Source organism: Equus asinus, chromosome 20 (assembly GCF_041296235.1).
Source record: "Equus asinus isolate D_3611 breed Donkey chromosome 20, EquAss-T2T_v2, whole genome shotgun sequence".
NCBI lineage: Eukaryota > Metazoa > Chordata > Mammalia > Perissodactyla > Equidae > Equus > Equus asinus.
In genome coordinates, this window is record NC_091809.1 from 24366699 (window position 1) to 24438787 (window position 72089).

At 43.4% G+C, this 72089-nt stretch overlaps 1 protein-coding gene across 6 annotated transcripts; it reads left to right on the top strand.

Moving 5' to 3' along the window:
• The first annotated feature begins 1516 nt into the window (after window positions 1-1516).
• Window positions 1517-44462, top strand: LOC106829580 (zinc finger protein 709-like). 6 transcript variants are annotated; one of them, XR_011496180.1, is made up of 6 exons: window positions 1534-1691; window positions 22845-25979; window positions 38105-38231; window positions 38685-38745; window positions 39137-40702; window positions 41806-44462. XR_011496180.1 is itself a non-coding variant. In XM_070492114.1 (6 exons), the coding sequence occupies exons 4-6, from the start codon at window positions 38198-38200 to the stop codon at window positions 40458-40460; spliced, it is 1419 nt and encodes a 472-aa protein (XP_070348215.1). In that variant the 5' UTR covers window positions 1534-1691; window positions 13611-13641; window positions 22845-25979; window positions 38105-38197; the 3' UTR covers window positions 40461-44449. The 6 variants fall into 6 exon arrangements, 3 of the variants coding, with proteins under 3 accessions (XP_070348213.1, XP_070348215.1, XP_070348214.1); XM_070492114.1 differs by adding an exon at window positions 13611-13641 and having other exon boundaries at window positions 39137-44449; XR_011496179.1 differs by lacking the exon at window positions 22845-25979 and having other exon boundaries at window positions 1517-1691.
• Window positions 44463-72089: the final 27627 nt, after the last annotated feature.

The window sequence follows — 72089 nt, forward strand, 5'->3', positions numbered from 1 at the left end:
GATGATGCTGTTGCCCGGCAGTGTTTCCCCTTGTATGATGAGCACTGGTTGCAAACTGTGCCTTCCTCTTCTGTTTTCATGGTGATCACTTATAGTTCTTTGGCCCTGCCCCTCAGTTTGCACTTGTCAGATGTCCTCCGAATACTTCTGCCCGTGGGCCTGGTGAAGTTATTGCTGAAGTTCAGGTGGACTTGAGTGGGGCTGTTTGACTCAGATTATATCGAAAGGGAGCATTTCCTCAGGGAATTGGGATAGGAAATGTTCAGATATGGTATCTGTGCAGACTATGTGGAGAGGATGCCTGTCATATAGTGATTACAATATTGTCAAAATGAACGTTACTCTGTAGTATCGTAGACTCACCAATCAATGAGATGATTATTTAGATGAAACTAGCTGTCTAACAAGTCTCATTATAGTTGGATTAAACAGTGTAACCACAAGTAAGGGTGGGTCATGACCACAGAGTGATTTAACAGCCGTGAGAAAGAGCTCCTGTTTATATTTTCATTGGGATACAAATATTTTCATGTCAGAAACATTTTCTAAATTTGACCATTCTGAATAACCAGAAGTCACTTTTCTTCTGAAATGATGGCTTGTTTTTTGCTCCCAATGCTCTTATTCTGAATCTGACTGAAGTGTTGTAAGGATAGTCACCTAATGCGTCCCTGATACTGTAATTGAACTCAATGGGTTCACCTCTTAGTCAATTTTGGAGCCAAAAAGCACAAGCAAGGCAAAAGTGGTGAAGAAAGGTTTATTACTTGCATAGGCAGGGGAGAATTCTGGGCATCTCTCGCAAGCAGTGTCTCCCCAAACAAGGGTTTGGGATTCCCTTTATTGTGAGATCATAGTACGGTTCATGAATATTCAGTTACGGAAAAGGCAGGAGCTCACGTTTGTTGCCTAACAGTCATGTTCCTTTAAGTCTCAAGGGTAGCATGTACACACGCTACTACATATATAGCATGATCTAGAAACGGCTGCTTGGTCCCTCCCAGAGGAGGAGAATTTAACATGTTGACGAGATTATAATAGGGACATTTTACTTCAGAGCAACTTGAGGGGGCTAGAACTGGCTTCAGCTGGCCTGCTTGTGGGAATCTTCGGTGGTTAGGCTCTTCCTGAAACTTTCTGTCTGCCAACACTCAACAGATAACGTTAGTCTTTATCAGATCCTCAGTACACTTTTCTTGGTCTAGTTCCCTGGTCACAGTATCTGTGCCTGTGTACCTTTTTGGCAAAACTTTGTCAGACTCCAGTTATCAATAAAGATCAACATGGAGAGAGACTAATTATTGCATACGGTGAGGTGACCTTCAGTTGTGTGTTACTAAACAAGGATCTCAGTTCCAAGAGCCTTCTCCCAACACCACCTTTCAATGCAAATATCCCTGCAGAGGAAGCGTTCTGTCTGGCATTCTGCTCAGACACCTAAACTCAGGGGCTGTCACTCAGACACCAGAGGGTGAGTCTTCTGAACTGTCCAATCAGAAGCGGCGCCGGGGCAGGTGGGTGGGGCGCAGCTCACCAACCGCCCGGAAGTTGCTGCTCCGGTCGCGCTGGGGACCGCGTCTCCCCGCCATTAAAGGGTCTAAGTGGCTCTGCCGCGTCTTCTGTCATGTTGTGACCTGTAGCGACAGCAGTGTCATAGGAAGGACTCGGGGGACCCAGGAGCCCTAGGAATGGTGAGTGTGCGGCCCCGGGATGAGGACACGCAGGCGGGGCTGGTGGGAAGCGGCGGGGCGGGCCGGCCTCTCGCGGTCCCCTCCGGGGTCTGCGGCCCCGAGTCCGCGGTGGCGCCGCTCGGCCCTCAGGCCCCTCCGGCCGCAGCGTGGGGGCGGGGCCGGCAGCCGGGCCCCGGGCGTCCTGTGGTCTCTGCGCGCGGCGACTTGGGCCGGAGCGTCTCTGGGCCGCTGTGCGCCCGCAGCCCCGCGTGTCCCAGACGCTGAGGGACCCACGGGAGGGCCCGCAGGACAGTCGGGCCTCGGGCTCCGGGGTCCGTGCGCGGAGGGGCTGCGGTTTTGGGGTCCCCAGGGCCTCCTTTCTCCGCAGGGGAAACCCTTTTTCTCTTGAACTTTCCATGGATTTGAGGAGCAGAGCTCAATCCACGACCGTGTCCCCCAGTCTAGGTCTTCCTAGGGTTGACAACAAGTACCTGAATTTCCAGTCGCTCCCCAAATTCCCAAATGCCAGCGTCCTGCCTCTGATTCACAGCATTATTATCAACTATTTGTCCTTGTTGGATTTGAAACAGACGCAATATTTTAGTTATCGTTTTCTCATAGTCAATGGATGGCTGTTTTAAAAAGATTTGTTTTGTGTGTGTGGATATTTTCCATGAGTGAAAAGCAGCTTATAAGCACCTGGAACTACGTTGTATGAAATCCTCGTGCGTCTCCCCCAGGATCTTTCTGGGCACAGACATCCTGTGGAAAGTCCTCTGGGTGCAGGTTCCTCTTGAGAAACTTTCCTGGATGATCTGTCCTGTCAGCACTGTCCCCACCTGGGTTAGTCACTTTAAAAGATTTATTCACTTTATTTTAATCTCAGTTTTCCAATGAATAGAAATTAACTTAATCAACATGACTTGAAACACAATATAAAATATTTCCAAAGAAGGAAGAAAGAGGTGAATTTCAGAAAAAATAAGACGTTCCAGTTTTACATTGGATGCACTAGATTCTTCTTTCCTTCTTTTCCTCCCATATGGGTGCTAATATTCTGAGGTCTGTTCTTTTATTTTGGGGGAGTTCAAATAGATTTCCAGGGCTTAGACTTGCAGACCAGAAGTATGAAGTAGGATTAATAGTTGATAAAAAAAATTTACTGTCATGGAAATACTACTATATTAGCATCATTTTTTTTCCAGAATATGCAATATATTTTTGTAGGATTTCTTTTTTTTTTTTTTTTTAAAGATTGGCACCTGAGCTAACAACTGTTGCCAATGTTTTTTTGTTTTTTCCTGCTTTATCTGCTCAAATCCACCCGGTACATAGTTGTATATCTCAGTTGCAGGCCCTTCTAGTTGTTGCATGTCAGACACTGCCTCAACGTGGCCTGACAAGCGGTGCCATGTCTGTGCTCAGGATCCAAACCAGGGAAACTTAACCACTCGGCCATGGGGCGGGCCCTGTGGGATTTCTTTTTGAGGTAGCAAATTGCCATACAGTTTTCTTCCCTCACTTCCACATAAAGACTGGTTTGACTGTTTCTGCTGGATTGCCTCAAACCCTGTGTTTGAGTATTTAAAATATCAGTGATGGTCCAAAAAAACTCCAGTGGGGGCAGAGGCCTGAGGGCAGTGAGTCTAAGCTAAGGCCCCCTTGGACCTGCAGAGGGAAGGCCTTGAAGGCCCAGTTGTCCTTCCTGGGGAGCCTCCCCTGCAGGTGTCTTACTGCTCACATCCCCATGGAAGGAGTCGTTATCCTGAGAGGAGCTGCAGAGCCCTGGAAAGCTGGGGGTGCACGTGCTCATGGGGTGGGGAGTGACGCCCTTTCTGAGGTTGTCGCTGTGGATTCCTTGGCCCTGTTTCTAGACATAATTGGAGTTTTGCATCCACAGTGTAGGTGCACTCAGAGTAATTTGTTTACACTGAGAAAGTCTGTGAGAGTCAGGACCTCTGTGTCCTGGATTAGGGCCCATTAATCTTGGGTCCATCTGGGTCAGAACCTTAAACTGGATCCAGCTGAGTTTCCTCACTGTGAGAATGGAGCCTGAGAGAGGGAGCGTGTGCACTGTTCCCTGGGGAGAGGAGGGTGTGTGGGGCTCCCAGAGCTCCTTCCTGTGGCTGCTCAGGTGCCCTCCCCTCCTTCTCCAGGGAGTGACCCCCTCCAGGGCTCTGTCTCCACCAGGAGAGTCAGGAACACGGGACCTTCTGAGTGTGGCTTTCCTTCTGTCCTGTGGGAAGCAGGCTGCTCATCTGAGCTGATTCCAGTGTTTGTGTTTCTTTCCTTTGGATTTCTTTATCGATGGACTAGTGCAGCCCTTTGGCTCTGGTTTCCCTTAGCACTTGGGCCCTGAGACTGTAAGTTGATTGAGAGAGAGGATCTGAGGAAAGCAAGCAAATTTTTTCACTTTAGATCAGTCTTTCTATGTGCATATCTGCAGAGAACATAGAAATTTGAAAGGCTAAAACAATTGAAATGCTCTTTTAATTGATGTGAGGGAAACTTCTAAAAGCTGTCATAAATCTTTGAAAATCAGGTACATTTAAGGGTTTAAGCACAAAACCTGATTGCCTTATATTATGCCATTCGTCCCTGCAGATATCCCGAGTGTGAGGTCTAGGGGAAGGACGGACCAGGGTGCAGCATGTCCTGTTACTCAGAGATGTGAAAAGTTTATTTTGCATGGTTTACGCTTTTGTATCTGTTAGTGTTTAAAGGAGTTAAATCTTAGAATGGTTTCCTATGTACAAGAGTTAAAATTAAAGAATATAAATATCTCTGTTTATTTGAAATAAATCTATAAGACAGCAAAGTCTGACTTGGGATGACTTGCTGTGAACATATCCTGGTCCCCTCCAGCACTTTTACTCCAGCCACCCCCATATAGTTTTGATCACTTTTGAGCCTCCTGTGCGTGTTTCTTTGTATAAATCCATCGAGAATATATATTTTTCTTATCCATATTTGTCCCTGTAGTGAGCAGTCAGACTCCACATTTTTGGGTGACTGCTCACAGCTTAAGCCTCACCCACCCTCTTCCCCTCGTGCCCCTACCTGGACAAGCTGAGGAGAAGCCTGGGTGCTCTCTCCTCTAGAGCAGGCAGGAGATTCCCACCACCCCAGCCCCTGCCTGTGTGCAGAGCTCTTGCCCCGGCCCCACCCCCAGGCCCAGTGAAGTCCCATCCCAGGCCAGGCTCCATTCCTTGCTTTCTGAGCCCTGTCAGAGCTGCTTGAGAGGCCGGCCCTGCCCTCCCCTCAGACCTCTATTATGTGAGTCCTAAGCCTTTTCCTACCCTGTGGTGTGTGTGTGTGTGTGTGTGTGTGTGTGCACGCGCCTGCGCCACCCTGGCATCAGTCTCAACAGGGGAACCACCCCTCTGCAGGTAATCATAACAGTTGGTGCCCTGAGAAGCATGTCCACACACACATGACCCCACCCGTGGGTCTGTCTTCTCTTGCTCTGACTTGCTCCCCTGCTCTGCTGCCTGGTGGTGGCATGCACTGTGGGCTGCTGCTTGCTGGGGAGCTGGGCTGTGAACTGTGCTGCCCTATGTTGCATTGTTGACCCACCAACCTCAGTTCCAGGTTCAGCTGACCAGAGTTGGCAATTTCAAGAATTTATAGGCATGTGGGAGTAGGACTGTTGGATTGATGCCTCCCTAAATGAGTCCTGGGTCAGTGTCTTTGTAGGGATTTATCTGTGTGTTGGAGTGAAGCTGTGACGGAAGCTGTGGTAGCCTGACATACCCCAGCGATGGGGATATAGACAGGGACCATACATTTTGCAAGAGGTGGGTCCATCAGATGGTCACTCCTGAAAGAGCTGTCATTTAAAAAACAGGGAAGAGATGGGGAAAGGCAGACAGTAGGTGGCGGGGTGAGTCCACACTCCTAACACCAGAGGGCTCCCCAGGCCCCTTCAGTACCTCTGCTGCTGCCGCTGCCTCTGCTGCCACAAAGATCCTGACCTAGAGGGTTATGGGGGACACACTCATGGCACCTCTCTGGCACAAGGGATTAGTTCAAACCTGACTTAAGCCCAGGGTTTCAACCTTGTAAAGCAGCCAGTTGTCAAGGGGGAGGCTCCTAACCCTGATGGCACTGTTTTGAGGCTCTTAGGTGGAAAAATTTATAAATAGCAGGGTAGGGAGGCACTCCCTCTCCTGCAGTATATCCCATGATGAAGAAAACAAAACAGGAAAGATCAGGAGGAAGGAAACAGTAGATAAAATACTGAAACGAAAGTCTACAATTTGACCCAATTGGGAATCCAGAATATACTAGAAGAATTTACATAACAAAACAGATAAAGGTACACTGCTTGACTTTTGGGCCTCTGCAACATCGGTTCTGAATTAATTTTGCTCTCTGATGTAATGCACTAATTCAGAAATAATCAAACAGGTACTCAATATGAAGTGTCAAATTACAGTAATACCCAGGATTCCACTAAAGTTAACTAAGGTGCCCCTGATGATCTTAGGGGTGTTAATGAATATAATATAGAGGACATATAGGACAAATGTTTCATTCTTTACCCATCAGAACTATGGTCTTGCCTAAATTCCTTGTACTAATAGTACCCATTGTCCTAAAATATCCCATAGTGAGCTGGGAAGCTCTGATCCGATGAGCAAGAATTGGAGTTAAAAGAATTCTCTGCCCCTTACAAATTGACTTGACAAATTGGGACCCCAGGGACTTTGCCCCACAAATCTAGTAGTTAAAATGGCCCAATGTCAATTTCACAGGGCCTTGAAGGATTGAAAACTATAGAAAACCTAGTTAGTGAAGGGATGATTATTCCCAGTGCTGGTTTTTTTTTTTAAATCTTGAATTGCCCTCTTTCTTATTTATTTATTTAATTGAGTTCGTAATAGTTTACATCATTGTTTGGTTTCACTTGTACATTATTTTTTGTCTGTCCCCATATAAGTGCTCCCGTTCACCCCCTGTGTCCAGCCCCCACTGCCCTTCCCCTGGTAACTACTGAACTGTTCTCTTTGTCCATATGTTTGTTTGTCTTTCACATATGAGTGAAGTCCTATGGTGTTTGTCTGGCTTATTTCGCTTAACATAATACCCTCCGGGTCCATCCGTGTCATTGCAAATGGGATGATTTTGATGATTTTGTCTTTTTTTTATGGCTGAGTAGGATTCCATTGTATATATATACTACATCTACTGTGTACAGTCAGCGGTCGATGGGCTCTTGGGTTGCTTCCATGTCTTGGCTATTGTGAGTAATGCTGCAGTGAACATAGGGGTGCATACGTCTCTTTGACTTGTTGATTTCAAGTTCTTTGGAAAAATACCCAGTAGTGAGATAGTTGGGTCATATGATGTTTCTGTGTTTAGTTTTTTGAGGAATCTCCATACTGTTTTCCATAGTGGCTGCACCAGTTTGCGTTCCCACCAGCAGTGTTTGAGGGTTCCCTTCTCTCCACACCCTCCCCAACGTTTGTTATTTTTAGTCTTAGTGATTATAGCCATTTTAACAGGTATAAGGCGGTATCTTAGCGTAGTTTTGATTTGCAATTCCGTGATGATTAGTGATGTTGAGCATTTTTTCATGTGCCTTTTGGCCATCTGTATATCTTTGGAAAAATGTCTGTTCCTATCCTCTGCCCATGTTCTGATTGGGCTGTTTGTTTTTTTGTTGTTCAGTTGTGTGAGTTCTTTATATATTTCGGAGATTAACCCCTTGTTGGATATAAGACTTGCAAATATTATCTCCGAATTGGTGGGTTGTCTTTTTGTTTTGATGCTAGTTTCTTTTGCCTTGCAGAAGCTCTTTAGTCTGATGAAGTCCTACTTTTTTATTTTTTCTTTTTCCTTTGTCTGAGAAGACATGGTATTTGAAAAGATCCTTTTAAGTTCAATGTCACAGAGTGCACTACCTCTTTTATCATCTGGAAGTTTTATGGTTTCAGGACTTCAAGTCTTTGATCCATTTTGAGTTTATTTTTGTGTATGGCATGAGCTAAGGGCCTACTTTCGTTCTCTTGCAAGTGGCTGTCCGGATTTCCCAACACCGTTTATTGAAGAAACTATCTTTTCTCCATTGTATGTTCTTGGCACCTTTGTCAACGATTAGCTGTCTATAGAGATGTGGTTTCATTTCTGGGCTTTCAGTTCTGTTCAGTTCATCTGTGCACCTGTTTTTGTCCCAGTATCATGCTGTTTTGATTACGATGGCTTTGCAAGTACATTTTGAAGTCAGGGATTGTGATTCCTCCAGCTCTGTTTTCTCAGGATTGCTTTAGCAGTTTGGGCTCTTTGGTTGCTCAATATGAATTTTAGTATTCTTTGTCTTATTTCTGTGAAGAAGGTCATTGGGATTCTGATTGGGATTGCATTGAATCTATAGATTGCTTTGGGTAGTATGGACATTTTAACTACGTTTATTCTTCTGATCCATGTGCATGGAGTCTCTTTCTGTCTCTTTATGTCATCGTGTATTTCTTTCAGTAATGTCTTATAGTTTTCATTCTGTAAGTCCTTCACCTCCTTGGTTAAATATATTCCTAGATATTTTATTCTTTTTGTTGTGATTGTAAATGGAATTGTATTCTTGAGTTCTCTTTCTGTAAGATTGTTATTAGAGTATAGAAATGCAGCTGATTTTTGTATGTTGATTTTGTAACCTGCAACTTTACCGTAGTTGTTTATTTCTAATAGTTTTCTGATGGATTCTTTAGAATTTTATTTATTTATTTATTTATTTATTTATTTTAAAGATTTTATTTTATTTTTTTCCTTTTTCTCCCCAAAGCCCCCCGGTACATAGTTGTATATTCTTCATTGTGGGTCCTTCTAGTTGTGGCATGTGGGATGCCGCCTCAGCGTGGTTTGATGAGCAGTGCCATGTCTGCGCCCAGGATTCGAACCAACGAAACACTGGGCCACCTGCAGTGGAGTGTGCGAACTTAACCACTCAGCCACGGGGCCAGCCCCAGGACTTTTTATATGTAAAATCATGTCACCTGCAAAGAGTGAGAGTTTCACTTCTTTATTTCCTATTTGGATTCCTTTTATTTCTTTCTCTTGCCTAATTGCTCTGGCCAAAACCTCCAGTACTATGTTGAATAAGAGTGGTGAGAGTGGGCACCCTTGTCTTGTTCCTGTTCTCACAGGGATGGTGTTCAGTTTTTCCCCATTGAGTATGATGTTGGCTGTGGGTTTGTCATATATGGCCTTTATTATGTTGAGGCAATTCTCTTCTATCCCCATTTTGTTAAGAGGTTTTCTTTTTTTTTTTTTTTTTAATCATAAATGGCTGTTGGATCTTGTCAAATGCTTTCTCTGCATCTATTGAGATGACCATGTGGTTTTTATTCCTCATTCTGTTAGTGTGGTGTATCATGTTGATTGATTTGCAGATGTTGCTTGATTTGTGGATGTTGAACCATCTCTGTGTCCCTGGTATGAATACCACTTCATCATGATGTATGATCCTTTTGATGTATTGCTGTATTCGAGTTGCTAATATTTTGTGGAGGAATTTTGCATCTGTGTTCGTCAGCAATATTGGCATGTAGTTTTTCTTTTTTATGTTATCCTTGTCAGGCTTTGGTGTCAGAGTGATGTTGGCCTCGTAAAATATGTTAGGAAGTGTTTCATCTTCCCAAATTTTTTGGAATAGCTTGAGAAGGATGGATATTAAATCCTCTCTGAAAATTTGGTAGAATTCCCCAGGGAAGCCATCTGGTCCTGGGCTTTTATTCTTTGAGATGCTTTTGATTACTGTTTCAATCTCTTTCCTTGTGATTGGTCTATCAGATTATCTGTTTCTTCTTGATTCAGCTTTGGGAGGTTGTAAGAGTCTAAGAATTTATCCATTTCCTCTAGGCTATCCATTTTGTGGGCATATACTTTTTTGTAGTGTTCTCTTGTAATCCGTTGTATTTCTGTGATATCCATTGTTATTTCTCCTGTTTCATGTCTAATTTTGTTTATCTGAGCTTTCTCTTTTTTTTTCTTAGTAAGTCTGGCTGGGGGTTTGTCAATTTTATCTGTCTTCTCAAAGAACCAGCTCTTGGTTTCATTGATCCTTTCTACTGCCTGTTTTGTTTCAATAGCATTTATTTCTGCTCTGATTTTTATTATTTCTCTCCTTCTGCTGACTTTGGTCTTTGTTGTTCTTTTTCTAATTCAGTTAGGAGTAATTTGAGATTGCTGATTTGGAATTTTTCTTGTTTGTTAAGGTGTGCCTGTATTGTGATGAATTTCCCTCTTAATAAGTCTTTTGCTGCATCTCATGCGAGTTGGGATGGTATGGTTTCACTTTCATTTGTATCCAGATATGTTTTGATTTCTCCTTAAATTTCTTCAATGCTCCATTGCTTGTTCAATAGCATGTTGTTTAGTCTCCACATCTTTGTGCCTTTCTCAGCTTTTTTCTTGTAATTAATTTCTAGCTTTATAGCATCATGATTGGAAAAGATGCTTGTTATTCACTTTCTTAAGTTTATTGAGTCTTACCTTGTTTCCTAACATATGATCTGTCCTTGAGAATGTTCTGTGTGCACTTGAGAAGAATGTGTATTCTGCTCTTTGGGGATGGAGTGTTCTATATGTGTCTATTAAGTCCAACTGGTTTAGCTTTACGTTTAATTCCACTGTTTCCTTGTTGATTTTCTGTCTGGATGATCTATCCATTGATGTGAGTGGAGTGTTGAGGTCCTCTACTATTTTGAGTTATTATTAATATCTTCTTTTAGGTTTGTTAATAGTTGCTTTATGAACTGTGGTGCTCCTGTGTTGGGTGCATAGATTTATAAGTGTGATTTCTTCTTGATGGAATGTCCCTTTGATCATTCTATACTGCCCCTCTTTGTCTCTCTTTACCTGTCGTATCTTTTATTTTTGAGGAAGATTAGCCCTGAGCTAACTACTTCCAATCCTCCTCTTTTTTCTGAGGAAGACTGCCCCTGAGCTAACTTCCATGCCCATCTTCCTATACTTTATATGTGGGATGCCTACCACAGCATGGCTTTTACCAAGTGTTGCCATGTCCGCACCCGGGATCGAAACCAGCAAACCCCGGGCCACAGAGAAGGGGAACGTGTGAACTCAACTGCTGCGCCACTGGGCCGGCCCCCTACCTTTCTTATCTTGAAGTCTCCTTTTCAGATATAAGTATTGTGACACCTGCTTTCTTTTGTTTGCCATTAGCTTGGAGTATCCCTTCACTCTGAGCCAGTGTTTGTCCTCGGAGCTGAGATGTGTTTCCTGGAGGCAGCATATTGTTGGCTCTTGTTCTTTAATCCATCTCGCCACTCTGTGTCTTTTTATTGGAGAATTCAATCCATTTACACTTAGGGTGATTACTGATATATGTGGGCTTAATGCTACCATTTTATCACTCATTTGCTGGTTCTCCTGCATTTCCTTTGTTTCTGGTCCTGTGTGTTTTGGTCTACCTATTGAATGATGTAGTTTGTTATCAGGTGTTTCTTTGTTTTGTCCTTATTCATTATTTGTGTCTCTGTTCTGCTTTTTTGTTTAGTGGTTTGTGTTCAGAATCTTGTATATAAGATAGTCCATTTTCTGATGGCCTCTTATTTCCTTAATCTAAACTGATTCAGTCTCTTTCCTCTTCCCCTCCTAAGTTGTTTTTGTCGCATCTTACTCCATCTTGTATTATGAGCTGGTGGTTAAAATGACAAGATTATCTTTGTTTTTGGTGTTTTCTTTCCCTTTATCTTTAATGCTATACTTGGGTATTTGCTATCCTATTCTGATTCTGTCTACCTATTTATTTCCTTACTCCATGCTTTGTAACCCTTTGCTCCCTTTTTTTTTTTTTTTTTTTTTTCCGGGTATGAGGGCCTTCTTGAGGATTTATTGTAGAGGGGTCCTGTGGCTTGAACTCCCTTAGCTGTGGTTTGTCTGGCAAAGTTTTTGTTCGTCCATCATATCTGAAGGATATTTTTGCTGGATAGAGTATTCTTGGCTGAAAGTTTTTGTCTTTTACAGATTTGAATATGTCATTCCATTCTCTACTAGTCTGTAAGGTTTCTGCAGAGAAATCTGCTGAAAGAATGATGGGGGTTCCTTTGTAGGTTATTTTCTTCTGCCTTGCTGCTGTTAGTATTCTTTCCTTCTCATTCATTTTTGCCAGTTTCACTACTATATGCCTTCCAGTAGGTTTTTTACATTGACATATCCAAGAGATCTGGAAGCCTCTTCCACATGGATTACCATCTCTTTACCTAGGTTTGGGAAGTTCTCTGCTATTATTTCTTTGAATATGCTTTCTGCTCCATTCTCCTTCTCTTCTCCTTCTTGAATACCTATAATTCTTAGGTTTCATTTCCTAACGAGTTGGATATTTCTCAGAGACTGTCTTCATTTCTTTTTAGTCTTCATTCTCTCTCCTCCTCTATCTGGAGCATTTCAACATGTCTGTCTTTGATTATGCTTCTACACTCATCTATGATGTCTGCTTGAGTGTTCAGGGACTCCATATTTTGTTTATTTCTTCCACTGTGTCTTTCATCTCTAATATTTCTGATTGATTCTTCTTTATAGTTTCAATCTCTTTTGTGAAGTAGCTCCTGAACTCCTTGAATTCTCTACATTGTCTTTTACCCCATTGAGTTTTTTGATGATAGCTCTTTTGAATTCATTGTCATATACCTGACATATTTCTGTGTCTTCAGGACTGATTTCTGGGTCATCTTGTCTCTGGTCTGGCGATTTGATATAATGTTTGATATTGCTAGAAGGGGTGGCTCTGTTTTTATGCATCCTGGCATTAGTGGGTTGCAGTTACCTCCTGTCGACACGGAGTAGGGGTCAAGAACCATGTATTCTGAGCCATCTTCCCTCAGCTGAAATCCCATGGGGTAGAGCTGTGCTGGGGAGGTTCGGAGAGGGGTGCTTTCTCTTGCGTGCTCTCAGGGTTTTCTCCCTCCACTCTCACTATCTGCTCCCCTTGGGTGTTGGCTTGATAAGGTCTCCCCCCACAAAAGCTCTTGCACTGCTAAAGGTCTTCTGTCTAGTCTGCATGGGCCCTCTGGGATCCTTGATACTCCTGTGAACAAACATCCCCATTCCCGTTTGTTCCTCGTTGGAGGCCTTTAGAGGTGTTCATGGATCATTGTTGTTGGGTGGGACAAAGTTTTTTTCTTACCTCATTCCACCTCCTCCGAGGGGGGCTCCAGCCTCTCCATCCTCTGTAGTATGGCTGCTTGTGTCTCTCCGACGTTATTTGTGTTGTGTTTGGATGTCCTCTGTTGGAGTATGAATGTTTTTTCGTTGTGTCTTGGAGGGGGAAGATTGCCAGGAAAGTTCATTCTGCCATGATACTCAGGTCCTCAGTGGCTCAGGTTTACAGGTTCAGATCCTGAGTGCAGACCTACATCACTCTTCAGCCATGCTGTGGCCATTACTCACATAGAAAATTGAGGTCAATTGGCACAGATTTAAGCTCAGTGCTGATTTTCCTCAAGCAAAAAAAGAGGAAGATTGGCAACACTTGTTAGCTCAGGGTAACTCTTGCTCAGCAAAAAGAAGCTGTAATGTTTTGATGGGACAGAATCTCTGGACTATGAGCTTCAGAACAGGTTCTTAGCATTCATTCCTCCTCTATTGTCTGAGAAATTCTGAAGAATCTGGGAGTTGTCTTATAGCTCTTTCCTCGATCAGATAAGGTTTTGGCCAATTAGATCCCTTTGAGTGATGGCCAAAGTTAAGAGAGCACAAAAAGCTTTGGGCATATAGGAAAAAGTTTTACCCTGCTTTCCTGCATTAAGCATGAGACAATTTTTTCCAGTCTTCAAAATGAGAATGTCCTTGGGTTACTAGTGGAAATAAACATACATTTTGCAGGTTCCCTAAGACTGGACTCCCTGGTGCTTTTAACTCTCAAATTACTCCAAAATGTATCTCCAGCAAATTCATTGTTAACAGGATATGTGTTTCCAGGGGTTGCTGGCTGCAGTTGCTTCTCCTCCAGGTAAGCAGTAATTCTCCATACTTCTCAGTTTCTCATTTGGAAGCATTGGTTTGTCATCTCATCTCAAATCTTGCTTGGATCTAAGGAGAAGTGTTGCTTTTCAGGTGGTTGTTATTTTCTTGTTGTGAAGATGAGATCACTCAGAGCTCCTTATACATCAGAACGGAAACCAACCATCCACCTCTGTTGCTGTGTTTTCCCTTGTGAGACTATCCCATTTGCATGTGTGAATTCTACTGCTAGAGCAATGTGGGAGGTTTCAAAGTTTTCTTTTTTGTCTAATGCATCTAAAAAGATTATGTTTTCTCTGGTTTTGGATTTCTTTTTCTCATCTTATAAAAATTCCATTACCTGAATACCCATTTGTTACCCAAAAGATATTTTCCATTGGTTATCTTGTGTTTTATCATGGCCTTTGGGGGTCAGGATTAACACCCTATATAAAATGGGATTAGATGCCATCACTATGTTGCCACATGCATCAAGTGAATAAGAATATGTTCATTGCTCACAGGTACTTTCTAAGGAGAGCAGGGCAAGGCTAAGCAGGCTGGAGCAGCATCTGTGAGGAAGAATAGCTCGAACTTTAAGGTATATTTGTGTAGAGGCTCCAGGTTTCCAAGGTTTGACCCCTGTAACAGTTCACACAAAGAAAAGATACACATATCAACCTTCCTGACTTATGTATCCATTGTAGGCCAGACAGGGTGAGCAGGTATCTAAAGCTTATTGAGAGTCAAATATCAAAAATCAGGTGACGTCAGCATCATGGCAGAGTGAGGTCTTCCCTTAGTCTCTCCAAGATACAATGAAAAGGATATTTGCAAACCCAGAGAAGACATTCACAAGAGACAGTAGATGTCTGAGAGATCCAAGCAGCCATATGTCTGAAGGTGAGCGTGCAGACCCCTCCCCAGCAGGCAGTGGAAGGAGGTAAGCAGATCTCTTCTCCCTTCTGAGTGGCAGCCATTTGGGTGTGGGACTTCATGTGGTGCCTGGCACATGACTCTGAGAAGAAGGGGGGAAAGGCAGCCATCCATGGGAACACTCTCACTCTTGGAGTTGCCTCAGCCTGTGGGATTGCTTCCACACCAAGGCAATTGCGAGGGTGTCCCCACCAAGGCAAGCAGCCCAGTCAGGCAGACAGTGAGTGGAGAGCAGAAGCGTGCAGGACCACAGGCAGGAAAGAAAGCACCCCTCCTGCCTGGTGCATAGGCTCGGCTAGCCAGTCAGAGCAGGGGATCCCTGACAAAGTGCCTGTGCCTATATGTGTAAAGTAGCAGCATCCAGCAGGTAAACAGAGAGGGGCCCTGGTGGCACAGCTACCAATAATAGGAACAACTGCCAGGGGTCATGGTGGGCTCAGAAAACACAGCTCCTGCCTCCCACACTGGTGGCCAGTGGAATCTGCACCCAGACAGTACCACTATTTGGTGGGAAAAGTACACCCCATGAAACAGCATAAAGAAGCGTATTAACACTCCTGACCAGAAGGAAAATGACAAGTACCTAGAAATCAATCGAGAAGTTACAGAAATTTAAAATCTAAATGACAGAGAATTCAAAATAGTTATCATAAATAAATTCAGTGGGTTACAAGAAAATTCAGAAAGACAGTTCAATAAAATCTGGAATAAAATTAATGAACACAGGAAATTCTTCACAAAAGAGGTTGAAAGTATTTTAAAAATCCAATCAGAAGTGCTAGAGATGAAAAACACAATTAGTGAGATAAAGAAAAATCTGGAATAATTAATAAACAGAGCTCATATTATGGAGAACAGAATCAATGCTTTAGAGGATGGAAATATAGAAATGCGTCTGATGGAGGAGGTGAGAGAACTAAGATTAAAAAGAAATGAAGAAACTCTTTTGAAATACCTGATTCAATTACAAAATGCAAGGTAAAGATTGTAGATATTCCAGAGGGAGAAGGGAGCAGAGAGCTTGTTCAAAGAAATAATAGCTGAAAACTTCCCATCCTGGGAAAGGAGCTGGAATTACATGTAAATGAGGCTAATATAACTGCTAGTTGCATCATAGTAAGAAGATCTTTTCCAAGGCGTATATTAGTAAAACTGGCAAAATTCAGGGACAAAGAAAAAATAGTAAGGGCAGTAAGGCAGAAGAAAATAACCTAAAAGGAACTTGGATCTGGCTTTCAGCAGATTTCTCAGCAGAAACCTTACAGACTAGGAGAGTGGAATAATATATTCAAAATTTTGAAAGACAAAAATTTTCAGTCAAGAATATTCTATCCGGTGAAACTGTCCTCCAGATCTAAGGAAAAAAAAGAACTTTCCCATATTAAAAAAGAAAAGCTGAGGGGGTTCGTTTCCACAAGACCACCCCTACAAGAAATGATCAAGGAGGCCCTCAGATATGAAAAAAAGAGTGTAGAAAGCCTTGAGCAAAGAGATGAATAGACAAAACCAGAAAATTGCAACTCTCTATCAGAACAGGTTACTAAACACTTAATTATAACATGAAAGGTAAATGGAAGGAAACCATCAAGAATAAGTATAATCACTTCAGTTTAATCACAAACTCACAACACAAAATGGAACAAGTTTTGACAATGATAATTTAAATTTAAACAAAAATTTAAATAAGGGATGGCACCTGCTTATTGTAAGGAAATAAGAGGCTATGAGAAAATAGACTATCTCATTTATGAAATCTTTTATACAAACTACATGTTAACTAAGAAACAAAAATCAGAACAGACACACAAATGAGAAACACAGAAACCTGAAAAAACTATCATAGCAAATCACAAAACTGAATTGGCAGTCAGAAATACACAGGACAAGAAACAGAGAAATACAGAACAACCGTAAGACAGGTGGTAAAATGGTAGTATCAAGCCCTCGTATATCAATAATCCCTCTAAATGTAAATGGATTGAATTCTCCAATGACAAGGCACAGAGTGGCAAGATGGATTCAAAAACAAGACTCAACTATATGCTGTTTTTAGGAAACATATCTCAGCTCTAAAGAGAAACACAGACTCAGAGTGAAGGGATGGAAGATGATGCTTCAAGCTAATGGCCAACAAAAGAAAGCAGGTGTCGCAATACTTATAACAGACAAAGGAGACTTCAAGATGAAAAGGCAATGAGAGACAAAGAAGGGCAGCATATAGTGATAAAAGGGACACTCCCCCAAGAGGACATAACACTTGTGAATATATATGCACCTAACGCAGTAGCACCAGAGTACACAGGGCAACTGTTACCAGACCTAAAAGGAAAAATTAACAGGTACACAGTAGTAGTAGGGGATCTCAGAACCCCGCTGACATCAATGGATAGATCATCCAGACTGAAAGTCAACAAGGAAATAGTGGAATTAAATGAGAAACTAGACCAGAAGAACTTAGTAGATATATCTAGAACACTCTATCCAAAACCAGATGAATACACATTCCTCTTAAGTTCACATGCAGCATTCTCAAAGATAGACCATATATTGGGAAACAAGGCAAACCTCAATAAATTTAAGAAGACTGAAATCATATCAAGCATCTTTTCAGACCATAGTGCTATCAAAATAGAAGTTAATCACAAGAAAATAGCTGAGAAAGTGACAAATATATGGAGACTAAACAACATGCTACTGAACACCCAATGGATCATTTAAGAAATTAAAGGAGAAATCAAAAAATACCTGGAGACAAATGAAAATGAAAATACATCATACAACTCATATGGGATACAGCAAAAGTTGTCCTAAAAGGAAAGTTCATAGCAACAGAGGCCCACCTTGACAAAACATAAAAATCACAAATAAGAAATCTTAAACTACACCTAACAGAACTAGCAAAACAACAAAGCCCAAAGTCAGCAGAAGGAGGGAAATAATAAAAATTAGAGCAGAAATAAATGCAATAGAAGCCCAAAAGATGGTAGAAAGGGTCGATGAAACTAAGAGCTGGTTCTTTGAGAAGATAAACAAAATGGACAAATCCTTAGCCTGACTCACTAAGTAAAAAGAGAGAAGGCTCAAATAAAGTAAGAAATGAAAGAGAAGAAATTGCAACAGATAGCAGAAATACAAAGGATTATAATAGAATACCAAGAAAACCTATATGCCTACCAATTTGACAATTCAGAAGACATGGATAAATTCTTAGACTCATAAAATCTCCCAAACTGAATCAAGAAGAAATAGAGAATCTGAATAGAGTGATCACAAGTAAAGAGATTGAAACAGTAATCAAAAACCTCCTAAAAAAGTAAAAGTCCAGGACCAGATGGCTTCTCTGGAGAATTCTACCAAACAGTCAAAGAAGAGGAATGTCTATTCTTCTCAAACTGTTCCAAAAATTTAAGAAGATGGAACACTTGGTAACTCATTCTATGAGGCCAGCATCACCCTGATCCTAAAGGCATACAAGGACAAGACAAAGGAAAATTACAGACCAGTATTGCTGATGAACACAGATGCAAAAATGCTCAACAAAATATTGGCAAACTGAATATAGCTATACATTAAAAGGATCATTCACCATGATCAACTGGAATTCATACCAGGGATGCAGAGATGGTTCAACATCCATGAATCAATGGGATATACCACTTTAATAAATGAGGAATAAAAACCACATGATCATCTCAATAGATACAGGGACCGCAATTGACATGATCCAACATCCATTCTTGATAAAAACTATCCATAAGATGGGTATAGAAGGAAAGCTCTTCAATGTAATAAAGGGCACATATGACAAACCTACAGCCAATGTCATACTCTTGGAGAATAATTGAAAGCCATTCCTCTGACAACACAAAAAGAAAATAGTGCTCACTCTGGCCACTCTGATTCAATATAGTACTGGAGGTTTTGTCCAGAGCAATTAGGCAACTGGAGGAAATAAAAGGAATCGAAGTTGCCAAGGAAGAAGTGAAAGTCTCACTGCTCACAGATGACATGATTCTATTTATAGAAAACCTTAAAGAATCTATCAGAAAGCTATTAGAAATAATCAACAACTACAGCAAAGTTGCAGGGCGGAAAATCAACTCACAAACATCAGTTGTATTTCCTTACTCTGATAACAAACTAACAGAAAGAGAACTCAAGAATATAATCACATTTACAATTGCACCAAAAAGAATACAATATCTAAGGATAGGGGCTGGCCCAGTTGCAAAGTGGTTAGGTTTGTGCACTCTACTTCGGTGGCTAAGGGTTTTGCCAGCTTGGATCCTGGGCTTGAACATGGCACCGCTCATGGAGCCATGCTGAGGCTGCAACCCACATGCCACAACTAGAAGGACCCACAACTGAAAATTCACAGCTATGTACCAGGGGGCTTTGGAGAGAAAAAGGAAAAATAAAATCTTAAAATATATATATATATATAGAGGGGCTGGCCCCGTGGCCGAGTGGTTAAGTTCGCGCGCTCTGCTGCAGGCGGCCCAGTGCTTCGTTGGTTCGAATCCTGGGCGCGGACATGGCACTGCTCATCAGACCACGCTGAGGCGGTGTCCCACGTGCCACAACTAGAAGAACCCACAACGAAGAATACACAACTATGTACCGGGGGGCTTTGGGGAGAAAAAGGAAAAAAAAAAATATATATATATATATATATAGATATAGATATAGATATCTAGGAAAATATTTAACCAAGGAGGTGAAAGCCTTATACAATGAAAACTATAAGACATTATTAAAAGAAATCAGTGATGATATAAAGAAATGAAAAGATATTCCATGCATGTGTGTTGGATGAATAAATATAGTTAAAATATTTATACTACCTAAAGCAATCTACAGAGTGAATGCGATCCCAGCCAGAATCCTAATAACATTATTCATGGAAATAGAACCAAGAATTCTAAAATTCATATGGGACAACAAAAGACTGCGAATAACTAAAGCCATCTTGAGAAAAAAAGAACAAAGCTGGAGGCATCACAATCCCTGACTTCAAAATATACTACAAAGTCATGGTAATCAAAACAGCATGGTATTGGTACCAAAACAGACAGCACAGATCAATGGAACAGAATTGAAAGCCCAGAAGTAAAACCAAACATGTATGGGCAGTTAATCTTTGACGGAGGAGCCAAGCACATATAACACAGAAAGGAAAGTCTCTTCAATATATGGTGTAGGGAGAACTGGACAGCCTTGAGCAGAAGTATGAAAGTAGACCATTATCTTTCACCAAACACAAAAATTAACTCAAAATGGATTAAAGACTTGAAGGTAAGATGTGAAACCATAAATCTTCTAGAATAAAGTATAGGCAGGACACTCTTGGACATCAGTCTTAGCAGCATGTTTTTGAATACCATGTCTACTCAGGCTGAGGAAACAAAAGAAAAGATAAACAAGTGGAATTATGTGAGACTAAAGAGCTTCGGCAAAACCAAAGAAACGAACAAAACAAGAAGACAACCCACCAACTGGGAGAAAATATGTGCAAATCGTATATCTGATAACAGGCTAATCTCCAAAATATATAAAGATCTCATTCAGCTCAACAACATAAAAACAAACAACTCAATCAAGAAATGAGCAGAGGATATGAACAGACTCTTTTCCAAAGCAGATAGATGGCCAACAGGCACATGAAAAGATTTTTTAACATCACTAATCATTAGGGAAATGCAAATCAAAACTACAGTGAGCTGTCACCATATACCTGTTAGAATGGCTATAATCACCAAGACAAAAAACAACAAATGTTAGAGAGGATGTGGAGAAAAGGGAACCCTCATCCACTTCTGGTGGGAATGCAAACTGGTGCAGCCACTATGGAAAACAGTATGAACATTTCTCAAAAAGTAAAAATACTAATACTGTATGTTTCAGCTATCCTGCTACTGGCTGTTTATCCAATGAACTTGAAAACAACAATTCAGAGAGACTTATGCACCCCTGTGTTCATTGCAGCATGATTCACAATAGCCAAGATGTGGAAGCAATCCAAGTGCCCATCAGCTGATGATTGGATAACGAAGAAGTGGTACATATATACAATGGAATACTACTCAGCTGTGAAAAAAGAGAAAATCATCCCATTTGCAACAACATGGTTGGAACTTGAGGGTATTATGTTAAGCTAAATAAGGCAGACAGAGAAAGATAGACATCACAGAATTTCACTGATAATGTGGAAGATAAACAAACACATGGACAAAGAGAACAGATTAGTGGTTCCCAGATGTGAAGAGGGTGGGGCAGTGGGCATAAGGGGTAAAGGGGCACATATATGTGGTGACTGATCATAATAATGTACACCTGACATTTCACATTATAAACTATTATGACCTCAATAAAATAATTTTAAAAAGTGGAGAATGAGGTGAAAGACAATTAGTAGATTTGTATATTTAATGAAGATACAGCTTAGACTGTAGGCTGTCTAGGTTTCCTGAGAGAACCAGGGAATCAGACTGCTGGAAGGACACGTGGACGATGAGAACAAATATCAAACAGGGGCTTCAGGAAGTATTTCTCCAAAGGAGCCAGCATTTCACTGGAGTATTTGGTAGAGCAAGTTATGCCCCCAGGACATTGGTGGAAACAATAGAGCAACAGCCAGCAGTTAATCTAGTTTAAGCACCAGTTGTGTCCATGGAAGAGGAAGAGAGCCCCCATGCCACTGTGTCAGGACAGCAGACACAGCCAAAGCCATGCCCGATTCCAGGGGCTAAGTCAGAAGTTTCTCTCTGTGTGGAGGGCAGGGAGTTAGCTAAAATACTCTGCCGGGTCACTGAACAAAGAAACAAGCTAATAATAATAAAGAGTCCCAGTAGGAAGCGGACCAGTACCCAGTTGCTACAATATATTACCTGTAACGTGTGGATTGTATCAAAGATATAAAACATGCAAAGATCCCAAAAAGTAGGAACCGTACAATGGGGAAAAAACAGCAGTTGAACAAATAACCCAACAATTAGAGGAAACTGCAGTAAAATTAACAAACGATGTCTCAGCAGAGAAAAGGGAGGTTAGGAGGCAGAGGGACAACATATTGTAAGTGAACAAAGAAAAGACCTGTCAACCAAAAATCCTATATTCACTAAAACTACCTTGTAAACTATAGAGATGAAATACTTTCCCAGATTAACAAAACCTGAGAAAGTATATTAATAGCTGACTGCCTTATGAGATGATTGATGGAGTTCTTCAGGTTGAAATCAAGTGACCCAGGATGTTAATTGATATCAACATAAAGAAAGAAAAACACCAGTATAGGTAATTATATATATGTGAGATAGAGAACAAATACCGATTTTTTCCTTTCTTTTGGCTGATATCAAAGGACTGTATAAAATAGTATGTACTTAATGTGCTGGTGTCCTTATTCCATATAGAACTGTAATATATGTGTAATTTGTTTGCCATTAAAAGCCTTAAGGTCTTGAGTGGGAGCAAAGCTGTCTTGTGCTACGGAAGTGTCGATAGACAGTAAAGAAATAAATGTAGCAAGATATTATTGGTTTTAGCATTACTTGATGTAATCTGCATAACAATAATGCCACAATAATGGCAAAAGAGAATAGAGCTATATATGAGTAAAGAATCTATGCACACTGGAATTAAGCTAGTATAAATCTGAAGCTCCTTATTGTAAATTAAGAAGTTTATGTTAAATAGTAAAGGAGCCCCTAAAAAAGAAAGAACTTAAAAAGTATAGTGAAGTTATTTAAAAATTAAAATGCTATGTTAGAAAATATTCAATTAATGCAACAGAAAGCCATAAAGGAGTGGAGAAACTGAAAAGAACATGAGAATCCAAACTTACATTAAAACTAAAAAGGCAGGTGTCATTGCAACTAGGTCAGAAATCCTAAATGTGATTCAATTACATGATCTAGACAGGAGGAAGTGATTGTCACCTCAGATTAAAACATACAAACCATGATCTAAATATATGCTCAGTACAGGAAGCACACTGTAGACTCAAAGATGCAGATTGGAAGGAAAAGCAGGGGAAAATGTACATCTGGATTCAGCCCCCCAAATTTAGCTGGAGAGATGACACAAATATCTAGGAAAATAGTCTTTAAAACAAAAAATATTACTAGAAGTAATGAGGAAACTCATGTCATACCCTGAGGGGTGAAAGTTTATGGCCTGCAACTAAAGCAGTACAAAGAAATAAATTTATAGCCATTAATGCCTATACTAACAAAGAAGAAATATCTCAAATTGATAACCTAACCTTTTTTTTAACAGGTTTGAAAAGATGTGGCACCAAACCCAACAGCAAGAAGAAAAGGAAACAACAAAAATTAGAGCAAAATTAATGAAATGAGAAATAGAAAAGCCACAGAGAAGATCAATGAAACCAAAAGTGGATTTATGGAGAGATTAACAAAATTGACAATTTTTTTTTTTTTGAGGCAGATTAGCCCTGAGCTAACTACTGCCAGTCCTCCTCTTTTTTGCTGAGGAAGCCTGGCCCTGAGCTAACATCTGTGCCCATCTTCCTCTACTTTATATGTGGGACACCTGCCACAGCATGGCGTGCCAAGCAGTGCCGTGTCCGCAGCCGGGATCCGAACTTGCAAACCCCGGGCCGCGGAGATTCAGAACGTGCAAACTTATCTGCTGCACCACCGGGCCAGGCCCCAAAATTGACAAATCTTTATCCAAACTGTTCTACAGAAAAAGGTGGAAGAATCAAATTCAAAGAATCAAAAAGAAAGAGGGATAATTCTATCGGACATTACAGAAATAAAAAGGATTATAAAAGAGCTCAATGAACGATTGTATGGCAATAAATTAGGTAACTGAGATGGAATGGACAAATTCCGAAAAGACACAAACTACTGAACCTAAATCAAGAATAACTGGAAAATCAGAATAGAACTACAGAAGGGAAGGTGTTGAATTGGTAAACAAACCGTCATCCACAAAGTAAGGCTAGGCCCACATTGTTTCAGCACAGAATTCTCTGAAACATTCAAAGTTTCTTAATACAGATTCTTCACACACTCTTCTAAAAATTAGAATGGAGAGCATAGTTTGCACTCATTTTGTGAGGCCAGTTACAAAAAATTCCAGCAAACACAAACAGCATAATAGAAAAGAATTATGCACCATGACTAAGAGGAATTAATTCAAGGGATAAAAGGTTTGGTTATTATCCAAAATCCATTTATGTAATCAAGGATAGCAATGGACTAAAAAGCAAAAGTGGCATCACATCATTTCAACAGACTCAGGAGAAATAATGGACAAAATCCAGTACCCCTACACAATTAAAGCAGTCAGATCACCAGGAACAGAAGGAAACTTCCTAATGTCACAATGAGCATATATGGAAAACCCCCAGCTGATATTACATTTAATTAGGAAAGACTGGATGCTTTCCCCTTGACAGTTAGGAACCAAAGAAGGATGTCTGCTCTTGCCACTTCTATTCTAGAATATACTGGAGATTTTTGCTGGAATCCTTATGCAAGAGAAAAGAAAATCAAATGCATAAAGATGGGTTAGAAAGATGTAAACCTTTCTCTACTTCCAGCTGAGGTATGTTTTTAGAAAACTCTAAGGAATCCACTAAAAAATTTATTGGAATTGATCATTAAGCTTAGCAAAATGGTAGGATACAAGATCAAAATATAAAGCTCAATTGTATTTCTATATATGAACAATCTGATAATGAAATGAAGAAATATTGCTTTGAGAATAAATTCAAAAGAATCACATACTTCAGAGTCAACTTAGCAAAAGAAGTACAAGATGGATGGCGAGGAAAGTGCAATATATGGTCAAAAGAAATTAAAAAGGTATCAATAAATGGCAAAACATCCCAATTTCATGAATCAGAAGACTTACATTGTTGAAATGGCACTATTCCCCAGATGCCCTGAGATTCAGCACATACCTGACATTGATGCCAAATGATTCCTCTATACAAAGTGGCAGGCTCTTTCATAAAATTATGTGGAATTGCAGGGGAGTCAGAGTAGTCAAAGCAATCTTGAAAACAGAAAAACAAAATGGTAGGACTACCATTTCTTGATTTCAAACTTTGTCATATGCACTGGTAATCAAGAGTGTGTGGTACTGGGTCTGGCCTCGTGGCCGAGTGGTTAAGTTCACGTGCTCCGCTGCAGGCGGCCCAGTGTTTCATTGGTTCGAATCCTGGGCGCGTACATGACACTGTTCATCAAACCACGCTGAGGCGGCGTCCCACATGCCACAACTAGAAGGGCCCACAGCAAAGAATATACAACTATGTACCGGGGGGCTTTGGGGAGAAGGAAGAAAATAAAATCTTTGAAAAAAAAAATAGTGTGTGGCACTAACACAAGGACAGGAATACAGATCTATGGACAGATTGAGATTTGAGAACTAAACCCATACCTCTGTGGTCTAATGATGTTTGAAAAAATTGCCAAGTTTGAGGCAAGAATATTCTTTTTATAAACTGGTGCTGGGCCAAGTGGATAGCCATATGCAAAAGAAAGAGGTTTTATCCTAAAGACCTAAAACTGAGTAAGCAATAACACAATTAGATAAAATACAGGGAAAAATTCATCAAGTTGGATTTGGGAAAGAATTATTAGATGAGACACAGAGCAAAAACAGGAACAACTACATTATTTGCACGTCATCAAATCAATAACTTTTGTGCTTCAAAGGACACCATCAAGACAGTGAACACACCCTTTGGAACTCTTGTGCACTACTGCTGTGAATAAAAAATTATTTGGATGGTATGAATGCAACACGGCAGTTCTTCTAAATATTACAAACTGAGTTACTGCTTGCACTAGCAATGCTGCTTCTGGGAATTGCAGTAGATTTGAAAGCAGGGACTTCGACAGATATACGTCCACTGCTGTTTATACTAGCATTTTACACATTTGCCACAATGTGGAAGTAACCCACGTGCCCTTCAACGGATGAATGGATCAAGAAAATCTGGCACATACGTACAATGGTGTATCATTCAGCTTGGAAAAGAAAGCCAATGGGCTACAACTGAACTATACAGTTAAAAAATGTTGAAAACACAAATTTTATGGTATGCGTATGGTACCACAATGAAAAGCAAAAATTTTAAGGCAAGAGAGTGAAAACACAACCTATAGAATGGAAGAAAATTCTGCAAATCGTAATTCTGATAAGGAACTTGTATCAAAAATACCTAAAGACCTCATCAAACTTAATTAGAAAAAGTCAAGAACCTCTAAATATAGTAAAGGATCTGAATACACTGTTTCCAAGGAAGACAGGGAAATGCTCCAGAGCGTATGAAAAGATGCTGGGCATCCTTAATGAGGAAGGAAACGCAAATCAAAACCCCAGTGACATACCACTTCACCCCCACCAGGATGGCTGGAATCAAGATGTGAGGTAAGAACAAGTGTTGTTGAGGATGTATTTAGAAATTTGAACTCTCACACGTGGGTGGTGGGAATGCAAAATGGTGTAGTTACTGTGGAAAAAGGTCTGTTAGTTCCTCAAATATAAAAACTAAAATTGCCATGTGACCCATCAATTCCACTCCTGGGTACTTAGGCACCTTGTGTGTGTGTGTGTGTGTGGGTGTGTGTGTGTGTGTGTGTGTGTGTGTGTGGTGAGAAGACTTCATCCGCTGTCTTAGCAAATTTCAAGTACACAAATTGTATACATATATCAAGTCATCGCACTGTGATCTCTCAATATGGACAGTTGTGTTGTTCAGTTATCCCTTGATAAAGCTAAGGGGTGGGGGAAGAGTTTCCAGGTGCATCCGACATTTATATACTGACATCGTTTTTCTTATATCAGGGAAAGGAGGTCAACTGCCTTAGATGTGGGTATTATAGTGGTTAACATTTGAACGGTCTCTACAGACAAGAGCAAAAACTGATCTAAAATAAATTTCCTTCCAGTGGCAAATGTGCACCTGAGACTTTAATGAATACATGTCCTACCCTGCGGTTACACTGAGAAGAGTCCTTACGCCCAGGCTAGGGCTGTGGGATTCAAACTTTCCTGTAGAACCAAGTGTTCTGGGATACTTTATCTTCGCCTGTTTTTTGGTGAGGAAGATTGGCCCTGAACTAACATCTATTGCCAGTCTTACTCTTTTTGCTTGATGAAGAGTAGCTCTGGCTTAACATCTGTTGCCCATCTTCCTCTATTTTGTATGTGGGACACTGCCAGAGGGTGGTTTTCACGACTGGTGTGTAGGTCCGCACACGGGATTTGAACCTGCGAACACTAGACCACCTGAAGCGCTGTGCGTGAACTTAACCGCTACACACTGGGCCAGCCCCAATGGACTCTCTATCTTAAGTAGGAAATGAGTGGGCTGGGGAGGGATGGGTGGAAGGCTCATTGCTAACAAGGGTCACTGAATAAAAGGGAGCCTGACCTTTTATCACAGATGGTGAGGTCACATTTAAGTGTCAGCGTTTCTCAACAAGGGTCGCAGTTCAACGTTTGGGCTCACAGGCTTGTCACAAGCCCGTGGCCCCTAGAGGACATAAGATCCTATTATTTCCGTGTCGGCTGGCCTGGTTCACTCTCATGGTCTGTACTTGGTTTATTTGAAACTCAATCAGGACTTCCCAGTGCACACCGGCGCCCACTATTCACAAAGAACTGGGTGAAAACAATAGAGGCGGCGCCAGGCCACGAAAAAGTTCTGTTTAAATGCAAACATGCCAGGTGAGTCCGGTTCCAGCCTAGGAGGGTTCAGCTGAAGGCTGCGGCCTCCCAACTGCTGTCACTCTGGCATGAGGGGGCGGGGCGTTCAGGACCGTCCAGTCAGGGGAGCCGTTGGCGCAAGTGGGTGGGGCCATGCACTGGACTTCCTGTGAAGGGGGCTTTTGGATGCTGCCTGGCGCAGCAGGTGAGCTGTTGTCGGCCATAGCGATACTGGTGGATTTGCCGCAGCCTGTCACCTGTGACCTGCACTGGTCGTGGGGATCCTAGGAAAGACTCAATACCCAGGAGCTCTAGAAATGGTGAGAGTTCAGCCCCGGGGTGAGGACACGGGAGGAGGGGCTGGTGGGAAGCGGCGGGGCGGGCTCCGCCTCCCGCGGTCCTCTCCGGGGTCTGCGGCCCGGAGTCAGCGGTGGCGCCGCTCGGCCCTCAGGCCCCTCCGGCCGCAGCGTGGGGGCGGGGCCGGCAGCCGGGCCCCTGGCGTCCTGCGGTCCCTGCGCGCGGCTACTTGGACCGGAGCGTCTCTGGGCCGCTGTTCGCTCGCAGCCCCGCGTGTCCCAGACGGTGCGGGGCCCGCGGGAGGGCCCGCAGGACAGTCGGGCCTCGGTCTCCGGGGTCTGTCCGCGGGATGAGCTGTGGTCTTTGGGGTCCCCAGGGCCTCCTTTCTCCTCGGAGGGGACCCGTTTTCTCCATAGTTTTCCAGTTGTTTGGGGAGCAGCGTCTCAAATCCACAGTCCTTTCCCCCCAGCCTGGCTCTTCCTGGGACTGACAGTAAATCTGTAAATTTCCAGATGCCTCCCCGCTCTCCCAAAGCCACTTCTCCTCTTTCATTTATCCTCACTTCGTCCTGCATGGCGCATTTCCAACAGACGTAATATTTTAAATGTTTATCATCATCCCCCAGAGCCATGGATGGCTCTATTTTCAAGATTATATTTGTCTGTGGGTATTTTACAAGAGAGGAAAGCAGAGAATAACCACCTGGATTTACATTGCAGGAAATCCTTGTGCGTCTCCCCCAGGATCATCTGGGCTCAGACATCCTATGGCAAGTCCTTTGGGCAAGGGCTCCTCTTGGAAAAAAGTTCTGGGTGATCTTTCCCATTGGCATGGTCCCCGCCCCCCCAAGTTTGTGAATGAGAAAAAATTATTCACTTATTTAAAGTCTCTGTTTTTCAATAAGGGTAAATTTATTTAATCAGTAGAGCTTGGAAGATAATAAAAAATAGTTCCAAACAGGCAGCAAAGAGTTGAATTTCAGAAAAAATGTTCCTTTGTTACATTCCATTTATTTTTATTTATTTATTTTCCGGCTTTATCTTCCCAAATCCCCCCCCCCCACCCCCTCCCCGGTACACAGTTGTATATCTTAGTTGCAGGTCCTTCTAGTTAGGGCATGTGGGGTGCTGCCTCAACGTGGCCTGATGAGCGGTGCCATGTCCGCGCCCAGGATCAGAACCGGGGAAACCCTAGGCCTCGCAGCAGAGCTCCAGAACTTAACCACTCAGCCACGGGGCCGGCCCCAACATTCCATTTATTAGAAAGAATACTTTTTTCACTCTTTCTTAGCTTGAACATATGTAGTTAGTTTCTGAGGTGTGTTCCTGACTTTTGGATGTTTTCAAATGAAATTCCAGGGCTTAAACATGCAAACCGCAAGTGTTCATGTGTGATTTCTTGTCATGGAAATAATGTCACCACAGGACCAGGAACAGAATTGTCATACCAAATCATGCATCTTTGGCATAAGGGCTATTTTGAGCTGATGATTATTAATAAACAGCAGACAGGCAAAGCTCTGAAAACCTAGTAGAAGTTAACCTTTTGTAAGGAGAATATACATTCTAAGAGAAATGTCCCTTTGTAAGGGTGCCTCCTTCTCTGCATGGAAGGGCAGGATGGCTCTAAATCTCTAGGAACTCTTACCAGTGGAGAATGCAGTGAGTTAAATCTGCAGGACAACTTGACCCTTGTTCACTGTGCTTTTCCTGGTAACCTCCCATTACTAACTCCATCTATAGCAGGACGTTAAAGCTCTTTTTCATAGGAGGTGGCCAGCCAGGAGCCTGTGCAGAAGAGAAAGTTTTGATCTGCCAGTCAGACCTCATCCTGCCAGGTCTTTGCATCCCAGCCGGCCCTCCCTGCTCTTTTAAGCCTCAGCCCACGCTTTGGATGAGGGAGATGGAGTTGAGAGCCTGTCCTCCTGTCTCCTTGCCAATCGATGGCACAGTCAACTGTTTCTTCTTTCAAAGACTGATGTGTCATGGTCTCTGGTTCTGTGTGCATCAAGTGGTGAGCCCTCTCTCAATAACAGTAATAATTGACATTTTTTCCTTAAAGAAATAGACATTTGTGCTTTTCTAGTTGAAGTGGTAGAAATACCTTATACTTTTTTTCTCTGTTTTCCATGGAAGGACTGGGTTTCATTGATTTTGCTGGATTATTCCAACACTGGGTTTGTGTGATTTAAAATAACAGTGATGTTCCAGAGCATCTCCAGTGGAGAGCAGAGGCCCCCAGTCCAAGACCCAAGCTAAGGCCCCCTTGAACCTGCAGAGGGAAGGCCTTGCAGGCCCAGTTGTCCTTCCTGGGGAGCCTCCCCCTGCAGGTGTGCTACTGCTCACACCCCCATGGAAGGAGCCTTTATCCTGAGAGGAGCTGCAGAGCCCTGGAAAGCTGGGGGTGCATGTGCTCATGAGGTGGAGAGTGATGCCCTTTCTGAGGTTCTGGTTGGGGTTCCTTAGGCCTGGACCTTTTAAATGTTGTTAGAGTTTTGTATCGACCCTGTAGGTGCACTGAGAGTGTAATCTGTGCACAGTGAGGAAGTCTGTGAAGATCAGGTGTTGTGTCCTGTGGACAAAGGGTTCATGAATTTGGAGTTCATGTGGGTCAGAACCTTAGACTGAATCCGGCTGAGAGTTTCCTCACATGTGAGAGTGGGAACCTGGGGGAGGCAGTGCCTCCGTGCTCACAGGAGAGGGAGGGTGTGTGGGGCTCCCAGAGTGCATTTCTGTGACTGCTCAGGGCTCCCCACCCTCTTTCACCAGGGACTCGCCCTCTCCCGGGGATTTGTCTCAACTGGGAGAGTCTATACCTCAAGTCTGGGAATATGGTACCTTTCTGAGAGTTGGTTTTCCTTGTGAACTGCAGACCAGCAGGCTGCTTCTATGAGCTGATTGGAATATTCCTGTTTCTGTCCTCGGATTCCTTGATCAGTTGAAGATTGCAATCCTCTGATTCTAGTTTCCATTTGCACTTCGCATTTGGAAATGTAATGTCAGAGATATGATGTGAGCAAGGCAAGAAAATTGTGGAAACAAAATTTTTTTCCATTTAGACAAGAGAACCTCAAGATGTGAGATGAGTGTATTTCAGTTCTCAGGTGCATTTTCCATGTTTAGGTCAGTTTTGTGTGTCCATGTCCCTAGAGAACTTTGACATTTAAAAGACTATACTATTCCTAAGGCAAATGAATTTCATTTATTTTCTTATTGTTTGTGTGTGTGTGTGAGTGTGAGGAAGATTGTCGCTGAGGTAACATCTGTGCCCATCTTCCTCCATTTTATGTGGGATGCTGCCACAGCCTGGCTTGATGAGGGGTGCTGGGTCCACACCTGAGATCCAAACATGAGAACCCCAGGCCACTGAAGCAGAGCGAATTGAACTTAACCATTATGCCACCGGGCCAGCCCCTAAATTCTATTTTAATGGATGTGGTGTAAAGGCACTTGAATTTCTCTTTTCATTGATATGAGGAATCTGGTCAAAGCTTGTGTAAACTTTGGAATTCCTAGTTTATTTCAGGGCTTAATTGCAAACCCCTAAGGTATTATAATATGCTACTCCTTCCTAAAAATGTTCCCAGGGTAAATATAGTAGAGGCACAAACAATAATGCCCCCTGTCTTTTTTGTTACAAAGAGATTGGTAAAATTTTTATTGTTTACAGTTTTATATCCATTAGTGTTTAGAGAATTAAATCTTGGAATGGTTTCCTATGTAGAAGTGTTAAAACTAAAAGTTATTTAAAAATAATGATCTGGGGCTGGCCCTATGGGTGAGTGGTTAAGTTTGCACAATCTGCTGTGGCAGCCCAGGGTTTTGCTGGTTTGGATCCTGGGCGCCGACATGGCACTGCTCATTAAGCCATGCTGAGGCGGCATCCCACATGGCATAACTAGAAGGACCTACAACTAAGAATATCCAGCTATGTACCCGGGGGCTTTGGGAAGAAAATCGGAAAAAAACGCAAAGTAAAATCTTAAAAAAATAATAATAATAATGATCAAACATAGAAAAATACGACATATATAAATGTCTCTCCGTGTTTTATTTTATTTTTTGGTGTTGAGGAAGACTGGTCCGGAGCTAACATCTGTGCCCATCTTCCTCTATTTTATGTGTGGGACACTGGCCTCAGCCTGGCTTTGTGAGTGGTGCATAGGTTCGTGACCAGGATGCAAACTGGTGAACCCTAGGCCGCCAAAGCAGAGCATGTGGACTTAACCACTCTGCCACTGGGCCAGCCCCTGTCTCCCCTTATTTTAAATAAATAATGCATGGGAAGGTTTAAAAAATTCCTAAGAGGGGAAACTCGCTGAAGGAGACTCCCTGCCTGCACCTCCTGCCCCACTCTTCTCTGACTCCAGCCTCCCTCCCATGACCACTTTTGATCACTGCTTCACCATCCTTTTAGTGTTTCTTTATGTAAAAACAAGCCAGTGCAAATGCTTAGTTTTTCACCCATGTGTGTGTTCTTGTAATGAGTGGCCAGGGTGCACATATTTGCTGTTTGACTTCTGAACACTTAAGCCTCGCCCTCCCTTTTCCCCTGGGCCTTCTGACCTGGACAGGCTGATGAGAAAGCCTGGAGGCTCCTGCACTGTGGGCTGCTGCTTGCTGGGCAGCTCCTCCTGGGCGCCGTGCTGCCCTGTGTTGCCCTGTTGACCCCACCAAGCCCAGGTTCTAACTGCAGAGGACACTGAGTTGGCAGTTTTGGTATTTCCTGTCCTCTGAGAGTAGGAGTCTGGGAATCAGGCCCTCCTTAATGTGATCTTTTGTCAGTGTCTTGGGTGGCATCTGTCTGTCTGTTAGAGTGAAGGTGAGAATGAGGCTGGAGTCGCCTTGACATCAGGGGGAGTCTGCGGTTATGAAGATGGTTGTACCCTGTCACTGAGCTGAGCCCATCCGATGGTCACTCCTTCAAGAGCAATTATTTCAGAGAGAAAGAAGTGACAGGAAAATGCAGCCAGTAGGAAGCAAGATTCCAGAGGGCTCACCAGGGCCCCTAAGTCACTCTGCTGCTGCAACAGAGGGTCTCTTCTAACAAAGATCCTGACCATCTGGGTTATAGTGACAACACCCCAGTCTGACTTTGTCAGAGCAAAGGGATTAGTTCAAACCAACTTAAGTCCAGGCATTTGAACTCTATAAAGCAACCAGTTGTCATGGAGGTGGCTTGTAACCTTGATGGCAGTGATGTGAAGCCCTCTGGAGGAGGGTCTTAAGTTGTCCCTGGAATTCTGACGCAAGAACCTGTCTTGGGCCCCACACTATCTGCCGTTAGAGCTGCTATTGTCACCTGGTACTGAGACCTCTTAAAAATAGAGGCTCTCACAAGCACTGAGCATGTGACCCTCTACTGAGGTGCCTGTTGTGCCTTTGGCCCTGGAAGCAGCACCCTGCCAGCTCAGCCCAGCTGCTGACACCTGCTTGTTTATGGTGGAGCCTCACCATGGCCCTGCAGCTTATGCCATCTGCAGGAGGGGTAGTGGCCTTGCTGTCTTCAGTTCATTGAAAGATGCTAGGGTGATGGAGGAGGTCACCCTTCTCCAAGTCACTTTGGTTCCCTGGGTAGTTCCTTGGGGTTAACTGGATGCACAGCACTAGGGAGTGCATAGACTTTAAGGACAACAGCACACATTCATACGTGATGGAGCTCAGTGGAGTTGCTGCTGTTCATCCCTTAATTGGGACATCCCTGATGAAGACTCAAACCAAAGGATCACCAGAGTTAACCAAACATCAGGCAGTCACCTGACTACTGGCCAAAATTGGCCTCAGCTCTATATGTTCACAAACTCTTGGAAGACTGAGAGAAAGAAGGGACAGGAAAGTGCAGCCAGTAGGAAGCAAGATTACACAGGGCTCATCAGGGCCCCTAAGTCACTCTGCTGCTGCTCCCAGCCCTGTACCTGTCGCAGCAAAGATCCCGACCCTCTGGGTTATAGTGGACCAACCACAGTCTGAGTTTGGCCCAGTGAAGAGATTAATTCAACCCAACTTAAGCCCAGGCACTTGAAACTATAAAGCAATCAGTTGTCTTGCCCCTTTGTGGTAAAAGAATTCTGGAAATCTCTTAACTCAGAGATCCCCAAAATAAAACTCAGAGTCACACTTGTATGTACACTAATAGGTTTACAGATAGCAGGACACTCGTCATCCACCCTGGGGTTCTGACACTACTGATAGTGACCTTGGCACTTCTCAGAGGATCCAGTGCTGTGCTCCCAAACAAGGCATTCGATGGAAGTTTCCCGTCCCCTGTGGGTCTCAGGCTCCTAGAGCACAGATTGGCTTATTGAAATATGTTGAAGTCATAGTACAGTAGAAGCACCTACGACTAGAATATACAACTATGTACTGGGGGCTTTAGGGAGAAGAAGTAGAAGAAAAGATTTGCAACAGATGTTAGCTCAAGGCCAGTCTTTTTTTTTTTTCTTTGAAACTGAGAAAAATTTTTTCTTACTAGTTGCAGTAACATTGGATTATAACATTATGTAGCTTTCAGATGTACATCATAATATGTCTCGAATTCTGTGTAGATTATATCATGTTCCCCACTCAAAAACTAATTATAGTCCATCCCCTCACATGTGAGCCTAATCACCCCTCTTGCCCTCCTCCCCCCTTCCCCGTGGTAACCACCAATCCAATCTCCGTTGCTATGTGTTTGTTTGTCCTTGTTTTTATCTTCTACTTATGAGTGAGATCATAGGGTATTTGACTTTCTCCCTCTGACTTAGTTCACTCAGCATAAGTACCCTCAAGGACCATCCATGTTCTCACAAATGGTCGGATTTCATAATTTCTTATGGCTGAGTAGTACTCCATTGTGTATATATACCACATCTTCTTTATCCATTGGTCCCTTGATGGACATCTCGGTTGCTTCCATGTCTTGGCTGTTGTGTATAATGGTGCAGTGAACATAGGGGTGCATGTATCTTTATGCCTCTGGATTTTCAAGGTCTTTTATAAATACCAAGCAGTGGGATAGCTGGATCATATGGTAGATCTATTCTTAACTTTCTGAGGATACTCCATACTGCTTTCCATAGTGGCTGCACCAGTTTGCACTCCCACCAGCAGTGTATGAAGGTTCCCTTCCCGCCACATCTTCTCCAACACTTGTTATTTCCAGTCTTGTTGATTATAGCCATTCTGACCAGAGTGAGGTGATACCTCATTGTAGTTTCGATTTGCATTTCTCAGGGCCAGTCTTGAAAAAAAAAAGTAACTTGAAGTCAGTTGAATGAGAGATGTCCTGTTTCAGTCAAAAGGGATGAATTGTCTTCATCCTTTTTTAAAAAGACAGCAGTTTTCAGTTTACAGAAAAATTGGTCAGAATTTACATAGTTTCCACATAACCCTTCTCTCTGCATCCACAGAGTTTGCACTCTTTTCCACATTTGGTATTAGTTGTGTACATTTCTTAGAATTTCCAAGCCCATATGGACGCATTACAGTGTACGGTGCACATTAACATTGACTCTGTGTGTTACACACTGTGTGGGTTTTGGCAAATGTGTAATGACGTGGACCCATCATTTCTGTATCATGGAGTGTAGTTTCGCTTCCCTAAAACTCCTCTGTGCTCCACCTATTGACTCATCCCTCCCTCCAACCTCCAAATCCTTCACAAGTAAAGATGTTTCTAGTGCCTCATACTTTCGTCTTTTCCAGAACGTGATATACTTGGAATCACACAGTGCAGAGCCTTGTCCCATTGGCTTCTTTACTTAGCAATAGACTTCTAAGCTTCCTCCATGTGTTTTCATGGCATGATAGATCATTTCTTTTTATCATTGGACGGTGTTTCATTGTTTGGACGCACCACTGATTGACTGTTCGATGCTTGAATGACATCTTGTTGAAAATTCTAACTCTTGCCAATTATGAATAAAGTGCTTAGGTTTCAGCTCATTTGGAAAAATACCACGGAGTGTGATTGCTCGTTCTTACTCTATGTAGTGACAGTGTATTTTATTCTGAAAGGAGGTTCCTGTCTTCCAGTGTGGGTGTTCCAAATCCCGTTTCCACCCTCGATGAACTAGGATTCCCTGTAACTTTGCATTTTCACCGATATTTGCTGTTCTGAATATTTTGACTTTTACCCATTTAATAAGTGTTTCGTGATCCCCGTTGTTGTTTTCTTTGCAATTTCCTAATGACATTTGATGTGGAGCATGTTTCATATTGCTTATTTCTCATCTAGATCTCTCCTTCAGTGAGCTGTCTGCAGATCTTTTGCCCATTTTTTAATTGCATGTTTTTCCTCTGACTATTACAGTTTAAGAATTCTTTGCAGGGGCTGGCCCCGTGGCCGAGTGGTTAAGCTCGCGTGCTCCGCTGCAGGCGGCCCAGTGTTTCATTGGTTCGCGAATCCTGGGTGCGGACATGGCACTGCTCATCAAACCACGCTGAGGCAGCGTCCCACATGCAACAACTAGAAGGACCCACAACAAAGAATATACAACTATGTTCTGGGGGGCTTTGGGAGAAAAAGGAAATAAATAAAATCTTTAAAAAAAAAAAAGAATTCTTTGCATATTTCAGATGCCAATCATTTGTCCAGTAAGTGTTTTACAGAGATTTTCTCTTTCTCTGAATTGGTGTTGATCTTCTCTTTACACCATCGTTTTCAGAGGAGGAGTTTTTCGTTTTACTTAAAATTGTAAAACTTTTGGTTTTTTCTTTTGTGGACCTTGCTTTTTGGTTTTCTATGTGAAAATTCATCAAGAAACACAAGGTCATCCAGATTTTCTTCTGTGTTATCTTGTAGGAGTTTATTCTTTTGGCATTTTACATTTAGATCTGTGATGTGTTTTGACTTAATTTTCATGAAGTGTGAGGCCTGTGTCTGCATTTGTTTTGTGCGTGTGTATTTGCACGTGGATATCCATTATTTCTCCCACTGTTCGTTTAAAATACCTTCTTTTTCATTTGAATCTCCTTTCCTTCTTTGTCAAAGTTCAGTTGACTGTGTTTGTGTGGGTCTAGATGGAAAGCAAACTTGCTGTACTCTCTTATTAATTCCGGGAGTCGTTTCTGTCGTGAGTTCTTCCAGTTGTTGCATAGAGACAGTCATATCATATGAAATAAATGTGGCGCATATTTCAAAATGTCATTTTTTTTTATTTTTCCAAAATTCAGAGACATCTATTTTAGCCTATGACTTCAGGGCTTTCTTGGATCTAAGAAGGGTTGTTCATTTCAAGTTTGTTCATTTTCTTCTTGTGAGATCAAGAATGACAGCTTCTAAGCTCCTTAAGTGCAGGATCAGAAGTTGGCAGGGCATCATCTAGAGTGGCTGGTCAGGAAACACTTCCTCTTAACATTGGAGAAAGGAAATTTTATGTTCTTTTGGAGGAAACCACTATTAAATCCTTCATCTATTTTATAATCGTGCAAATTTAACAGGAAACCATTGTGGACTTCTAGGAGCTCCCTTGAAATCTACAGCTCTCCTTTTTGTTTTTTTTAAAGATTGGCACCTGAGGTAACAACAGTTGCCAATCTTTGTCTTTTTTTTCCCCCTGCTTTGTCTCCCCTAGTCCCCCCATACATAGTTGTACATTGTACTTGTGAGTGCCTCTGGTTTTGCTATGCTGGATGCTGCCTCAGCATCGGCTACCATGCGGTGCCGTGTCAGAAGTAGAGTGCACGAACCGAACCACTTGGCCACAGGGCCAGCCCCAATCTGCAGCTCTTCCTATACCTCAGGGTGAGCAAAGCTCAGGGTACACTGTTCGCATGTGACCAGAAAGAGCTCTTATGGCACATTATTATCTCAGAGTGTGTTCTGAAAATGGTGAGAAGTAGCTTTGAGGCCCATGAGTATAGTGATACTATGGTCTAAGTTTTCATGGCTTCTTCCTTGTGCCTGAGCTCTCAATTCATAATAATTCCAGCCCCATCAAAGCATACAGAGTGAGAAAGGTAAAACTGTGTTTCACTACAACAAGATTTCTATTCAGCCAGCTGCATCTGATTACCTGTAATGGCGTGGAGTAGTTTAGGACAGTGTGGGCAGCTTCGCTTGGTCAAAGTTTGAATTTCACAGGCCGCCTGGACTCTCAGTTTGGTGATGGGACCAGACCAAAAAGCTTCCAGTTGTTCACTGTGTTTTTATTCACTGAAACATCATGTAGATTTCACCTTCTGCTTCATGGAGTGCTGTAACCAGTGGTTCATATGGAAGAAGATGAAAGAATTTTTCTTAGTAGGAATCATCGGTCCACAAATGATATTTGTTTCATTTGTATAGCATTTCTGTCATTTCCCAACATGTTCTGGAACTTGTTATTAGAGAGAAAGAGGATATAATGACACCACAGTAAAATTGTGTAAATATTTCCGTGTGTTCATAATATTGTTAAATTGATCAGCATTGTGTACAGAAAAAAGGGAGTTTGTGATGATCACAACATAGAATAAATGTTTGGAGGTAATAGAATCCCATGTAACCTTCCTAGAATTGGAGTATAGATCCCCAGTGCTGTCAGGCTCATATATCCTACTCTACACACATTTGTGGTGTTTTAGGACTCAGTAGCCATTGAGGATGTGACTGTGAACTTCACCCCAGAGGAGTGGGCTTTACTGGATCCTTCACAAAAGAAACTCTACAGAGATGTGATGTGGGAAACCTTCAGGCACCTGGCCTCAGTAGGTAAGAGTGAGGACATTCCTTCACTGCATCAATGAGAGAACTGCTGCTTGCCCATAAAGAGTGTGCTAAGGGGCTGGCTCGGTGGTGCAGGGATTAAGTTTGCACGTTCAGCTTTGGCGGCCCGGGGTTTGCCAGTTCAGATCCCGGGTGCGGACATGGCTCCGCTTGGCAAGCCATGCTGTAACAGGCATCCCATGTATAAAGTGGAGGAAGATGGGCACAGATGTTATCTGAGGGCCAGTCTTCCTCAGCAAAAAGAAAAGGATTGGCAGCAGTTGTTAGCTCAGGGCTCATCTTCCTCAAAAAAAAAAAAAAGTTCTAAGCTGTAGAATATGAAAAGGGGAGGTTGTTAGTAAATAAAGTAGAAATAGTCAGATTATCAAACAGTTGTAATCTAAAAATTTTTCTATAATTTCTAATAATTGTAATAAAATTTCTGGGTCTGCGTTTCAGGAATAACATGGGAAGGTCATGATATTGAAGATGAGTGCAAAGACCAGGGGAGAAAACTAAGGTGAGTCACACAGTAGAAAGCTCTGTCTCATGTAAGATTCCCTGTATGTTAGGAAACTTTTTTTAAAAAAGAGCAAAGAAAACAAATAACACTTGCTGCAAATTTAGCTACACTTACAAAATTTTGACCAAGTATACTTTCTGAAATGTGATGTAGAGGTTCACTTTTTGCAAAATATTTCACTTAGAAATAGTATTAGTGAACCCTGTCTATGAATATCACTGTTTGAATAATAGCAAGGGGTAAGTCCTCTTGCGGAAAATTCAGTATATTTAATTTCAGAGAATTCACAGAAGGGAGAAAACATAAACATTTCCTATAGATCATAATAAACATAAATATACAATCGTTAATAGATAAATCATTAACAATGTGCTTCTCATTTTTGCAGAAAGCATAGAGTAGGGAGACTCTGTGAAAGTGAAGAGGGTAGTCAGTGTGGAGAAAACGTTAGCCTTCTTCCAAATCTCAGTCTGAACAAGAAAACTACAGGAGTTAAACCATGGGGATGCAGTGCATGTGGAAGAGTCTTCACGCATCATTCATCCCTTAAAACGCACATTAGATGTCACACTGAACATAAGTCATGTGAGTATCAAAAATATGGAGAGAAGCCATATAAATGTAAGGAATGTGGGAAAGCCTTCACTTATCTCACTTTACTTCGAGTTCATGAAAGAACTCATACTGGAGAGAAACCCTATGAATGTAAAAACTGTGGTAAAGCATTCACTTGTTCCAGTTCTCTTCAAATACATGGAAGAATTCATACTGGAGAGAAACGCTATGAATGTAACAAATGCAGTAAAGCATTCACTTTTTCTAGTTCTTTTCGACTTCATCAGAGAACTCATACTGGAGAGAAACCCTATGAATGTAAAAAATGCAGTAAAGCGTTCACTACTTCCAGGTCTCTTGGACTCCATGAAAGAACACACACTGGAGAGAAACCATTTGAATGTAAAATATGTGGTAAAGCGTTCAGGTTTACCACTTCCCTTTCAAGACATGAAAGAACTCATACTGGAGAGAAACCCTATGAATGTAAAAAATGCAGTAAAGCATTCACCACCTCCAGTTCTCTTAGAGTCCATGAAAGAACTCACACTGGAGAGAAACCCTTTGAATGTAAAACATGCACTAAAGCATTCACTTCTTCCAGTTATCTTCAAAAACATGAAAGAATTCATACTGGAGAGAAACCCTATGAATGTAAAAAATGCAGTAAAGCATTCATTTGTTCCAGTAATCTTCGAGTCCATGAGAGAACTCACACCGGAGAGAAACCCTTTGAATGTAAAATGTGTGGTAAAGCCTTCATTTCTACCCATTCTCTTTCAAGACATGCAAGAACTCACACTGGAGGGAAACCGTACGAGTGTAAAAAATGTGGTAAAGCATTCTCTTCTTTCAGGTCTCTTGGACTCCATGAAAGAACTCACACTGGAGAGAAACCCTATGAATGTAAAAAATGCAGTAAAGTATTTATTTGTTCCAGTAATCTTCGAGTCCATGAAAGAAGTCACACTGGAGAGAAACCCTTTGACTGTAAAATCTGTGGTAAAGCCTTCAGTTATACCAGTTCTCTTTCAAGACATGAAAGAACTCATACAAGAGAGAAACCCTACGAATGTAAAACATGCAGTAGAGTATTCACCTTTTCCAGTTCTCTTGAAAAACATGAAAGAACTCACAATGGAGAGAAAGCCTCATGAATATCAGGAAAGTGGGATAGACTTTACTTCTCATGCAGGCTTTTGAGGATATGCACAAATGCACACGAGAGGATAAACCATGTAGACATAAACAATTTGGGATAGATTTTGTCATCCCAGTTCTTCCTGAAGGCATGAAAGGACTCACTTGATAAAAATGTCTTGAATGTAAACAGCATGAGAAAGACATCAACTGGCCTACATCTTTCTGTGTGAAACTCCCACCAAAAAGAAATGTAAAGGTAAGTCCTATGAAAAAGCTTCATGGAATTTAATTTGTATGTGAGCTTCTAGAAAACTTTCAACAGGAAAGAATTGTTATAAAAGTAGTAAGTAGATTGTATTTATCAAACTTCTTTATTAAAGTGCAACATTGGACTGTGGATTTCTATTAATTACTTCAGAAATGCATATTGAGGTGAGATGAGTCTGCTAGTCATCCTTTGTAAATAGTAAATAAGATTCATAGGTAGTGCTTTTCCCTTAAATCAGTTAATAATTTTTTATCTTTACTTTTTTTATAATGTTTTAATTTTTCTCTGTTAAGGGGCCATTGAAACATGACAGTTTGTATTTATTGTGATTTTCTTAGTGGCCTTGTATTATGGTTCCCTGATATGCCTCATCCATTGTACATATTGTACGTGTTTTAGAGAAAGCTCCTTTTTGGGGTTGGTGGGTGGAGGAGCCTGTTTTTATTTTCTGTACTATTAAACAGTTGGAAAAAATTGTGTATGGCAAGTTTATCCAATAGTGTACTTCCTGTGAATTGTTATTTTCCTATTTGGGCCTTTGCTGTTTGTCCTTCCTTCTGAGTGGTATTTGGTGAATAGACTTTGAATTAAGTAGAGGCCTGTGGCAGGGCAACAAAATCTAGAGCTGGACACATCACCCCTGTACTGCATCATGTCAGTGAGGGTAATCTGAAGAACTAGATCTTTAAGAATCCATCCCCTTTATGTGCCATGTTGGAATTCCCCAATGGCCTCACTTACATGAGATTTGGAAGGCAGAAGCACACAAGGCCTTAGGCCGATTTTTCAGTGACCACACAGGGAGGGACACAGTTACGTATGAGCTTCATGAACACCATCTGCCATCCCTTTTTCTGGATTCTTCACCCTTTTTGTCAAGAGTATCTTGAAAACCACCAATAACTAGTTGATTTCCATTTTGTTAGAGATGCATTTTCCACCAGTTTCACATCAAAGATCCATTGGAGTTAGGGTCTTTCTGTAAGGCCTCTTGTGTCCACCAGGAAGCTAATTCAGACCTTTGTGGGTGGGAGTATTGTCTGATTCCTCTTTTCTCTAGATGATAATTGAATAACGTCTGATGTGTATAGGAAACACCTTGTGATGTTGATAGTGCTAGTGAGCACATTTTCCTGCTTGACCATGGCATCTACAATGGGACATAAAAAGAAGCACCTGCGAGTTTGTTTCCCTGCTGCGTTGTGCAGTGGCTGCCTTGACCCAGTTGTTCCATGTGAGAACAATCACCTTTCGCGTGCTGGGAAGACTGTGTTTCCTGTTTCTTGTAGCTTGAATGGGTTACCTCGATGTGTTCTCAGTAACCTTGAGTGTATGTCAATAAAACTATGTCCATTTGTTTGTGAAATGAACACTTCTGTAGTTGTTTCATTGATATATTTTATCAACTGTTCCAGTCCATCCTATGTTAATAAATATTATTGTGGATTTCATTTTTACAGACTATATTAATATCCATTTTTGATTATGGATTTTCAGATACACTTTGCAAGGTTCTTCATTTAGTCGTTATACATTGTGAGTCAGTTTTATCATGTGCAGACCAATTCAGGTATTTCTTCCTTAGGCAAACTGTATTTCTTATTCATTTACAGTTACAAATTTTGACATGAAAATAATTTCTCATTCATTTTTAACCTAAAAATTAACCATCATGTTTTTTTTCGGTGCCCTCTTCCAGTGACCTGCAGGATTACACCTGCAGTCAGAGAGGGGTGTAAGGAATTCTAGTAAGAACGACCACAGACCTAAAGGACCTTGAGGTGTAGCAGTAACGATGCTCAAAGAACTTCTTACAAGATTTTGATCTGTGTTTGTGGATTTGACTGCAATTCAAGGAGGCAGGTTATTTTCTGTATTCGTTGATGTGAGGAGGTAAACGTAATTCTACCTTTTGTAAACCTTTTTTTCGTGAACCGAATCATTGTTTTGTAGAACGGAAAAACAACGTAGTGAAGGTAAGTTAATTTTTAAGAAGTTCCAGTCAGTCATTTTAGTAAGAAGAAGGAAAAGAATGATTTTTAGGATTTGGACTTTTATCCTTTATCATTTTTACCTCTGTGGTCACAAAATACTGTTAGTTTTGTCTTGGAAACTACTTTTAATGAACAAGCTGTCAGACACTTTTCTCTTCAGCAGGGTAAGACCTGGCCTTGCAGTGGATGCAGCCAGCACATGGTCAACTGGAACAGCTTTGCCTTTCCTACTTATAGTCAAAACACCAATGTATTTCCTATGGTGAATTAGACCCTGTTTACTGTGAAGTACCTCATTGAAATACATAAATTCTCTTCTTGGTATCCTACATAATATTTTCACTATCTCCTTTAGACTCAGCTGAGGCCTTTGAGTTTACGTAAATTGTGAGACAATGCAAACCCAGCCAGCGAATTAGGACCACTGTCCCACTCTGAAGCCTTCCCTTCTCCGAAACTCTGCTGTTGCTGGTACCGTTTCAGCGTCTGTCACAGGCCATGCAGTGTGGAGTGGGTGTACACACTGTAGCAGAGCTGAGACACAGTGGGATCTGGATACAGAGCATGAAACAGACAATTCCTGGCAGTCCTGGTGCTTCCATGTTTGTGGAAAAGCAGAAGTGGTCACAGTGAAGCTTTGTTTTATAGAATAGAAAGAAGGCCTTTGAAGAAAAGTAAAAAATAGCATTGAGCTATTAGGCTGAGGTGTGTTTATATCTTTTCCATGAGTGTAGGAGTGAGCGAGGATGTCATTATTATTGTTATCTGGGACTTGAGACTTCCTATTGATCTAAGCCACAGATATTTGTATTGTCTTTTGTTTTTAATGTCATTTGAGAGGATTTTTATATTACCATTAAATATTTAACATGTTATCATTTTTGGCATTTTCGTTTTGCTGCTCTACAGATTGGAGTGTGCAACATACACCCCATTAAACCATGGAGTTCCTCCCACTTAGAGAGACAGTAGCCTTCACCTGCCCTGTTCTAGCTCATCCTGAGTGAATTCTATGAGTAGAGTGACATCTCTGTGAGTCCACTGTGATCTCCCCGTGGAAACAGCACAAAGAGCTCTGGCTGGTTAGAGGCAACCAGCCAAGGAATAATTGAGTGAGCTGCAGAGAGAGGATGTCATTCTGAGTAACATCCTAATTGAGTGTAAGAGGAGAAATGGGAAATTTTCAACAACTTTTCATCACAGGAGTGACTGGAAGTCTTTAATTTCAATGATCCAGAAAGCCCCGGAGCCCAGGCAGCTGATCACAGGTTTCATTTCCATATGCTTAGACGTCCAGCACTTGGTGTGGAAAATTGCGAAACAGCAACAACAGCTTCAAGGTTTAAAACAGCGAAGGGAACAGAATGTTTTCCTGGTTTTTTAGTGTGAACTTATGAATTGGAGGGGTTTCATTCAAATGGACACCATAGGATTGTTCTTTTGAGGTGATGGAATTTTTTGATCTTTTGATGGCAGTATTCCTAACATTTCTGAAAACTCATGAGAGCACTTAAGTATTTTATATACGTGTTATATATGTAATTATTAGAAAGTGAATAGTGTACTTACTTTCATATGCTAGAAGAATGTTAAGGTCTCCTGAACCTGGATTTTTACGTGTTCAAAGCTTTCAACCACTGTGGGATCCTTCTTAGGAAGATTGCAGGACTGAGAAGAAGGACTCAGTCCCCAACAGGCCTTTCTTGCAACCCTGTCTCAATTTTAAAAAACACCTTCTAGGGTTGCACCTGCCCTCAGCTCATACTCATAACTAGGAGTGAAATGAGAGGGCTTCCAGACTCTCTCTTTGAGTTTGTCAGGTTCATGGAGACGTCTTTGGAAATACCATGGTCTGAAACATAAACGTGTATCTCAAGCAGAATCTGCCTGAGGACATCCTCATTCATGTGTGTCAGCATCAGATCTCACTGCCATCCACAGACCATTTTCAGCTGCTCATTTCCCATCTTAGGCCTACTCTGTGCCTGCTTACTTGGAACATCTTTAGAAATCCACACATGTCCCACTGTGCATTTTCTCTGAGGCAAAAGGAGGGGGCTGTGAGCTGAGAGGGTGACAGAAGCAATGGTAGAAACCATGTCATGGGCACATTCTGTCAGCCACAGTGACAGCCATTTCAAATTTATCAGATCTGCTTGCTTATTCATTCACAGGACACTTAATATTGACTGACTTTGAACTGAGAAACAAAAGCTCTGGAATCTGATATAACATTCCATTAGTGTCCCCCTCCCCACAGTCCTTCTCAAAGATGCCTTAGCAGCCTCTCACTGAGCATCCAAGAGTCTCTAAAACCCCGTGGTGGACATAAATTACCCACAGCATTCTTGTTACAGAACTATTGTCTTCATTGGGTGTTGCACACAATTAGAGAAGCCACTGCTGTCAACTGATGGAGTCTTTATGTAAATGGAGTGCCTTCCAGGGCCTGAGTGGATGATGCTCCAAGCCAGCTTCCCAATTTGCCTTGGGTCCTGAATGCAGGACATCCCAGGCTGTCTAATCAGAAGCCTCCTCATTGAAGAGATGGGTATTTACAGCATGGAGCCAAACATTGCTCCTCTGGAATATCCCATTAACAACTCATAAGTGTTTTTGTTCTCTGATGTGATCCATTCTGAGGAGATCATTTCCATTTTAGACACACTGGCCACTTAGAGAGTCACTTAGGAGCACATGGGTGACCAGGGTGTTCATAAACTTTATGGACAGTGTGCACCACCCGACCCGACAGAGTCCACTGCAGAGATGCTGCCATCTGTCACTACACCACACAGGCCATCCTTGATCAAAGAATGGACTGAAGCCTCAAAGAGTGATCAGTCAAACAGCAGTCATGTTAGGAATAGAAACTTTCGTAGCCCAAAATCCAACCCGTCAGTACATTTTTGAGATCCTAGGTCATTGCCCATAATCTAGCTGTTGGTCCCACCAATAGCACCAACCCCTTATCCAAGGTTGCCAACTATGTCTTAAAGAATTCTGGGAATATCTTGCCTCGTAAATATCCAAGTACAAGCCTGGCCGCTCCTTACTCTGCCCATATTAAACCTCAATCTGCAGAGGCTGATTTTTATTGCTCAGGGTGATAAATTGACTTGAATTTCTGAGACACATATCAGCACCTCAGACCTGATGGTATTAACCTTAGCCTTACGCTCACACACAACGTGAAACCACTTACAGACCTCTAACTTAAGAGTCTAGGCAAAATTCAAGTGATTTCCCTCCTCTGCCGTCGTTAACCCAGTGATTGACCAGTGAACCTGATGTGAAAAAGCAAGTCACTGGTGATATCAGTGGACACACCTTCCAGGGTGAGGAAGGGGTCCCTACAGCTGACGGTAAATAGGCTTGGTAGGCCCACCCCCACCTTGGGCTCCTTGCTGTGCTCAGACCATGGTAGAACTTGATATGGACAAATTACTCATGCCATCATACATTACCCTGCTGAAGCCAAAGTGCAAGGACTTGCCAAGATGCTCTAAATTTATTGATATTATCAGCTCAATCCTGAAAAGAGGAAACACGGGGCTCTCGAATAAGTTGTTCAGTGGACATTTTACCTCTTCTACCACCGCAGGCTACTCGCCTCCTAGAAAGGTCTAATGGCCTCCTCAGGCCAATTTGCTTTCTTCTCAGTGGGCCTTCCTGCTGTTGGAGGCAGTGATTAGACTCAATCCCAGTCTTCGGGGCTCATTGCTTTGTTGTCATCGTCAGCCTCAGTGGCACCTGATAGATAGAGGCCTTTCCCTACTGGACATTCCTGCCAGAATGGTCACTCCTAGAGGTCTCTGGTTTGTTGTAACAGTGCACCCTGGCCACCACTGTCGTATCCCACTGCCAAGTCTTCCCCTCACCTTGCCTGTGGTCTGTGTGCCCTGCATGTAAATGCTTCATTTGGGGTACCTCCTTCAAAACCCCTGTGGCTCATCACATACAGATGTGCTGTTTTCCTACCATTTGTGCTCACGTGCTCATTGTCATGGGAGTCACTGCTACTGACCTGGGCACACATGAAGTCATTCAACAAACATCTTTCCTGCCAATCAAGAAATGTCCAAAACACTGAAAATTTCTGTGGCAGACAGCTGGTGTTTGTGATGTTTCCCTGAAGGAAAACCCCTTGGCAGCCGTGGTAGCTGCTGACCAGTTGGCTTTAAAGTATTTATTATCCATCCAGGGAGAGCTCTCTTCCTCTAAGAGGGCTGCCTGTGGTATGTGGGTAGGAAGCTGACACCAATAACACAACAAGTGAGACAACAGATTAAAAGAATAATATCACTTAAATATTTGAACAGAGTTCTGGAACCACACTTACACGTTTCTGGATCCCTCCACATATTTGGATGACTCGATTCAAATGGTTTTTTGAGTCTTTGTCATCTTAAATATAATATGTTTGCACTTTTCACATAGGTGTTTAATTACTATTCAAATCAAATTTATCTGAATAGTGGCATCTGTCCCGAAGAGGCTTTTATGTGTCTGTTTTGCAAGCATACATGTTATTATTTCTATACAGAGCCTTCTTTCTTTAGACTCAGTATGGCCCAAAACTTCTCACAAGTTCTTAATATTTCTTACTCTTCCTAACCTTATTTCACTCTCCCTTTCTAGAGAGGGAGAGGGACTAAAACTTCTCAATTTTTTAAATTCTGACCTACTACCTGTCTGTCCTTTCCTCAGTCTCCCTTTCCAGAGAGGGGCTAAAGGGGGCTCTTCTTTCCAGCCCTAGGTAGGAGCCTATCTGTCCTGAGAAGAGGGGGGAACTTACCCGTCAGGTCCCTGTTCGGGCGCCGCTTGCTGGAGTCCAGCCTCGGCAGAGTCCATGTTCCCACGGGAGGGACGGCATCTGCGAAAAACTGAGGGAGGGGAAAATAAAGAGGATGTGAGACTTGGGTTGGTGTTAGCAAGTCCAACTTTACTGTGCACAGATGTCATTTATATATTTTTCAGGATTAGTACAGAAATGGTTCTGCAAATATTCTCAGAGAGATAAGGAAGTAAAAAATGAGCACAAGAATATTTATTAGCATTCTATTCTTTAGAGCATAAGGTTAATGGTAGTCTTCTCTGCAATTAACTAGTGTTTGTTGTCTCTAAGCTAAAGGAGATAGGTACCTAGGCATCTGTTGTAATTCATGGTAAAGTTAAATCAAAGAGAGAAGGTCCAGGCCTCCAGACAGGACAGCAGTCTGTCTGGTTACATCCTGGTGGAGCCATCCCTGCCTCCCTCAATCATTTATGCCATTAGTGTAGATGGCTTTAGCAGTAGAATCAATAAGTGAAAATGGTGTAGTGTCCCAAGGGGAAATACAGAGCAACAGAAGTGAATGGATGATTTGTGTTCTGATATAAAGAGTCAGAGTGATCGTTCTCATCTTCACAAGGAAAAACTGACGAACCTGAAAAGCAGCACCTCTTCCTAGATCCATCAGTGACTTGAGATGACATGGCAACCAATGACCCCAAAATGAGAGATAGGTACAAATAGAGAATTACCACTTACTGGGAGGAGAAGTGACTGGAGCCAGCCACCTCTAGGAACACAGAAACTTTTAGGGATGAATTTGCCAATGTGTGGACTAGTCTGAGAGTCAAAAACATTCATGCCTCTAGTCTCAGGAAACTCCCCCAAATTCATTATTTTTTCCTGTGCTATAGGACCCCTTTCCGGAAAACAAAGTCCTCTAAATACCCATCTGTTGAACTGTTAGAATCAAGGTAAACAAAGCTGTCCCTAAATAAGAAAGGTGTTCACTTCAAATGTGCTGGCAGAGGAACAACTCATAAAGAATCATGACAAATCATAACATGGTGTGACGAAAAGAAAATGACAATTCTCCAGACACTAAAGAATTTCTCAGAAGGTTGTGATGTATCTGATAGAGAATTCACAATAGCTGTCATGAGGAAACTCAGTGGGCTACAAGAAAACTCAGAGAGACAGTTCAATGAGCTCAGGAACATAATGATGAGGAGTACTTTACCAAAGAGATTGAAACTCTAAAGAAAGAATCAGGGGCCGGCCTGGTGGTGCAGTGGTTGAGTTCGCACGTTCTGCTTCTCAGCGACCCGGGCTTCGCTGGTTTGAATCCTTGGTGCGGACATGGCAGGCTTGGCACACCATGCTTTGGTAGGCGTCCCACATATAAAGTAGAGGCAGATGGGCACGGATGGTAGCTCAGGGCCAGTTTTCCTCAGGAAAAAAGAGGACTGCCAGCAGTTAGCTCAGGGCTAATCTTCCTCAAAAAAAAAAAAAAACTATTAATAAAAAGAGAATCAAATTCTGGAGCTGAAGAACTCAACAAATGAGATGAAGAATGTAAGAAAAAGCATTGGAAATACAGTAGACCATATGGAAGAGAGAATTCGAAAGCTCAGGGGTGGGCCCAGTGGCGCAGTGGTTAAGTTCGCACATTCTGCTTTGGCGGCCCAGGGTTTGGCGGTTTGGATCCTGGGTGCAGACATGGCAGTACTTGGCAAGCCATGTTGTGGTAGGCCTCCCACATATAACATAGAGGAAGATGGGCACGGATGTTAACTCAGGGCCAGTCTTTCTCAGCAAAAAAGTGGAGGATTGGTGCCAGATGTTAGCTCTGGGCTAATCTTCTGAAAAAAACAAAAAGGTAGAAATCTAGAAATGATTCATGTGAAACAGGAGAGAGAACTAAGATTTTTTAAAAATGAAGAAACTCTATGAGAACTGACTCCATTAGAAAAGGCAACATAAGGGTAGTGGGAATCCCAGAAGGAGAAAATGGGGAGAAGCGAGCAGAGAGCTTATTTAAGGAAAGAACAGCCGAGAACTTCCCAAATCTGGGGAATGAAATAGATATACAAGTCCACAAGGCTGAGACTACCTAATTATCTCAATGCAAAAAGAGCTTCTCCAAGACACATTGTATTAAAACTGTCAAAATTCAGTGATAAAGAATTTGAAAGGCAGCCAAGGAAAAAAGCCAGTAACCTACAAAGGTATCCCAATTAGACCATCAGAAGATTTCTCAGCAGAAACTCTGCAGGCCAGGAGAGAGTGCAATGACATATTCAAACTACTGAAAGATAAAAACTGCCAGCCAAGAATACTCTGTCCAGCCAAGTTATCCTTCAGTTATGAGGGAGAAATAAAGGCTTTGCCAGACAGACAAAACCTACGGGAGTCCACCACCTCTAGACCTGCCTTACAAGAAATGTTGAAGGGCGCTCTTCTACCTGAAGTGAAAAAGCAAAATCACTCAAGACTTTGAGTAAGGTGATAATAGACAGAACCAGAAAATTGCACGGGTATTTCAGAATAGGGTGTTAAACACTTAATTATGGCAAAAAGGTTAAAAGTTGAAAACTAACTAAAAATCTCCCTAGCTGCTACTTCACTTTGGAAATGAACTCACAACATAAATTGGGATAATTTGTGACAAGAAAACATAAAAGGGAAGGAGGAAAAGCATGGAAGCAATACAGGCAAATGAAGATAAACTCTCAGCAGGAAAAGGACTATTTTATGTCTGATACATTTTATGTAAATCTCATGGTAACCACAAAACAAAAATTTAGAGCAGAGGAACAAAGCATTAAAAAAGAGGAACCTGAGAAAAACATCATTGGAAACCACAAAGTAAAATGGCAGACAGGAACACAAAGGAAAAGGAAAAATGGAGATATAGATCAATTAGAAAACAAAAGACAGAATGGCACCGGTAAGTCCTCCCAGATCAATAATCAGCCTAAATGTAAATGGGTTGAAATCACCAGTCAAAAGGCCCAGAGTGGCCACAGGGAGTAAAAGACATGACCCGACTCTCCGCTGCCTCCAGGACACTCAGCTCAGCTCTAAAGACAAACACAGGCTCAAAGTGAAGGGGCAGAAGAGGAGCCTCCAGGCAAATGGCAGCCAAAAGAAAGGGGGTGTGGCCATGCTGACATCAGACAAATAGACTCCAACCCCAAAGTAGTAACAACAGAGATGGACATTATATACTGATAAAGGGGCTAACCCATCAGGAAGACATAACAGTTAATAATCTATGTGCACCCACACGGAAACACTCAAATATATACAGCACCCATTAGCAGACCTCAAGGGAGACATTGACAGCAACGCGATAATAGTTGGGGATTTTAACCCCCGCCCTCAGTTACATCAGTGGGTAGGTCACCCAGGCAGAAAGGCAACAAGCAAACATTGGCCTTAAATGACAGTTACAGACACACTTCCTAGATATATACAGACCGTTCCAACCAAAGGCAGCAGAATACCATCCTCCTCAAGTGCACGCGGAACATTTGTGTTGGGACACACAGCAAATCTCAGTAAATTCAAGCAAACTGAAATCAGATCAAGAACCTGTTGTGACCACAATGGTATGAAACCAGAGGTCAACTACAGGAAGAAGACTGAAGAAATCACAAATCTGTGGAGAGAAAACAACAGGCTGCTGAACAACTACTGAGTCAGTGTTGTCACAGATGAAATCTTGCCATTTGTGACACATGCATGGATCTTGAGGGTGTTATGCTCAGTGAAATAAGTCTGAAGGAGAAAGAAAAATGCCGTATGTTTTCCTCATGTGGAATATAAAACAAAAACAAACTCAAGCCCTGTCACCCCAGCTGCCACTCTGAGGGCTTTCCTCCTAGGAAGAAGAGGACTTCAAATTGTCAAAGCCTGCCCCCGCGGCCTGTTGCTAAGGGTGAACAAGTGCGGGGTGAGTTGCCTTGAAAAGTTGGGACACCGTTGTTTCACTCCCTCCACATGGAACTCAGGCGACATCTGTGGGGCGGTGAAGTGACACTCCCGGGGCACTGGTCACCCTGTCCCAGCTCCTGAGGTGGCTGGAACATAAGTCATCCATGAAGTGCCAGGAGACACAATGAAGACGACCTCTGGCCCCTGTCTCTCCCCTCCCCTGAGCACTCAACTCCTGAAGTGGGATTGTCACTCAGAAAGAGGCTTCCCGTTGTCCTCCAGACAAGTCCAGGGTCCCGGCACAGAGATTTTTCCTGAATGTGGGGGTGAAGCAAGCCATAAAGCACATAGCTCTTCATCCCTTTCCAAAGAATGAAGGTGGCTGGCAAGAGGTCACGAGAAGTTCAAGTCAAAGAACGCTCTCAAAGAAGTGGAGAATGAGGTGAAAGGCAATTTGCAGTAGATTTGAGTATTTCATAAAGATCCAGCTTAGACTGTGGGCTGACTGGTTTCTGGAAAGAACCAGAGAATTAGACTGCTGGGAGGGGGCTTGCAAGGGTCGGAACAAATATCTAACAGTGACTTCAGGAAGTGTTTCTACAAAGGAGCGGACTGTTATTGGACTAACTGGCAGAGCCAATGATGCCCCCAGGACCCTGGTGAAAACAGGAGAGCAATCAGGCAGCAGTTAACTGAATGGAAGCACGACATGTGGCCCCTAAAGGAGGAAGAGAGCCCTGGCAATACCACTGTCCCCCAGGACAGCAGTGGGCTCACCCAGAGCGGGGCCCACCTGAGGAGCTGGGGAAGCGATTTCGCTCTGTATTGCGGCTGGTGAGAAACAACTTTTGTTCTGAGTTGCTGCCTCAGCGTGTTACAGTCTGAGGCCCCTGCTCACAGCCAGAATCTGGACGGTATGAGAAGGACCAGAGTTTAGGATTCTGCCGTAAGTTCCCACTTTACTTTCCCAGGGCGCCTTTTAAACTGAGCACTTAGAGTTCAGCCCGGGAATAGTTAGTGACCTCCGCCACAGCGCCCTTCTAAGTACCGGGTGCTTGCTCCCTGCTCTCTGTCTCCTGCTCGCTCCTGACCTGGACAGAGGACGGCCCTTCCCCCGGCTCACTGCACCCTCAGCCCCGGCTTCTGTGACCTGTGAGTAATAAATCCTGTGACTCTGTTCCTTTGGGTGTGTGCGTTGAAACTGCCCCTTCAATCAAAATGAGCCTGTGGGTTTCAATTCCCCACAGTGGGAGCTCGGATGCTGAGGGAGCTCCCTGCTGACCCTGTGTGGGTGGCCTGTGCCCCCTCCTTCAGTGGGTCATAATCTACCTATCAATTCAATACACTGGCTCCAGCTTCTGCACACGATTGGCCATGGGGATGGGGCTGTGGGCTGTTTGTATGCACTCGATGCCTCAGAGCTGTGAAGGGCTTACTAACCTCCTCTCCTGGACTGCTCAGTCTCTCTGGGAGGAACCACCGCTTGCTGGGGTCTGGGGTGGGGATTTCCACTGCTGCATAAGCTGCTGCCAGGTGAAGCCTTGGATTCCTGCCCTACACTGTCAATGCTGTAGGTCAGACCGCCTTGCAGAGACCAGCCTGCAGGCCTCAGGGTGAGGTGGGTGTGTCTCCCACTCCTTTCTGAGAGACCCCGCGGGGTGTCAGGGCTGGAGGTGATGGGTTGTAATCACATTAGGAAGCCCTGGCGTTGAGCCCCAGAGAGATGACTGGGAAGGTAGGGCTCTGTCCATTTCCCCCAGGCAGGGACCAGGGGCCTGGGCCATCAGGTCCTGGGAGCTGAGGAGAGTTCCCCTAGATCGGTGCCGGGAGGAGAGATGGCTGCTGGGCCCACGGTGTCAGTGGCAGGTATTGGGGTGTTGAGCTTGGCCAGCCGGCCCTACCCCATGACAGAGGCAACTGTCCCAGGGGCATCATGGCAGGCTGTCCGGGCAAACGCTGCCAAGGCAAGTGCTTCTTATGGTGCTGCATTCCTTGCGGCTGTCACAAATCATCCCTGACCCCAGGGGACATCGGGAGGCCCACCCAAAACATGGTGCAGCAGAATGAATTCTCCCGAAAAGCAGGCCCCTGAGCACATGGTACCAGGTCCTCCCAAGTCCCCAGAGGAGGTTTGAAAACTACCAGATGCTTGTAAGACCCCTGCTCCAATGGCCTGGGCTCCACTGAATGCGGCAGTGCATCAACAGGCCAAATCGCCATTACTGCGTTCTTGGGGCTCGGGAGCTTTCCTGAGCGCATCAGCTAACACTGCACTGGTAGAGGTGGGCTCCAGCCCCCGGGGGATGATGGGGACACCCTAGAATGGGAGGCAGCAGCATGTGAGTCGGGAGGAGGCAACATGCTCAGGTCTTCCCCGTCACTATCCAGCAGGAGGGAGAGACAGAGACACGTAACTATAATAATTATCCTGAGAGAAGTGGAAGGTTTTTTAGAAAAAATTGTCCAAAGGGAGTGGGAGAGGGGCACATGTTGGCTCTTACAGGTCTTTGGACTCACTCCGAGCTCTTGCTCACTGAGACTGAGTCATGCCAGCTGGCTGGACTGGTCAAAGATCCCAGAATTCACAATTTGTTAAGAAAAAAAAAACAAGGTATTGAGGGCCCATTTTATTACAGATACTGTAGGGGAGACCACGGACTTGTCACCACAGTGAGGACACTCCCAAATGACGTGAGCCACCAGGTCAGAAGATGCAAAGAAAGGGGGAAATGGACTCTGCAGAAGAGACGCCCCAAGCTCTGGAGCCCACAGGAATGAGGGGGAGACGCCCTGCCTCTCCTGACTTGGGCTTTTATGGCTTGGCGCCAAGCCCAGCCTTCCATCACGGTTGTCACAGCGAAGGCTCACTGTGCATGGAAAACCCTGCATGACACGCACCTCCTGTTACATCAAATTGGATGGTTCAATGGGTGTATCATTCTGTTGAGAGCCAGGCCCCCACAGAGCCCCATGACCATTTCCAACCCAGAGGAGACACCCTTGAGGCCAGCACCTCAGGAGTTCTTCTTGAAGGGGGGTCTGCTATTCTTAAGGCCATGCTGTCACAATTCATAGAAATGTCAGCTACACTACAACAAGCAGTAGACTGCATCAATGCTGTAGCTGGACACATAACAGAGAATTTTCCAGATCTTGTTTGCCAGTAAAGGTGAATGGGCCCCACTGCCCCCTCCCCCAGAAACAAAAAAGAGGGTCCCTAGGGAATATGGGGGCTTCCAGGCTCCTTATTGGTACCACAGAGGGGTGGTACCTTGTCCCATTTCTCTCCTTCATGAGATGACCAGCAGGTCACCCTGCACTGACAGCTCTGGAGATCAGGGGTCATGAATGACCTAATTTTGGGACAGCCCGACCACAAAGTAGAAGCATTTGCTCAGGCACTGTGGGCTCTGCAAGAGACTGCCGACTCCCCACCCCAAGGATAGATGCTGTCAACTCTCAGAATGCCTCAGCCCTGGCAGCAGGATCCGGGATCCGTACCTTGATCTCTGAGAGTGGCAGCAGTCGAGGCCCCTGTGCTAGGAACCTGGCCATTCCCCAGAGAGTGTCTCTCCCCTGGGGGACAATCGCTCGCACACTTCCTTAATTATCTATTGGGACACACATAAGAAACAAACTTTTACTGCTCCCATTGACTCTGGAGCCCCAGTTACAGTGCTTCCTGGGAACCCCTCCAAACCTAAGCCAGGGGCGCCCTTTAAATTACAAGGGGTAACAGGTGGGACAGGAGAAGCCGTTCAACTTCCATTGGATGTCGCTCTCCAAACAATCTGCCTTAAAAACCTTCGGGGCCGGCCCAGAGGCACAGCGGTTAGGTTCACATGTTGTGCTTCAGTTGCTCAGGGTTCGCCGGTTGGGATCCTGAGTGCAGACATGGCACTGCTTGGCAAGTCATGCAGTGGTCGGCATCCCAGATATATTAAAAAAAAAGTGGAGGAAGATGGCCACAGATGTTACCTCAGGGCTAATCCTCCTAAAAAAAAAAAAAAGAAAAGAAAATCTTTTAGTGGTGGTGACCTCTCTGGCCCTACCCTTTCCTGTTATAGTATGGACACCTCAAGGTGTCACCACACCATCTGGATCAAACCCACATTCCTGGCCTTCCTGGTGGGAGCTGCCCATTGGGAGCCAGTAAACTACCACTCCTGATTTTGGACAGTAAATACCCCCAGTATCATTTCCAATAGGGGACTGAGGAATTACCGCCCACAATTCAAGATTTATGAAACACTGCGTCTCCTTTCGATTCTCCCATTTGGCTGGCATAGAAGCCTGCTACTCTGGAGTGGTGCCTCACAGTCCACGATGGAAATTTAAATGCTCAGGTGCCCCCTATTAGGGCTCCCATTCCCTACATTGTCCAATTAATAGAAGACATGCAAAGTACTCCAGGGGACTACTGTGCCATGATCAATCTAGCTAATGTGTTCTCTTCAGTATCGATCACCAAGGAGTCCCAGTCAAATTGTTTGCATATTTGAAGGGACCCAACATACCTTTACCTGGCTGCCTATGGGTGAGGTTAACAGCCAGGCTATTGCCCGCAATCTTTGCTGGCAAAACCTGGATGCCCGTACAGTGTCCCCTCCCACTGTCAGACACTATATTGATGGCATTCTAACTCGGAGCGCTTCAGAGGATGTGGTGCATGAGAGCCTAGCATGGCTGGTGACCCACCTACAATATAGAGGATGAGCTATGGCCCCACATAAAATTCAAAGGCAGCCACAACGGTTAAATTTCTGGGAAATTCATGGGTTGTCTAAAGGCTGGGAAATTTCACTTGCAAATGAACATCAATTCTTAACTATTCAGCCTCCCATCAAGCTACAAGCCCAACACATCTTAGGTCTCTTCACATTTTGGAGCAACACACACCGCACTTAGCCATCACTCTCAGACTCATTCACGCAGTCACACAATCCCCCACAATTCATCAGGTAGAATCTCAACAGCAAGACTTACAGCTGGTGTAAAGGTCAGTTCATCAAGCTCTCCCCTTGCGTGCTCCTGGCTCCTCCTTCAGATTGAGGCACTGGCCACCATGGACTATGAGTCCTGGACCCTTGGACGAAACATGCCTCCTCCTGGTTGCCTATGGGCTTCTAGAACAGAGGGCTGCCTCCCCCAGCTGCCTGCTATACCCCATTGGAACATCAAATTCTACCCACTCATTGGGCTTTGTTAGAAACAGGCCTTCACAGGACAGGAGCCTGGTCTCCTGCATGCCCACATTCCTGTCACATCATGGAAAAGGGATGCCTCCCAACAGTGGCTCGGCATGGCCACGAATGCCTCTTTGCTAAAATGGAAATGGTACCTTCAGGAATGGGCTAAACCTGACATGGCAGATCTTTCTAAATTACAGGAGGATGTGACTTCCCTGAGCCTCACCCCGTGGACCTTGAGGAACTGGTGACAGCACCCCCATTGCCTATGCCTCTGGTGGCCTGGGTGGACCCTGGGAAGAGCTGATGGAGCTACTAAGAGTCCTTGTACTTCACAGACAGCAATGCCACCACTGGACATGGTGGAGCCTGATGGAGAGCAGTAGTGTACCTTCCTGCCAGTGGTGCCACTCATCAAAGATGGCAAGTCAGGGTTGGCTCCGCTTGCTGAGCTGGTGGCAGTACAAATGGCTGTGCAGAGTTCCATTGCCCATGTCAAACCTCTTGTCCACATTTTTACTGACTCATGGGCAGTTGCTAACAGGCTAGTGGTCTGGTTGGGCCAGTGGAAGTGGGACAATTTTCACATTCAAGGCCATACTATTTGGAGAGCATCAATTTGGAGGGACATTCTCCAGGCACCGGTCACAATTATGGTCACTCACATTTCAGAACATACAAATGCTGTCACATCAGAGTTACTTTTCAGAAACTCTGAAAAGTAGAATTTAGCCTTTGTAAGAGACAAGTCCATTTGTAAAGGAAATCTCCATCTGTAAAGGTGTCTCCCTCTCTGTGCCAGGAAGAAGGGGGGATGACCTTCTCTCTAGAAACTCTTCTCAGTGTAGAAGGCAAGGACTCAAATCTGCATAATGACCTTACTCCTTTTTATTGTGCTTTTCTGGGAACCTCCCATAACTGACTCTCCCCACCCCCAGCATCCTCCTTTGTCTTTAGCTGAGGAGGGTATTTAAGGTGAGAAAGTCTGCCATTTTGAGGAGCTACTCAGTTTTTCTGGGTCTCTCCCATGTATACATGTTATAAAGCTCTGTTTGATTGTCTCCTGTTATTCTGTCTCATGTGAATTTAATTCATTGTCCAGGCAGAAGGACCTAGAGTGGGTAGTGGAGATGTCTTCCTCCCCTACATGTACATGCATTTGTTTAGTTGAAATGAATCTGTAAGATAGCAAAGTCGAACTCTAGAAGACTCACTGCCAATATAGCCTTGTCCCCTCCAGTGCTGTTAATCTAGCCGCCCCCAATACAGTTCTGATCATTTCCTTTTTTTTATTTAAAGATTTTATTTTTCGGGATTGGCCCCGTGGCCGAGTGGTTAAGTTCGTGCGCTCCGCTGCAGGTGGCCCAGTGTTTCGTTGGTTCGAATCCTGGGCACTGACATGGCACTGCTCATCAAACCATGCTGAGGCAGCGTCCCACATGCCACAACTAGAGGACCCACTACTAAAAATATACAACATGTACCAGGGGGCTTTGGGGAGAAAAAGGAAAAAAATAAAATTTAATAAAAAAAAAGATTTTGCGGCCGACCCCGTGGCCGAGCGGTTGAGTTCGTGCGCTCCGCTTCCGCTGCCCAGGGTTTCACCAGTTCGGATCCTGGGCGTGGACATGGCACCACTCATCAGGCCATGCTGAGGTGGCATCCCATGCTGGGAGCCGTGGCTACATCATTTGATCGGCTGTTTGACAGGGTCCAGCCGATTAACGCCAAGGGGTGCAGGGTCGCCCCTTGGTGAAGAATAACCGGCCAGCCCCTCACATAGTTCTGAAACCTGTGCTGCTTCTATTTGCCCTTCATTCCTTTTCCTTTCTTAACCTCCAGTTTTCACTCCTTTGGGTGGCTGCTTGGGAGGCACTACCACCTGGGAAAATTAGATATAGTAAGAGAATGTGACCACCTGCAGGTAACTTTCAAGATATTTTTCAGTTAATTAATGGAGGAGCACACAGTCCCATTTGAGACAATCAGAAAGGAATCCTGCCCAGATAAGATGTCGAATTAGGTTTATGGCCTCCATCTGGTTAATGTTTCCTTTTCCCTCCAGTTCTTTGTCTAAATATATATATGCATCATCCTTCTAAGTTTGCTGGTTAATTGGATGATCAAGAAGTATCTACATATTATTCTTGATCTTCTGCTTTCTGTTAAAATGTTATAGAGGTTTTCTCCTAAAAGCAATAAATAAATAATTGGTGAGTAGAAGGGCCAAGGGGTGCAAGAATGCCCCTCGGTGAAGGATGGCCAGCCGACACTCCTGATATTTTCTGAATTATATGCATGCTTTCTATCAAGGTTATGTGTATACTTATTTCTCTTTTTTATTCTTGAAGATATATAGTTTAGCTTAGCTTTTCAGCCCTTTACTTTACTAACAATATGATACTTTCTCCTGCAGTGTACTTAATGGACTGTTCTAAAAGACAAAGGAAGGCTTCCACCCCCTAAAGGGTGCGAAAATGTAAAGATGTTTAACTGCCCGCTGAGAATGCAGATAGCCCTGGGGATAAGACACCCTGGAGTCGCCTTTTGTTCCCATTAACCATCTACACTAATGGCGTAATGATTGAGGGAGGCAGGGATGGCTCCCCCAGGATGTAACCAGACAGACTGCTGTCCTGTCCGGAGGCCTGGACCTTCTCTCTTTGATTTAACTTTACCATGAATTACAACAGACGCCTAGGTACCTATCTCCTTTAGCTTAGAGACAACAAACACTAGTTAATTGCGGAGAAGACGATCATTAACCTTATGCTCTATAGAATGGAATGCTAATAAATATTCTTGTGCTCGCTTTTTACTTCCTTATCTCTCTGAGAATATTTGTAAAACTATTTCTGTACTAATCCTGAAAAATATATAAACGACACTTGTGCACAGTAAAGTCGGACTTGCTAACACCAACCCAAGTCTCACGTCCCGTTTATTTTCCCCTCATCGCGCCGACGCCGTCCATCCCTCAGGAACCTGGACTCCGCCGGGGCGGGACCCCGGCAATCCCACATGCCACAACTAGAAGCACCCACAACTAAACTACACAACTATGTACTGGGGGGCTTTGGGAGAAAAAGGAAAAATAAAATCTTTAAAAATAAATAAAATGAAATAAAATTAAAAAAAAGATTTTATTTTTCCTTTTTCTCCCCAACACCCCCTGGTACATATTGTATACTTTTAGTTGTGAGTCCTTCTAGTTGTGGCATGTGGGATGCCACCTCAGCATGGCTTGATGAGTGGTGCCATGTCTGTGCCCAGGATCGGAACAAGCGAAACCCTGGGCTGCCAAAGCAGAGTGCACGAACTTAACCACTCGGCCACGGGGCCGGCCGTTGATCATTTCTTGAGACTCCTGTCAGTCTTTCTTTATGTAGATCAATGGGAATGCATATTTTTCTTAAGCACATTTGTCCCTGTAAGGAGTAGTCCGTCTCTACATTGTGGGTGACTGCTCACAGCTTAGGTCTCACCCCATTCTCCTCCCCTTGTGCCCCCACCTGGACAAGCTGAGGAGGAAGCCTGGGTGCTCTCTCCTCTAGAGCGGACAGGAGATTCCCACCACCCCAGCCCCTGCCTGTGTGAGGAGCTCTTGCCCCGGCCCCACCCCCAGGGCCAGTGAAGCCCCAGGCCAGGCTCCATTCCTTGCTCTCTGAGCCCTGTCAGAGCTGCTTGAGAGGCTGGCCCTGCCCTCCCCTCAGACCTCTCTTATGTGAGTCCTGAGCCTTTTCCTAGCCTGTCTGTGTGTGTGTGTGCCACCCTGGCATCAGTGTCAACAAGGGAACCACCCCTCTGCAGGTGACCATAACAGTTGGCGCCCTGCGCAGCTTGTCCAGACATGACCCCACCCGTGGGTTTGTCTTCTTCTGCTCTGACTTGCTTACCGGCTCTGCTGCCTTGTGGTGACAGGCACTGTGGGTACAGCTTGCTGGGGAGCTTGTGCTGTGAGCTCAGTGGCCCCATGTTGCATTGCTGACCCTATAGCTCTAAGCCACAGTTCTAGGTTCAGCTCCCCAGTGCTGGCAGTTTGAAGAATTTATAGGCATTTGGGAGCAGGACTATGGATTGGGGCCTCCTTAAATGAGTCCTGGGTCGTGTTTCTGGTGGGATCTTTCTGTGTGTTAGAGTGAAGCTGTGACAGAGGCTGGGTGGGCCCTGACATACTCCAGGGATGGGGGTGGACAGGGACTATACCTTTTGCTAGAGGTGGGTCCATCAGATGGTCACTCTTGAAAGAGCTGTCATTTAAAGAAAAAGAGAAGTGAGGGGAACGGCAGGCAGTAGGTGGCAGGCTGAGTCCACGCACCTGACACCAGAGGGCTCCCCAGGCCGCTCCAGTACCTCTGCTGCTGCCCCTGCGTCTGCTGCCCCAAAGATCCTGACCTTCAGGGTTGCAGGGGACAACACCCATGGCACCCCTGTGACACAAGGGATTGGTTCAAACCTGACTTAAGCCAAGGGTTTAAACCCTATAAAGCAACCAGTTGTTATAGGGGAGGCTCAGAACCCTGGTGGCGCTAGGGGTCATATTACAGTTATACCTGGGAACCCACTAAATTTAAGGAAGGTGCCCCTGATGATCTTAGGGGTGTTAAAGAATATAATATGGAGGACAAATTGGACAAGTATTTCATCTTTAGCCATCAGAACTGTGGTCCTGCCTAAATTCTCCATGGTCATAACACTTATTATCATAAAATATCCCATAGTGAGCTGAGGAGTTCTGAACCAGTGATCAGAGCTAATTGATCAGACTTAAAATTAAATGAAGTCTCTGCCACTTACAAATTGGCTTGACAAATTGGGACCCCAGGGACCTTAGCACCCAAATAAAGTAGTTAATACGGCCCAATATAAATCACCCAGGGCCTTGTAGGATTGGAAACTGTAGAGGAAGCCTAGTTAGTGAAGTATTGATTATTCCCAGTGCTTTTAACAGCCCAATTCATCCTATTAAACCTATTTGTCCTCTGGAGCTCCCAGACTTCATTCCTGTGGCTGCTCAGGTCCCCACCCTCCTTCACCAGGGACCGACCCCCTCCAGGGGTTACATCTCAACCAGGAGAGCCTAGACTGCAAGTTTGGGAATATGGTTAACTTTCTGAGTGTGGGTTTTCCTTTTGAACTGTAGGCAAGCAGGAAGCTTCTATGAGCTGATCTGCATATTTGTGTCTCCTTGGATCCGTTTATCAATTGAAGGCTGCAGCCCTCTTATTCTAGATTTGTTTGCTCTTGGAGTTTTAAAATCTAAGTTGATGGAGAGTTATTATGTGAGTAAGGGAAGAAAATTGTGGAACCAAATAGAATTTGTGTTCCATTTAGGCAAGAGAACCTCAAGATGTGAGATGTGTGTATGTACGCTCTCAAGTGTGTATTCCATTTTTAGGTGAGTTTTTGTGTGTCTTTTGATGCGGGCTTGGCGAGCCGAGGAGTCAAAGGAAAGATTTCCTGGACTCTCAAGGTCTGGCAGTCGTGCTCCTTTATTCAGAGAATAGCGTGGGGACAGGACCCATGGGCAGTAAGAGCTGCAACATGGGGATAGGATCCATGGGCAGCAAAGAGACACAAAGATGGGTTGAGGGTAGGGCTAAATTTATAAGGCATAGGTATGTGAGTTCTCTCTTTACAAGACAAGGGGAAGATTATGTGAAAAAGTCATTAAAATGGTCTCAGTGCAGGTGGGGTGTGGTTATTGGGTGGTCCTGTAACTTTAGATAAGAATCAGAGTGGGTCAGGTCAGGACGTCCTATGCTTCCTGGAGGATGATGTAGGTGGGTCCATAGGGCAGGACGCCTTGGGCTTCTTTCTCTCCCTGGGCAGCCTTGATCCTCGTCATCTGTGTCCCTAGAGGACTTTGACATTTAACAGGCTATGCTGTTCCTAAGGTGGATGAATTCCTGTTTTAATGGTACGAGGAAGGACCCCTTGAGTTCCTGTTTTCAGTGATATGACGAAACAGGTCAAAGTTCATGAACATCTCTGGAATTCCTAGTTTATTTCAGGGCTTAATTGCAAACCCCTAATGGATTACAATAAGCTACTCCATGCTGATAATATCCACCCTGTAAATATACTGGAGGGACAAACTGTGAGGTCCTTTGTCCTTTGTGTTGGAAAGGGATTTGTAAATTTTTTATGGTTTGCAGCTTTATCGCCGTGAGTGCTAAAGGATTAAACCTTGGAGTGGTTTCCTATATAGAAATGTTAAAATGAAATTAATTTTTAAGAAAAAGTTATTTAAAAATAATGATCAAGCATAGGAAATAAGGTGTATATAAATTTCTCTTCTTATTTTAAATAGATAGTGCAAGAGAAGGTTTAAGAAATTCGTAGGAGAGGAAACTCCCTTAAGGAGACTCCTGCCTGCACGTCCTGCCCCACTCCTCTTCTCTGACTCCACCCTCCCTACGTGTCCAATGTTGATCACTCCTTCACCATCCTGTTCGTGTTTCTTTATGTAAAAACAAGCCAGTGTGAATGCTTATTTTCCTCACCCAAGTTTGCTGTTGTAATGAGTGGCCAGGGTGCCCAGATTTGCTGCTTGACTATTGTAAACTTAAGCCTCACCCTCCCTTTCCCCTGGGCCTTCTTACCTGGACAGGCTGACGAGAAAGCCTGGAGGCTCCTTCACTGTGGGCTGCTGCTTGCTGGGCAGCTCCTCCTGGGCGCTGTGCTGCCCTGTGTTGCATTGTTGACCCAGCACACTGGGTTCTAACTACAGAGAACACCAAGTTGGCAGTTTTGGTAACTTGGGGCAGTTTTTCCTTGTCCTTGGGAGCAGGAATGTGGCCTCTGTCAGTGTCTTTAGTGGAATCTGTGTGTTTAGAGTGAAGGTGAGCCTGAGGCTGGAGTTTCCTTGACATTAGTGGGGACCTGGGGTTAATTGGATGATTATAGTGTGAATGAGCTGAGCCCCCTGATGGTCCCTGGTTAAAGAGCAATTATTCAGAGAGAAAGAGAAGAGACAGGAAAATGCTGCCAGTAGGTAGCAAGATCACAGAGGGCTCACCAGGGCCCCAGGTAACTGCAGCTGCTGCCACCCCTGCATCTATTGCAACAAAGATCCTGACCCTCTGGGTTAGAGCGGACAACACCCACAGTCTGAGTTTGGCACAGCAAAGGGATTAGTTCAAACCCCACTTAAGCCTGGGTTCCTTAAACTCTTTAAAGCAACCAATTGTCATGGAGGAGGCATGTGACCCTGATGGCAGTGGTGTGACGCTCTCTGGAGGAGGGCCTTAAGTTGTCCATAGGCATCCTATGAAGAAACTGCCCTAGGCCCCAAACTATATGCCATTAGATCTGCTGTTATGTCCAGGAACTGAGATCTCTTGAAAATAGAGGCTCTCATAAGCACTGAGCATGTGACCCTCTACCGAGGTGCCTGTTATGCCTTTGACCCCCAAGACAGCACCCTGTCAGCTCAGCCCAGTGACTGGCACCTACCTGTGATATAATGGAGCCTAACCTTGGCCCCGCAGTTTATGTCACCTTCAAGAGGAGCATGGCATTTCTTTCTTCAGTTCCTCGAAAGATGCTAGGGTGCTGGAGGAGGTCTCCCCTCTCTCAGACACCGTGGTTCCCGGGGTAGTTCCTCGGGATTAACTGAGTGCACAGCACTGGGGAGTGCATAGACTTGAAGGACAACAATACGCATTCATACCTGCGGAGCTCAGTGGAGAGTTGCTGCTCTTCATCCCTTAATTGGGACATCCCTGATGAAGAATCAAACCCAGGTGTCACCAGGGCTAACCAAACTTCAGGCAGTCATCTTTCTACTGGCCAAAAGTTGGTCTCATCTGCATATGTTCACAAACTCTTGGATGATTGTCTACGAGAGGCCCCTTTGTACTAAAAGAACTCTGAGAATCTCTTGACTCAGAGATACTCAAAATAGGAATAAGGTAACCCTTGTCTGTACATTACTAGGTCTACAATACGAGGACCCACCAGGACATTCTATCCACCTTGGAGTTCTGACACTACTGGGAGTGACCATGGCACTTCTCAGATGATACAGTGCTGTGCTCTCCAACAAGGCATTCGATGGAAGTTTCCCCTCCCTTATGGGTCTCAGGCTCATAGAGCACCACACTGGCTTATTGAAATGTGTTGAATGAGAGATGTCCTGTTTCAGTAAAAAAAGGGGTGAATTGGACAAACTACAGTGCACGGTGCACATTAGCCTTGACTGTGTGTTACTCACTGGGTTTTGGCAAATATATAATGACATGGATCCATCATTTCTGTGTCATGGAGTGTAGTTTCACTTCCCTGAAACTCCTCTGTGCTCCACCTATTGACTCATCCCTCCCCCGACCCCCAAATCCTTCACAAAGATCTTTCTACTGGCTCCTGGTTTGTCTTTTCCTAATTGTCATATTCTTGGAATCACACACTGCATGGACTTCTCACATCTTATTTCCCTTAGCAATAGACTTTCAAAGTGCCTCCATGTGTTTTCATGGCTTGATAGCTCATTTCTTTGTATCACTGAACAGTATTTCATTGTACGGATGCACCCCTGTTTGTTTTTTCTGTTCAACTCTTGAAGGACATCTTGCTTAAAATGCTAACTGTTGCCAATTGTGAATAAAGTGCCAACAAACATTCATGTGTAGGTTTTGTGTGTTTTCAACTCATTTGGAAAAATAACAACAGTGTGATTGTTGGATCTCACTCTACATAGGAACAGTGTATTTTGATTTGAAAGAACGTTCCTGTCTTTCACTGTAGGTGGACCTAATTCCATTTCCACCAGCTATGAATGAGGCTTACCTGTAACTTTGCATCTTCACCAATATTTGGTGTTCTGTTTTGAGTTCTACTCATTTAAGCGTTTGATGACACATCATTGTTGTTTTATTTGCAGTTTCTTTTTCTATTGAGTTCATAATAGTTTACATCAATGTGAGATGTCAGTTGTACATTATTTGTTTGTTTTCCTTTTTTTCTTTTAGGAGGAAGATTAGCCCTGCGCTGGCATCTGCTGCCAATCCTCCTCTTTTTGCTGAGGAAGACTGGTCCTGAGCTAACATCTGTGCCCATCTTCCTCTACTTTATACATGGGACGCCTGCCACAGCATGGCTTGCCAAGCAGTGCCATGTCCACACCTGGGATCCCAATCGGCGAACACTGGGCCACTGAAGTGGAACGTGCGGACTTAACCGCTGTGCCACTGGGCCAGCCCTGAGCTGTACATTATTTCTTGTCTGTCACCACATAAGTGTGCCCCTTCACTCCCTGTGCCTCCCCTCTTCTCCTGGTAACCACTGAACTGTTTTCTTTGTCCAAGTATTTGTTTATATTCCACATATGAGTGAAATCATCTAGTGTTTGTCTTTCTCAGACTGGCTTATTTCGCTTAGCATAATTCCCTCTTGGTCCTTCCATAGTATTGGAAATGGGATGAATATGTCTTTTTTCTGGCTAAGTAGTACTCCATTGTATATATATACTACATCTTCTTTATCCAATCATTGGTCAGTGGGCACTTGGATTGCTTCCATGTCTTGGCTATTGTGAATAGTGCTGCAGTGAACATAGGAGTGCATATGTTAATTTGGATTGTTGATTTCTTTTTTTTTTTAACAACTGTTGCCAATCTTTGTGGGGTTTTTTTCCCTGCTTTTTTTTTCTCCCCAAATCCCCCCCAGCACATAGTTACGTATTTTTAGTTGTGGATCATTCTAGTTGTGTAGATTGTTGATTTCAAATGGGGTAGCTGGATAGCTGGGTCATATGGTAGTTCTATTTTTAGTTTTTTGAGGAATCTCCATACTGTTTCCCAGAGTAGCTGCAGCAGTTTGCATTCCCACCAGCAGTGTGTGAGGGTTCCCTTCTCTCCACACCCTCTCCAACGTTTGTTGGTTTTAGTCTTAGTGATTATAGCCATTTGAAGAGGCGTAAGGTGGTATCTTAGTGTAGTTTTTGATTTGCATTTCTCTGATGATTAGTGATGTTGAACATCTTTTCGTGTGTTCATTGGCCATCTGTATAGCTTCTTTGGAAAATGTCTGTTCATCTCCTCTGCACACTTTTTGACCGGGTTGTTTGCTTTCTTATTGTTCAGCTGTGTGACTTTCTTATATATTATGGAGATTAACCCATTGTCAGATACATGATTTGCAAATATTTTCTCCCACTTGGTGGGTTGTCCCTTTGTTTTGATCTTAGTTTCTTTTGTGTTTCAGAAGCTCTTTAGTCTGATGAATTCCCACTTACTTATTTTTTCTTTTGTTTCCCTAGTCTGAGAGGACATGGTATTTGAAAAGATCCTTCTTAGTTCAGTGTCAAAGAGTGTACTACCTATATTATCTTCCAGGAGTTTTATAGTTTCAGGATGTATCTTCAAGTCTTTGATCCATTTTGAGTTTATTTTTGTGTATGGTGTGAGATAGTGGTCTACCTTCATTCTTTTGTGTGCGGCTGTCCAGTTTTCCCAACACCATTTATTGAAGAGACTATCTTTTCTCCACTGTATGTTCTAGGCACCTTTGTCGTAGATTAGCTGTCCGTAGATGAGTGGTTTTATTTCTGGGCTTTCAGTTCTGTTCCATCAATCTGTGTGCCTGTTTTTGTACCAGAACCATGCTGTTTTGGTCACTATGGCTTTGTAGTACATTTTGAAGTCAGGGATTGTGATACCTCCAGCTTTGTTCTTTTTTCTCAAGATTGGCTTAGCACTTTGGGGTCTTTGATTGCCCCATATAAATTTTAGGATTCTTTGCTCTATTTCCGTAAAGAATGTCATTGGGATACTGCTTGGGATTGCATTGAATCTGTAGATTGCTTTGGGTAGTATGGACATTTTCACTATGTTTATTCTTCCAATCCATGAGCAAGGAATCTCTTTAAGTCGTTATCAATGTCTCTCAGTAATGTCTTAGAGTTTTCATTGTGTAAGTCCTTCACCTCCTTGGTTAAATTTATTCCTAGGTACTTAATTTTTTTAGTTGTGATTGCAAATGGAATTATATTCTTGAGTTCTCTTTCTGTAAGTTCGTTATTGGAGTATACAAAAGCAACTGATTTTTGTAAGTTGATTCTGTACCCTGCAACTTCACTGTAGTTGTTAATTTATCTATTAGTTTCCCAAAGGATTTTTTGGAGTTTTCTATATATAAGATCATGTTTCTGCCAACAGTGAGAGTTTCACTTCTTCCCTCCCTATTTGGATTCCTTTTATTCCTTTCTCTTGCCTAATTTCTCTGGCCAAAACCTCCAGTACTATGTTGAATAAGAGTGGTGATAGTCGGCATCCTTGTCTTATTCCTGTCCTCAGGGGGATGGCGCTCAGTTCTGCCCATTGAGTATGATGTTGGCTGTGGGTTTGTCATATATGGCCTTTATTATGTTGAGGCAATTTCCTTCTATCCCCATTTTTTCCACAGTTTTTTTTTCTATCATAAATGGCTGTTGGATCTTGTGAAATGCTTTCTCTGCATCTATTGAGATGACCCTGTGATTTTCATTCCTCCATTTGTTGATGGTGTATCACATTGAGTGATTTTTGGATGTTGAACCATCCCTGTGTCCCTGGTATGAATCTCACTCGATTGTGATATAGGATCCTTGTGACGTATTGCTGAATTCGGGTTGCCAAAATTTTGTTGAGAATTTTTCCGTCTATATTCATCAACGATATTGGCCTGTAGTTCTCCATTTCATGCTGTCCTTGTCAGGCTTTGGTATCAGCGTGATGTTGGCCTCGTAGAATGTGTTAGGAAGTGTTCCATCTTTAATTCTATACTTGAGTATTTGCTATCCTATTCTGATTCTGTCTACCTACTTATCTTCTTACTCTGAGCTTTGTAACCCCTTTCTCCCTGTTTTTGTTTTTATTTCCGGGTATGAGGGCCTTCTTGAGGATTTCTTGGTGGGGGTCTTTTGGTTTGAACTCCCTTAGCTTTGGTTTGTCTGGCAAAGATTTTGTTTCTCCACCATATCTGAAGGATATTTTTGCTGGATGGAGTATTTTTGGCTGAAAATTTTTGTCTTTTAAAGATTTGAATATGGCATTCCATTCTCTCCCCACCTGTAAGGTTTCTGCAGAGAAATCCGCTGAAAGACTGATGACGGTTCCTTTGTAGGTTATTTTCTTCTGCCTTGCTGCCCTTAGTATTCTTTCCTTGTCATTCATTTTTCCCGGTTTTACTACTATATGCCTTGCAGTATGTCTTTTTACATTGACATATCTAGGAGATCTGGAAGCCTCTTCCACATGGATTTCGATCCCTTTATCTAGGTTTGGGAAGTTCTCTGCTATTATTTGAACACACTTTCTGCTCCATTCTCCTTCTTGAATACCTGTAATTCTTATGTTGCATTTCCTAATTGAGTCAGATATTTCCTGGAGACTTCCTTCATTTCTTTCTAGCCTTCGTTCTGTCTCCTCCTCTGTCTGGAGCATTTCAACATGTCTATCTTGGATTATGCTGATAAGCTCCTCTTTTTCTTTCTTTTTTTTTTTTTGAGAACGATTAGCCCTGAGCTGACATCTGCTGCCAATCCTCTTCTTTTTGCTGAGGAAGACTGGCCCTGAGCCCACATCCATGCCTGTCTTCCTCTACGTTATATATGGGATGCGTGCCACAGCATGGCTTGCTGAGTGGTGCCATGACCACAAATGGGGTCCGAACTGGTGAACCCTGGGCTGCCAAACCAGAACGTGCACACTTAACCACTGCACCACAGGGCTGGCCCCTGATACACTCCTCTGTGATGTCTGCTTGAGTGTTCAGGGATGTGTTTTTCTTTTCTTTCTTCCATTGTGTCTTCCATCTCTAATATTTCTATTTCATTCTCCTTTATAGTTTCAATCACTTTTATGAAGTAGCTCCTGAACTCCTTGAGTTGTTTCTCTACATTGTCTTTTACCTCGTTGAGTTTTTTGATGATAGCTATTTTGAATTCATCATCATTTAGTCAACATATTTCTGTGTCCTCAGGACTGATTTCCAGGTACTTCTCAGTTTTCTCTCTCTTCTGGAAATTTGATATAATTTCTGATATTGCTAGAAGGGGTCACTCTATTTTTCTGCATCCTGGTATTATTGAGTTGAAATTACCTCCTATGGCCACTGGGTGGTGGTCAACAGCCATGTATGCCGAGCCATCTGCCCTCAGCTGGAATCCCAGGGTCTGTAGCAATGCTGGTGGGTTCTGGGAGGTGTTCTTTCTCCTGCATGCTCTCCGGGTTTTCCACCTCTGCTCTCACCATCTGCTCCCCTGCTGTGTTGGCTTGATGAGGTCACCTCCTGCAAAAGCTCTTGCCCCAGTAGAGGTCCTCCCTCTAGGCTGCATGGGCCCTCTGAGATGCTTGGTGCTCCCACACATGAACGTCCCCTCCCCGGTACCTTCCCTCTCAGAGGCTTCTGGCATTCCCCGATTGTGGCCTTTGGGTGGGGTGAAGTTTTCTCTTACCCCATTCTACCTCCTCCGAGGGGGGCTCCAGCCCCTCCACCCTCTGTAGTAGGGCTGCTTGTGTCTCTCCAACGTTATTTGTGTTGTGTTTGGATGTCCTCTGTTGGAGTATGAATGCTTTTTCATTGTGTGTTGGAGGGGGAAGATTACCAGGAAAGTTCATTCTGCCATGATGCTGCCGTCCTCAGTGGCTCAGGTTTGCAGGTTCAGATCCTGGGTGCAAACCTACACCACTCTTCAGCCATGCTGTGGCAGTTACTCACATAGAAAATCGAGGACGATTGGCACAGACGTAAGCTCAGGGCTAATTTTCCTCAAGCAAACAAAGAGGAAGATTGGCAACACTTGTTAGTTCAGGGTGAGTCTTGCTCAAAAGAAAGAAGCTGTAATGTTTCGATGAGACAGACTCTCTGGTCTATGAGCTTCAGAACAAGTTGTTAGCGTTCATTCCTCCCCTATTGTCAGAGAAATTCTGAAGGATCTGGGAGTTGTCTTATAGCTCTTTCCTCGATCAGATAAAGTTTTGGCCAGTTAGATTCCTTTGAGTGATAGCCTAAGTTAACAGAGCATAGAAAACTTTGTGCATATAGGAAAAAGTTTTACCGTGCTTTCCTGCATGAAGCATGAGACAATTTTTTCCAGTCTTCAAAATGAGAACGTCCTTGGGTTACTAGTGGAAATATACATACATTTTGCAGGTTCCCTAAGACTGGACTCCCTGATGCTTTTAACTCTCAAACTACTCCAAACTGTATCTCCAGCAAATTCATTGTTAACAGGACATGTGTTTCCAGGGGTTGCTGGCAGCAATTGCTTCTCCTCCAGGTAAGCAGTAATTCTCCATACTTCTCAGTTTCTCATTTGGGAAGCATTGGTTTGTTATGTCATCTCAAATCTCGCTTGGATCTAAGGAGAAGTGTTGCTTTTCAAGTGGTTGTTTTTTCTTTTTTGTGAAGATGAGATCACTCAGAGCTCTTTATACATCAGAGCAGAAACCATCCATTCACCTCTGCTGCTGTGTTTTCCCTTTTGAGACTATCCCATTTGAATGTGTGAGTTCTACTGTTAGAGCAATGTGGGAGGTTTCAAAGTTTTCTTTTTTGTCTAATGCATCTAAAAAGATTATGTTTTCTCTGGTTTTGGATTTCTTTTTCTCATCTTCTAAAAATGCCATTACCTGAATACCCATTTGTCACCCAAAAGACATTTTCTATATGTTATCTTCTGTTGTATCAGGGCCTTTTGGGGGTCAGGATTAACACCCTACAAAAATAGGATTGGATGCCATGACTATGTTGCCACATGCATCAAGTGAATAAGAATATGTTCATTGCTCACAGATACTTTCTAAGGAGAGCAGGGCAAGGCTAAGCAGGCTGGAGTGGCTTGTGTGAGGGAGAATAGCTTGAACTTTAAGGTGCATTTGTGTAGAGGCTGCAGATTTCCAAGGTTTGACTCTCCTAAGAGTTCACACAAAAAGAAAAGATGCATGTGTCAACCTTCCTGACTTGTTTATCCATTGTGGGCCAGACAGGGTGAGCAGGTATCTAAACCTTATTGAGAGTCAAATATCAAAAATGAGGTGACATCAGCATCATGGCAGAGTGAGATCTTCCCTTAGTCTCTCCCTCTAAGATACAATGAAAAGGATGTTCCTAAACCAAGAGAGGACGTTCACAAGAGACAATAGATGTCTGAGAGATCCAAGCAGCCATATGTCTGGAGGTCAGGGTGCAAAGTCCCCACCCCCCAGCAGGCAGTGGAAGGAGGTAAGCAGATCTCTTCTCCCTCCTGAGTGGCAGCCATTTGGGTGTGGGACTTCATGTGGTGCCTGGCACATGACTCTGAGAAGAAGGGGGGAAAGGCAGCCATCCATGGGAACACTCTCACTCTTGGAGTTGCCTCAGCCTGTGGGAATGCTCTACACCAAGGCAATAGCAAGGGTGTCCCCACCAAGCCAAGCAGCCCAATGAGGCAGACAGTATTTGCAGAGCAGAAGTGTGCAGGCCCACATGCATGAAAGAAAGCACCCCTCCTGCCT

Bases quoted from the DNA above. Each gene is read 5' to 3' on its own strand.
- LOC106829580 (XM_070492112.1), top strand. The intron at 38,232-38,684 runs GTAAGAGTGAGG...TCTGCGTTTCAG, and splicing joins CAGGCACCTGGCCTCAGTAG to GAATAACATGGGAAGGTCAT. The intron at 38,746-39,136 runs GTGAGTCACACA...TCATTTTTGCAG, and splicing joins GACCAGGGGAGAAAACTAAG to AAAGCATAGAGTAGGGAGAC.